At 35.1% G+C, this 72,089-nt stretch overlaps 1 protein-coding gene and 1 long non-coding RNA gene across 2 annotated transcripts; both read right to left on the minus strand.

Moving 5' to 3' along the window:
* Positions 1-28,802: 28,802 nt before the first annotated feature.
* Positions 28,803-29,500, minus strand: LOC110916873. The gene is made up of 3 exons (XR_002580087.2): positions 29,459-29,500; positions 29,261-29,367; positions 28,803-28,885 (listed from the first exon to the last, which is right to left on the minus strand). It is a non-coding gene; the product is annotated as an uncharacterized LOC110916873 (long non-coding RNA).
* Positions 29,501-32,291: 2,791 nt separating this feature from the next.
* LOC110917187 (7-ethoxycoumarin O-deethylase) lies at positions 32,292-34,231 on the minus strand. Its single transcript, XM_022161782.2, has 2 exons — positions 33,102-34,231; positions 32,292-33,020 (listed from the first exon to the last, which is right to left on the minus strand). The coding sequence occupies exons 1-2, from the start codon at positions 33,975-33,977 to the stop codon at positions 32,412-32,414; spliced, it is 1,485 nt and encodes a 494-aa protein (XP_022017474.1). The 5' UTR covers positions 33,978-34,231; the 3' UTR covers positions 32,292-32,411.
* Positions 34,232-72,089: the final 37,858 nt, after the last annotated feature.

The following is a 72,089-nucleotide window of genomic DNA, read 5'->3' on the forward strand; positions in this document are numbered from 1 at the left end:
AGCTTTACAACGATCCTGATATTCAAAAATTTCCGCTGCTAAACTCAATTAAACAAATATCACGGGGTTTCTGTCTCGCGGCTCCGGAAACAGGTAAAACCGGGTCAGGGGCCGTGACAGAAACAAGGTGGTATCAGAGCCACTGAGTTAAGCTAATTAAGTATTTAAACAATACTTAATTTTCCTGATTACTATTATGTGATTATGTGCTTTTAATTGATTATTTGTTAGTTACAGTATGGGTAAACAAAAGTTGCAAGATATCTATCTTAAACTAGATAGATCAATTTACGAAGAAGGAAGTTCGTCCAAAACTAAATTTTCAAAGCTCCCTACAATTCCTGAAGAAGGAATATTTGTGCAAAAAGCGAATTATGAATATCCATTATCTCCTAGAAAAAGGAGTATGATTATTAAGAAAAGTAAGGAGCAAATCCGAGAAAAGAAGATTAAAAAGGAAACCCAGGAGTTACTTAAGAAATCACCTTGGGAAGATAAACTCGATGAAAAATGGGCAAATTTGTATATGCTAGCCACTGTGGCTGAACATGCAAATCTCTAGATGCCCTAAATCTAGCAAGCAATACTTCCCAATAAGTAAATAAATAAAAGTTAGTAAAATACAATTTGAGTGTGTTTTCCTGCATTTTGTACAAATAGTGTGCAATAAAACTTCCATGTTATTTGTTAAACTTTGTTCCAAAGTTTTAACTTGATATTTTGGGCATTTTGCATATATGCTACACAGCATGAACGAGATATCTGAAGCTTTTCAGAACCTCAATCTGTACCCAGTGAACATAGAAGTTTCTCATGAATTCACGGGATATCTTGCTGATGTGGATCAACCTGTAAAACTCCCTACTCCACCAGTGACTAAACCAAAAAGGAAGCCAAAGAAAAAAATTATGTATGGGGAAGTCGTATACGTAAGAAAAAATCAGTTACAAAAACCCCTAAAACTAGTAAACCTTTAGACAAAGGAAAAGCGATTATAATTCAGGAATACCCTAATCCACAAGAACAAGAAACTGAAGCTAATAATGAGGTTAGGCAAATGGAGGAGTAATTCGATCAGTATTCTCAGGAAATAGAAATAGAAATAGGGCAAGGTTCTAACCCAACTCAGGTACAAGTTGGAGAGAGTTCTAATAAAACCAGAAGAGTTACTTTTCAGGATCAGATAGATATTTTACTAGAAAAATGTGAGACTATGCAACCTGCCAGTCCGGGTATTTTTACCTATCCTACTGAAAACCCAATACCTATGAACCTTACACCAACAATCACTGAACCAATAATCCATGACCAACCTGTAGAAATGGAAGAATGGTGGACTAACGATTGGCAATTTCAAAATATTGTCAATAACGCTTACTCATTTCTTCCACAGTTCGACCCAGAACCCCTACCTAATCCACCAATGAGCAATGAAAATCTGGCTGAACTTCGCCATTTCGGTGAGGAGTTGATGGATGCAGGGAATAGAATTAGGGAAATAGGGGGACAGATTGCCTGGAAGTATGACGAGAGGGAACTTCGTTTTTAGGATGACAAGTAGGAAGGAGCACTAGAATGGTGGAACACAGTGCTACAAGCAAAAGGAAGACGGGTGGCTTATGCTATGACTTGGGAAGAATTTAAGAATCTTGTCGAAAGAAAATTCTGTCCTGAGTATGAAAAGGAACAAATGGCAAATAAATTCCTAAATCATAGAATGACCGGAGTAGATTGTCGGGGTTATACTTTGACATTCTTCGAATATGCGAGAGTGGTACCTAACCTGGCTTCGCCAGAACCAGTACTCATTTCTCGATATATTTGGGGATTAATTAGTGAAATTCGAAATATCGTTAAGGCTGCGAGACCTCGCACTATTGACGATGCAGTGGAATTAGCTAATACCTTAACCGATGAACTAATCCGTACAAGAGATGAAGATAGGAAGAAAGAATTGGCTCAGAAAATTACCCAAGGGTTTAGGGTGGGTAATAGTAGTAATTTCAAGAAAAGAGGAACAGGGCAATCTTCAAATGTGCCATTATGCAAATTTTGCAAAAAGAGACATTTTGGAAAATGTAATAGAATTTGCAATTTTTGCAAAACAACCGGACATCGGGAAGAAAACTGCAGAAAGAAAACCATAATTTGTTACAATTGTGGAGAAGCTGGACATATCAAACCAGAGTGTCCTAAATTAATCAACCCAGCAGACAACAAACCCAAGGCAGCTGAAGGAACTACTAAGAAGAATGTTAGAGCATTTCAGCTGACTACTCAAGAAGCAGAACTCATTCCGGATGTGATCGTCGGTACGTTTTTAGTCCACAACGTCTATGCAAAAGTATTATTTGACTCTGGTGCGAACCAAAGTTTTATAAATACTTCATTCTGTCAAGCTCTTAAGTTACCATTAACTACAGTTAGGCAGATCTTTACAGTCGAAACTGCAGATGGGAATTCCATAGAAATTAATCAGGTTTTGCAAAAAGTAGACATAGAACTTTTAGGTCATAAATTTACTGCAAACCTATTTCCTATGAAATTAGCTGAATTCGATGTTGTGTTAGGAATGGATTGGTTAATAGCCAACCATGCTCAAATCATATGTGATAGAAAGTCCATAGAAATTCAAGCACCCACTGGAGAAATAATTAAGATTTCAGGAGATAAACCTCGGAAACCATTGAAGTTCATATCAGTAATGAAAGTTGCTAATTATGAACGGAACCAAGGAATAGTATATATGATTTCAGTAATCATTTGTACTAAAGGCCAAGAACTTAAGGAAATTCCGGTAGTCTCAGAATACCCAGATGTATTTCCAGAAGATTTACCTGGGTTACCACCAGACAGAGAAGTAGAATTTAGGATTCATCTAATTCCAGGAACTACACCGATAGCCAAGGCACCTTATCGATTAGCTCCTACCGAAATGCTAGAATTAAAAAAGCAATTAGATGAATTACTAAGCAAAGGATTTATACAACCTAGTTCATCCCCTTGGGGTGCACCAGTGTTGTTTGTGAAAAAGAAAGATGGATCAATGAGAATGTGTATTGATTATAGAGAATTAAATAAAGTTACAATTAAGAATCGATACCCATTACCTAGGATTGATGATCTTTCTGATCAATTACAAGGAGCTAGGTATTTCTCTAAGATAGACTTAAGATCTGGATACCATCAATTGAAAGTTCAAGAAGAGGACATACCTAAAACTGCTTTCAGAACTAGGTATGGTCATTATGAGTTTACAGTCATGCCCTTCGGATTAACCAATGCCCCAGCTGCATTCATGGACATGATGAACAGAATCTGTAAACCATATTTGGATAAATTTGTGATCGTATTCATTGACAATATACTTATTTATTCCAAAAGTCAAGTAGAGCATTGTCAGCACTTGCATGCACTCTTAACTTTGTTAAGAAAAGAAAAGTTATATGCTAAATTCTCAAAATGTGAATTCTGGCTGCAAGAAGTGCAATTTTTAGGCCACATGGTGAATCACGAAGGTATTCACGTAGATCCTGCTAAGATCGAAGCCATTACTAACTGGAAGATTCCACAAACTGCAATGGAAATTAGAAGTTTTATAGGATTAGCTGGTTATTATAGACGGTTTATTAAGGATTTTTCCAAGATAGCTGTACCATTAACTAAGTTAACCTGTAAAGCCACTAAATTTGAGTGGGGACCAAAGCAAGAAGAAGCCTTTAGAATCTTAAAGCAGAAATTAACCAATGCGCCAATCTTAGCCTTACCAGAAGGAACAGAAGATTTTGAAGTATATTGCGATGCTTCAAAACTAGGATACGGATGTGTGTTAATGCAACGTAAGAAGGTAATTGCATATGCTTCCAGACAATTGAAAAAGCATGAAGAAAACTATACGACTCATGATTTAGAATTAGGAGCCATAGTTTTTGCCCTTAAGATTTGGAGACATTATCTGTATGGAAGTAAGTTTACTGTTTATACAGATCACAAAAGTTTAAGGTATATATTCGGGCAAAAAGAGTTAAACATGAGGCAAAGAAGATGGATGGAAGTCTTGAGTGATTACGACTGTGATATTCAGTATCACGAAGGAAAAGCAAACGTAGTCGCTGACGCCTTAAGTCGTAAGTATCATGAAAAACAAAGGCGAGTCCGTGCTCTTAGAATAAATCTACAAGTAGATTTAAGAGAACAAGTGAAGGAAATCCAGAAAACGGCAATCAAGGACGATGCCGAAGGAATGAGAGGTTACCTAAAAGAATTGGAACAAGGAAATGATGGAATTTGGAAATTCCACAAAAGCAGAATTTGGGTACCTAAACAAGGAAATTTAAGATCAAAAATCTTAGAAGAAGCTCATAAATCTAGGTATACTATACACCCAGGAAACAATAAGATGTACCAAGATTTAAGGAAGAATTTCTGGTGGATAGGAATGAAAAAGGATATAGCCGAATATGTATCTAAGTGTTTAACCTGTTCACAAGTTAAAGCCGAACACCAGAAACCCTCGGGCTTACTACAACAGTTAGAAATGCCTGTATGGAAATGGGAACTCATAACAATGGACTTTGTTACTAAATTACCCAAAACCAGAAAAGGTAATGATGCAATTTGGGTAATCGTGGACCGATTAACCAAATCAGCTCATTTTCTACCAATAAAGGAAACCTTTAGCATGGAAAGATTAGCCAAGCTATATGTGGATGAAATAGTATCCTTACATGGAGTTCCACTCTCCATTGTATCGGATAGAGATAGTCGTTTTACCTCTCGATTTTGGACAAGTTTCCAAGAATCAATGGGAACTCGACTCAATTTAAGTACTGCATATCATCCACAAACAGACGGACAAAGTGAAAGAACGATCCAAACTCTGGAAGACATGCTCAGAGCATGTGTAATTGACTTTGGAGGTAATTGGGATAATCATTTACCATTGATTGAATTTTCCTATAACAATAGTTATCATTCAAGTATTGAAGCCGCACCATTCGAGGCACTGTATGGACGTAAGTGCAGAACACCCGTGTGTTGGGCAGAAATAGGAGAAAGTCAATTATCAGGTCCAGAAATTGTGCAAGAAACCACAGACAAGATAACTCAAATCAAGGAAAGATTGAAAACCGCTAGAGATCGCCAGAAGAATTATGCAGACAATCGTCGCAAACCGCTTGAATTCCAAATAGGAGACAAGGTACTTTTAAAAGTATCTCCTTGGAAGGAGTGGTAAGATTCGGTAAGAAAGGAAAACTGAGTCCCCGATATGTTGGACCATTTCCAGTGATTCAACGAATTGGACCAGTTGCTTATCGCTTACAACTACCAGAAGAACTAGCTGGAGTACATGATGTATTTCATGTATCCAACCTTAAGAAATGTTTATCAGATGAATCTCTGGTAGTACCTCTTCAAGACATAGAGGTAAATGAAAAACTGAAATTCATAGAAAAACCTTTACAAATAGAAGACTGGAAAGTCAAATTCCTCAAACACAAGCGACTTGTGTTGGTAAAAGTCAAATGGAATTCCAAGAGAGGACCAGAATACACTTGGGAATTAGAGTCAGAAATGAAGCGCAAATATCCTCATCTATTTCAGTGAATCTCGAGGACGAGATTTTCCTAAGGTGGGGAGGATGTAACAACTCTCATTAAAATTAATAATTAGAATGATAATTAGTCAATAAGGAAACCCTAATTAAGACACCCGAATGATTTGGCACTAACCCTAAAATTTTCGAAACAATTGGAATCAGGATCAGGGCCCCTAAAACTAAGGGGGGGGGGGGTAAACCCTAGTTATAATTATCTACAGAAAACGTTGTAAAAATTTCGAAGTAACACGAAATCAACTCAGCAAGCCTAGAGGGGACACAAGGCTACCCTAGGGTAGATTGCTACCCCAGGCGTGTCGCGACAGAATCAGGGACACCTCCCGTGACTCGCGGGAGATACCAAATCTGGGTATAAATAGGGGGGTCTGGGATAAAATCAGATTGCTCACTTCGACGAAAAAACTCACAATATACGTTGAGTTATGCTTAAATTACTACCAAACACACACTAATATCGAATCGTTGCCGCGGAACAGGGTAATTACTCGATCGCTATTACGATTCAGTTTCCGGAATCAATATATCCAAAGAATGTCTAAGTGCCGCCCACATTGGGCTATGCTTTGTCGTTTGTCGGTAATCCGATAAATGAGTTGAAGCATTGTACTTTGTCGTTTGTCGATAATTCGATAAATGAGTTGAAGTACTATACTTTGTCGTTTGTCATTTTGATAAATGAGTTGAAGTATTACACTTGGTCATTCATTGTGAGAAATTGATCTCGGGAGTTATCGTAACTGCTGTATTGATCACTAATCCTGTTTTGTGTGCTTTATTATGAAATTAGGTTAACAAGGATAAAATCATATTCTATCAGTACTAAATCTGCAATGTGAGTCATTCTCTTTTTATTAACTGTTTTACAATACTCCAAATCATTTTTCAAAGTTATAATTACAGTGATTAAGTTTATGTAATCACCAAATTACAGCCGGTATGTGGGGTATTGTGCACAGTATTACTATAGTTTTAATCACATTAGGTGGGGGAGCCTAAAAGTAAGTGATATACGTCACTCATTGGGACAGCCAATGGTGATATGACCACAGTCACAGAGCTGGTCTGTGACAAATACCTATTCTTGAAAGTTGGTTGATAATAAACATATGTAAAAACTCTTAATACTGTAAATTATAACAAATGTGTCGTTTTCAGTAAAATGAATGATTCACTCAGTATTTCCCCGCTGACAAAATCTTTTTCAAACATGTTTCAGGTGATCTGCTGTAAATCAGGAACAAGTGCTTAGCAGCATTTCAAGCTTAAAGTAGTGGCTCAATAATAAATAAATAAAGATGTTTTATCACTAAACTTATGTATTGTAAATTATCGGGGTTTCATCCCGAATTGTGAAATACAAATAATCGGGAAAAATATTTAGCTTTACAACGATCCTGATATTCAAAAATTTCCGCTGCTAAACTCAATTAAACAAATATCACGGGGTTTGTGTCTCGCGGCTCCGGAAAGAGGTAAAACCGGGTCAGGGGCCGTGACAGTAGTCCGATTCGGCAAGAAAGGGAAACTCGCGCCTCGATATGTTGGACCTTTTAGGATTCTGGAAAGAATCGGAAGAGTCGCCTACAGACTCGAATTACCGGAGGAACTCAGTAATGTCCACCCGACTTTCCATGTCTCTAACCTCCGAAAATGCCTTGCTGATCATGATCTAATCGTACCACTCGATGATCTTCAGGTCAACGAAACGTTACACTTCGTGGAAAAGCCTGTCGAGATCATGGATCGCCAAACCAAGCAGCTCAAGCGCTCTTGCATCCGATCATGAAAGTCCGATGGGAAGGCAAACGAGGCGCAGAGTTCACTTGGGAACTCGAAAGCGACATGAAGGCCAAGTACCCGCAGTTGTTTAAATAGATAGATCTGAAGCATCAAATTGGTAAATCACGGTGTCGTCTAGCCTTTGGGCCTAATTTTGGGACGAAATTCCCTAAAACAAGGGGAGGCTGTAACACCCCGTGTTTTCGAATGTCAAAGTCAAAGTCAAAGTCCAAGTCAACTTTGACTTTCCTTGACTGTAGATAGTCGATTTTGTGTTTTAGTTGTATTATGTGGAGTAAGTGTTGTAATCAGCAAGAATCGAAGTAAGTTAACGTGTTCTAATGCAAACTGATCTACAACTGTGAATGATAGGAAGTAACAATGCGATAAAGTTAACCTAATCAGTAAGCAAACCGATCTAACAATCAATCAAACTCGAGACTCGAATTATTGAATTATTGAATTGTGGTATTGTTATACGTGTGTGTGTGCCTTATGTGTTGCTTGTGCGTGCTTACTTTATGTTTGGTGTGGTATTCAAGCAAATCAATCGAAAATCGAATCGAAACTCGAAAAACAATCGAACTCAATCGAAACCGACATCGAAACGTGACTTATAGAAGATTGTATGTTAGATATAGTGGTTGGGATTAAAAGTAATTTGACTAGGAACTCTATCGAAATCATATCATCATACGTCGGAATCGAAACGTCGAAAATCGTCGCAAAATACTCGAAGTGCGTGGCGGATCGAACAGGAAACATCCTGATCGAACAGGCCGGCCGATCGGCTAAGAACCTTGCCAGCCGATCGAGCTGCCCACTCGATCGGAGTTCCCAGCCGATCGGCTGCCACTTTCCTCTTTTGGAAGCCTATAAATAGGGCTGTCATTGTCATACTTTCCATTTTTGCAAAGCTCTTACTGAACCAGCTATCTTCTTCACCTTTTCTCAGATTTCTCTCAATCCCGGTAAGTTTTCACTCTAATTCTTGTACGATCTTGATCATTACTTGATTCTACACCTTTCTATCTTTCAAAACTTGGATTCTAACCGTGAAATCACCAAGATCTAAGTGTTCTTGGGTGATGTCATCATGGTGTTCTTGAAGAACATCATGTTTTGGCCTCATTCCACTATGATTAGCTTAGATCTAACCGATTTCCACATAAACAAGTTAAGATCCATCATAGATCTAAACATTTTCATGATGTGAAGGATTGAAAGAAGGATTTCCAACTTTCTTTCAACTCTTTTACACTCAATGCTTTCAAATCAATAGAAACGGAGCTTGAACCGGCTAACCAATCCTTCTAACAGTGAAGGGGTTCAAGATTCGGATTCTATATACAAGGTTAACCCGATATCGGTTAAACTCTAAACCAACATTCCGCACCGTTCAACCAGCCGGACTTGGGTGATTCCTGTTCGAGCCAAGGGAACAGGTAGGAACGAAGGTTATCATGGTTCAACACGTTTTCAAGATGCCTTGAAAGAATGACAAATAAACAAACAATCAAGTGTTAGACGAAAGGCCGACCAGGTCAGAAATGCTGGCCGAACAGCTACGCTGTTCAAACAGCCCAGCCGATCGGACATACCAGCCGATCGACCGGGCCAGCCGATCGGCTAGCACATGGTCCCACATTTCCAAACTTTCGAAGTATAGTATTGAAGAAGTAATGTTCAACCAAATGGGTCGCCCGGTAAACATTACTGTTCGGATCATGAGATACTATGCTTCAACACTTGACCATTTTCACAACTCGTTCGTAGTAGAGAATGTCAGCCGATCGAACAGACTGTTCGATCGAGTGACATTCAGTTGAGGGCTAACTTTGAAGCTCCTAGCCGATCGAGTGAGCTAGCCGATCGAGTGAGCTAGCCGATCGAACGAAGAAACAATCCACTAACACAAACACACCAGAGGAAGAAACAATCCACTCGAATGGTCCAGCCGATCGAGCCAACCGGCCGATCGAACAGGACTGTCCAACCGGATATACTAGCCGATCGAACAGGTCGTCCGATCGAACCTGCCGTTCGATCGACCAGCCCATTCGATCCATCCATACTTGTTTACTTTTTCGCATTGCTTATCGTTATGCTATCGAACTATTCAGGCTAATCTTACTCCCAGCGCTCCCTTCAATCCACCACAATCAATCACTGTGAGTATACTCGATCCCTTTTTGCTTTAGCACTTTTGGGTGTTACATGCGTTACCTATCAAATCACAATCAAACACCAACTATTTGAACGCTGACCGAATTACATGTGCTATTTGACTAAATGAATGCTGTTTATTATGTTTACACGTGGAGTGCTATCTACCTGCCTTAGCAACATAGTACTATAGTTTGGACTCAGCACCCGTTCACACGGGGGTTGTTAAGGACAAATACTTGCATGGATTACGGTGGTAATCATGTATTGCGAACCGTCTCGGGCGGTCAACCCGCAGTTGTTGGTACCGATGGTCCCATGTCGATAATTAACATGCATCGTTTTCCTCTGTGTACGTGTCTGGTTATGCGTAAACTATTCGAACTCTATATGCTATTAACAAACTTGTGTGCTCACCTTTACATTTTATGTATTGACTTTATTTTAACGTATGTGACAGGTAATTAGGATGCTTACTTGCTAGGAAAGCGGGGCAATAATAAAGCTTTAGAGCCCAGCTAGCAGTTGTAGGTCGTAGCCTACCTAGGGGTCTCTAGAAGCGAATAAACTATAGCCATGGAGCCGTTGGAGTTGTTCGATCAAGCATCTATGGCATTAGTTGTCTGTAGATCTTGTCCGGACGAGTCTTAATGACTCTGGGCAGTACTTTTAAACATTTGGTTTGTAATAAATTAAATCTGAGTTGTCGAAACAGTACTATTTGTTTAGTTGTATTCTATGATAACTTGTTTATTTATTTGGGATACGGTATGGGACGTATCACTTAACTGAATTTGTAATAATAGTTGTTGTGGAAACTTCTGGACAATCTGTTTCGCTCAGTGCCGCGCCCCGATGATTCCGCCATCGGTTGGGGTGTGACATTCATTGCCCACAAAACCTCAATTTATTAGCCACGACCGTCGCACGTCCATTCGTCACCGTAAACTCCGTCATCTTAAGCCTCTTGCATCAGGCCTCCGCACAACCACCACTCGCTGCCGCGTACAGCAGTACTGCAACCCGTTACGGAACCACCATCGGCCGCCGCGAATCAGTTTTGCCACCGCAATCATCTGTCATCATACCAGCTATTGTACTCGGTCGTCTTATTAGCACAACGTTCAGGTCAGTTTGATGCACAATCCGAATACCAGAATCAGTTGTTCTATTCTATAATACCACTTCTTAAAAGCCTTGTTTTAAAAGTTTATTGATTAGTTAGTTGTTCGTGATCTTTGCATCAGGCTGTCGCTTTAACTCGGTTCCAACTGACTATTCGATAGCTCTAGTCGGGTGTCTTCGATAGGCTTACGTCGGCTATTGAGGTAAAGGTCTACTCCGTTTATGATTAATTGGTTCGAATATGCGTCAGTGCCCTTAATTCTTTTCGGCGACTAAACCGTTTTTTTAGAAGAAAGTTAACATGTTAATACGATTTTATTTCGGTTCATTCACACCTATGTTCTACTTGTTTTGATTGAGCAAAAGTTCGTAAAATACATTGATTCGTTTTACTATAATTGAAGTACATATGTTAAGGACCTACAAATATTTGCGACTTCATTGTGACCTTTGGGAATACTCATCAATACAACCCCCAACAGTTTATATGCTCCTTACGTAATATGTGGACCCAATTAGTTTTAAACCTTAATTTCACTTAAGAGATCTTGATGCACTCTAATTTTAGTCCATATATGTTGATCCTGTATGTTTAATTTCATAACTTAATTACACTAGTGGTTACAACGAATAGTTATAAACTGCCATGATGTAGGAAAATTTTAAATAACTATGTAAACGAAGAAATGGTTTCAATCTAGTTAATCTAGCATGTGTATGATAGATACAAAATGAAGTATTTGAATTGAGCTAGAAATATATATATTCATTTAAGATTGGTTAATAAAGATTAAGTCATTGTCGCCGAAATACCAATAAGACATGGTGGTGTAATGCCTTATAAATCTAATTTGAAATCCTAACTAAACGATAGGTTCGCGTACCGTTGAGGACGAATTGATCTTGTTTTGTTTTTGCTTCGCTTGCTATTAAGGTACGGATTCTGTTTCGTTTACATCATAGTATTTTTATTCAAATTCGTTACTTTGTAGTACGGATGTTTTCGCTATTGGTCTCAGTTTCGTATTGTTATATGATTAGTATTTATTGTAGCATGCAATAGACCTTAGACCTTGTGCTCATTATTGCATGTTCCCTTTAGACTTATGGCAAGATACTTTTATTTCTGTTACGGTTTGTACTCTGTCACCCTAGCAATTATATGTTTAGACTTGTCGTTGGGGCGTCAACGACATGGCACTCATCGTGACGGTGCGTAACTAAATTTCACGGCGTTTTTAGTTTGTGCTTGTGTAGCACGTGGCCCCTAGATGCGAATAGATCGATCTTAATTCTGACTCCTGACTCCTGACTCCTTTTGAGATGGAATAATGTTTGTACGCCTACACGCACCATCTCGGCGCATAGACTATAGCCATGCATGCCTCTGTTTAGGCTCGTGGGTGCTTCTATATTACTTGACTTGTTTTATTGTTATGAGTTGTTATATGTTGTCACGTATGTTTTGTCTCTGTTATGATATGTTGATTTGTTTATATGCATCTGATTATGTTCAGTATCTGTTGTCTGTTCAGTATAAGTTTTGGGCTTCAAGTTATATAAGTATATGTTTCAGTGCCAAAATCTAGACTTGTTTAACGTCAGTACCGTTCATGTTTCTGTCCGTATGCCTGCCTTACTTTTACTGTTGATTTCTCCGTTACTGGGCAACTTTTTGGCTCAGCCGTAGTTTCTTTCTTGTGTTTGTCTTATTTGTTTGACAGGTAATTTGGGAAACGTGGGGAATAAGTGAAGAATGTATTGAAGATAAAGATTTTTTTTTTATTTTGGAAATGTAATGAAAATGTAATTAGGATCTTTTGTTTTCAACATTATGGATTGGTTTTAGTTTTGATATCTGTATGAGTGACACGTCAGCCTGTTCAGGTTGGGGTGTTACATAGAACATTCTAGAACTTCTGAACCGTCCTCTCAATACCGTTTCCAAGATAATCGGACATCTTGGAAACGTTAATGAAGAGGTTGGTTCATAGGTTCTAGAATATTCTAGACCAACCGATCCCCAAATTTCATTCGAAGAAGTCAACTCTTTTGCAGACTTCCCTGGTGTTCTGGTCAATGGAGTCAGGATCGACCATCAGCTAACCGATGATGTTAGAATGGGCTACTAAAACTATGCATGTATAAGAAAGAATTTTTTTCATCCGGAAGACTTATGTGACAGGTTAGTGATGGGTATGAATCGTTCTAACAGTAGAGTTTGCTGGTGAGATTAAGAAGTGCAAGCTCAACATAGCTAAGGAAGAGTTTGATAAATGGGATAAGTACCTAAAAGCTTTCTTGGGATTTGGCATGAAAGTTGGGTTATTACACGATAAGTTTATCACACCTGAAACGCTTGTGCTTGATTAAGAAGCTGCAGTTGACATAAAGTAGTACATGGAGGCAACACATGAACTTAAATGCATACAGATGAGTTAAAGAGAGTAACTGCCATGCGTAAGGAGTTCAAAAGAAGTGCTGAAAATTGTCAGTAGATTTTAGGTACTTTAAAGAAGAAAGTTGAGATGCACAAACTTAGGTTCAAGAAGGTGGTGAATGCACCATGGTAGGCTCTATCGGTTCTCACAAAGGAGTTTTTCCCAGAATAGTAAATATGTGCGTCAAGCGAGCGATTTTATCAAGAGTTCTCGGTTTTCACATCTAATCTCGACCAAATCACTCTGTTGTGTTATGCGAGTGTTTTCGAAAACGTGTGCATCGTGCTTGCCTTAGGAAAGGCAATTGTGCGTTTCAGCTTTAGAAAAAGCTGCTTTATGCGAAGCTGTAGTATGCGGTGTTCGCACAAAGTTGTAGTTCACAACCAAGAGAATCGAGAGTAAGCTTGCGCAAAGCCCCTAATGGGTTCGCACGAGACGGTCTGTTGGTGCTTAGACTATAGACTAGGTCATTTCTAAGATGTCGACCCGGACTAGGTCGAGTCTTCCATAATTCCCTATATAGTTATGGCTCTAATACCAATCTGTCACACCCCAACTGATGGCGGAAACATCGGGGTGAGGCACTGAGCAAAACAAATTTTCCAACAGAATCCATAACACTATTAGTGACAATATAATTAACGTTCATGTCCCATACCATAAACTTATAAAGCAAAAATAGTTATTACAAACATTGTTCTCAAAGACAAATAATTGTTCCGACAACTCATATTTTATTGAATGACGTTTCTAGACCACCTACTCCGTTCACCAAGCAAACACAGCATGGCATCCTAAACACCTGTCACATACGCTAAAATAAAGTCAATACACATAGTGTAAAGGTGAGTACACAAGTTTAGTAGCATATAGTAGCGAAAAGCGTTTTACGCATAACCAGCATGTAACACGTAGTAATGTGAAGCAAGTAAGCTATTGACAATGAAATATGCACAGACGTGAATGTGAGTTGTAGAACGTGCAACACATTATCGCCACTGTGACCATGTGAAGTAAAACACATAATAACCCCTGTGCACGACATGTGCTGAGTCCAAACTATAGTACTATCGTTGCTAAGGTGTCAGGCAACAATCACTGTGTAAACATAACATACAAGCATTCATCGAATAACACGTATAACATGCGAGAGCGGCTAGCGCATAAAAGTAGTTGCGTTGTGTGTCGACGTGAATTGATATAGGTAACGTATGTAACACCCAAAAGTGCGTAAAGCAAAAAGGGATCGAGTATACTCACAGAGCGTGGTTAGTAAATAAACACAGTCTTGGATTGAAGAGAGCGCTGGGGAGGTTAGCCTGAGCGTAGAACGACACTGTAAGCATTGAACAATGTGTAACGGTGATGAGTGATTGAATGATGGTTCGATCGGAAGACCGTCCAGACGGATGGTCGTCTGGACGGATGACCATTCGGACGGTTGGTCATTCGATTGAGGAAGTGTATTTGTAAAATGTTGAACTTTTGAAGTTTTCGTTGTAGTATGAATAAAGTCATTCGATCGGAAGGTCATCCGGACGGATGGCCGTTCGATCAGATGGCTATTCGATTGAAAACGGATATTCTTTTAAACTTTGCAAAACTTCATGTGTTTAACTTAAAAAGGGTAGTCGCCTGATCGAATAGTCCTTTTTTGCCCTTATGGAAGAGCGCCACACTAATAAAAGTGATGTTGTTTACGAAAACGCCACCGCGTCATGTAGTCCATAGATTGTTTTGATCTGACGATCAATCGTTCTCACCATTCTCACACTTTCACTCGTTCTTTCTAAATCTTGGACCTATATATATATATATATATACTAGGTTAGAACCCCGTGTATTACATGGGTTAAGTAAATAAAATATCAAATAATTAATAACGAAGATTTAACAATTATAAAACGATATTTTAAGACGCTTTTCTGATATCCGAACAAAATTTTGTTTTATGTATGATCAATACTTATGATGTTTGTCAAGTTTATAAATATGAAAACATTTGAACCATCGATTAGAAGACAAACTGTATCACCGACTTTCTCACGACGTGAACCCAAGTTTTATTTAAATAATAGTGGTCTTAATTTATTAGTTCAAAAAATATTGTTGAAATGTTTAGATTAGGCATATAGCAATTACCCAATTAGATAAACTTATAACTACAAAATAATATTTAAATTAATTAGATAAGCATAAATTATCGGTAATTATTAAGTTATATAACTTTAAAATATAAATATATGGACTTGAGTTGCATCTTAAAATGATGGTTGTTTTGAATAAATTTATTAGTATGATAAATGTAGTTATTATTCTTCTTGAATTTTAAATAATTTAAATTATTAAATTATTTGTTAAGCAAGAAAATCGTTCTCTCCACCTTGGTTATTAAAATGCTCGGTATTTGTTTCAATTATTAAGATATAATTTCTAATCTAGTAATTAATACAAATAATTAATAAGATAATTTATGGAACTTTATCCTAATTTCTTAAATGTTTGAAACAAATATTAAATTTAATAATTTAAATTAAATAATAATTATCTACAATTAAGTAAGAGTAGATGGTCTAGAATAATAACCTAGTAATTAATATAAATAAATAATAAGATAATTTATGTAACTTTATCCGTAATTTCTTAAATGTTTGAAACATATATTAAATTTAATAATTTAAATTAAATAATAATTATCTACAATTAAGTAATTCTAGATGGTTTAGAATAAAGAAAAGTGTTCTTTCATTGGTTTCTTTTATATATATATATATATATATATATATATATATATATATATATATATATATAGACTAATTATAATGAGAAAACTCACCTAGTTAAGAAAACCTAGGAAACTCCTTTGTGTGGATTAGAAGAATCCACGTCACTGTACCTTTCTGTAGTGGAAGATATGAAGGAAGGTAGTGTGGGAATTTCAGAGTGTGCATGTAAAAGACTTTGATCTCATATTTTCTGTGTTGTTCAGAGAGCACAATAATCCACCTATCACCTCTGATCTCATATTTTCTCTTTTCATAAAATGTCTATTAACTCACTTTAGAAAAAAAAATCATATTACAATTTTTTTCACAATAGTAAATTACAAAACAAGTAATATCATTTATAACAAAATATATAAATTTTAAAAACAAAATAACAACTCGTTCAATAAATCCGGCATCCATTTTAGTTTGTACGTGCAACTTTTTATGGAAAGATTTTTTTGTTTAAAATCATATTTTATGTTTTTTGATGCAACAAATTTGTAGGTTTTTTTTTTTTAAATATACCATCTTTTTTCGGTTTGTTTTGATGTAACACAATGGCAAATTGGATTTAAATAATCCCAACATGCTCAATTTGGCCGATAATAATCCTAACTTAGTTATTGGCCGATAATAATCCGAACTGGTCCACTTTTGGCCGATAATAGTCCGCCGTTAAAAACAGCTTAACGGAGTTAAGCTTTTTTCTGAATTACAAACCGATGTTTTATGGATTTTGATCAGAACGAGGATACGATTCGATTTATGTAAAACTTACCTCGAAACGGTGCTTCAAACGACTTGAATTCTGTTAATCGGAAGTTTAAACACCCGAATTGAAGCGCTGTTTTCGTCGTTTGGGGCAGTATTTCCAGGTAAATTTTATATCAATCAACTCGTATCCTTGTTCGGATCAAAATCCATAAAACATCGGTTTGTAATTCGGAATAAAAGCTTAACTCCGTTAAGCTATTTTTAATGGCGGACTATTATCGGCCAAAAGTGAACCAGTTCGGATTATTATCGGCCACTAACTGAGTTGGGATTATTATCGCCCAAATTGAGCAAGTTGGGATTATTTAAATCCAATTTTCCTAACATAATTGCATTTTTTTTACTTAATATTTTCGATGTAACATTTTCCCAGTGTAACTTCCAACATCAGTTTACACATGATGCAAATCCATTTTTTTAAATACTAGACAATTAAATCATAACATAGTCAAAATAAGAATCCACTTGAGTTAAGAAAACTATGAAAACTATGTTTCAACCATTGATTAGTTTAGATCTTTGGCTCTCCTTTTATCATGACCAAATGTATCATTTTACATATTAAAAAAAATCTGATAATTGCTAAAAGGTACAGAAGAGTATTCTGGTAATTGCTTAAATATGGTAATTTGTACCTATCAGGCGGCATCTATCAAGAAAGAGCAGACTTCAAAACCCTACAAAACTCTATAACCTACTAAAGCGTGTCTTCAAAAAGAATTATAAATTAATAATAGAAAGGACTAATTACAACCGTTGGATTAATTTTAAATAAAGAGAACGAATTATAACCATTGGATTAATTTTAACGTCAAACAAATCTGGAAAATGGTGTACTTTTTTTTGACTTTTTATACTCTCTCTCATACTTTTACTTTTCATATACTTCTCTTTTTTCATTTTTTTGACATACGTCAGATCTTGATTGTTTTTTATATTTACCTATACATTTATATTACATAAAAATGTAACATACATTTTTACATGCTCAATTTACGCCATATTTGTAATAACACACTTTATTTTTGTAACATAAAATGTTAACATACATATTTACATGATCAATTATACGTCACATATGTAACAACCACTTTGGCTTTGTAACATAAAAAATGTAACAACGCACTTTGTTTCCGTAACAGACACTTATTTTTACAATAATTTGAAGAAAATTAATGTAAGAACACACTTTATTTTTACAATAATATGAAAAGTGTAACAATGCACTTTATTTTACGTCACATATGTAACAATCACTTTATTTTTGAAACACAAAAAAAGTAACAATGCATTTGGTTTCCGTAACAGACACTTAATTTTTACAATAATTTGAAGAAAATTAATGTAACAACGCACTTTATTTTTACAATAATCTAAAAAAGTGTAACAATGCACTTTATTTTCTGTAAAACAAAAAATGTAACCGACATTTTTGCTTTATTAATACATTTCTAACACCCTATTACGTTGTGTTACAATAAAAAAAGACCAGATCTTGGAGATTCATAACTTCAAATAATCAAAATCAAGTATGTTTCTAGCTATTAACACCCAGCTAATCAAAAAGGATAAACACCATAAACACCAAAATAAACAATAACCAGATATACTTTGCTTTTATTTTTGTGCCATTTGAATCCACCATAAACACCAAAATAAGTCAACCAAGAAAATGATATAAAGTTAAAATTTTAAACATACATTTGACATAAAATGTTACATAAAAATGTTAACATACATTTTTACAATAATCTGAAAAAGTGTAACAATGCACTTTATTTTCTGTAACATAAAAAAATGTAACCGGCATTTTTGCATTGATGGTTACATTTCAACACCCTGTTACGTAGTGTTACAATAAAAAAAAAAGACGAGATCTTGGAGATTCATAACTTCAAATAATCAAAATCAAGTATATTTCTATCTATTAACACCCAACTAATGTAAAAGGATAAACACTATGAACACCAAAATAAATACCAAAATAAACAATAACCAAATCTAGTTTGCTTTTCTTTTTGTGCCATTTGAATCCACCATAAACACCAAAATAAATCAACCAAGAAAATGATACAAAATTAAAATTTTAAACCAATACAAATAAGAAAACCAGATCTTCTAAACAATTTTCTTAAACCTAAAAACATACTTGATCTTGATGGTGGTTGTCTGATTTCGAATCTTGGTCATTGAACCGCATCAACACTTTTTTCCAGATCTTGGAGGCTTGGTTCAAATATTTGTTGTTGTTTCAGATCTTTTGGTGACTGATTTACACCTTCTTGAACCAAATATCGCATCATCAAAACCCTCAAACACAAGCAGAAACCCCATAACTTCATCTCCTTAAAGCCCTAATCACACTGGCAAAACCACCTCAGATTTTATTTTGTTCTGATCTGAAACCCAGATGTTAAGACTTGTTCCGGATTTTATTTTGTATAAAGTCAGTGTTTATTTGACATACCTGAATATTTGTAGTCGGTAGAAAATTCCGGGAAGATCATTTCCAAATCTTTGAGTTTTCCATTGTTTTGCAGGAGGATATTTGGAATTTTTTTTGTTGTGTTTATCCGAAGATTTGAATGAAGAATTTGGAACTAGAGAGAGAGAAGTGGTTTTTCAATTTCCCCTGGGTAAACAATTGAACGGATGAAACTTCTTTAAGGATGGATTATTTTTAATTATGGTTGAAAGATGTAAGTAGGTTTATAGGTTAAGTAAGTTTCAATAGACAACATGATGGATGTTACTGTAGATGAATAGAGCATGTTATATTACCTAGGAGAAGTACACATGCAGTTTCAATTTTTCTCAACAAACAATTTATACCGATTATACCCTTAGATGTACTCTCACCTATTATTATATTTAAAATAATCAAAAAGGCAAACCAAAAGTGATCTCATCCATTAATCTAATTAATCAATGGTTGATGTTAAGTTTTCTAGGTTTTCTTAACTTAAGTGAGTTTTTTATTTATCCTCGCCCTATATATATATATATATATATATATATATATATATATATGTAGGATGAGGATCATTACAGAACACTAATTATTGCGAGAACAAAAAGAACAACTCTACATCACAAAATTTTGGGATTTAAGGTTAATATTTTTTAAATTTTATATTTCTTACATTCATATGTGTATGATATACACGTAAGAAAACCATTAATTTTTACCTATACATGGCCTACATACGTGCAGGTAATTTAAGCTACACATAACCTACATATGCATATGGTATATAAAAACTGAAAACATTTCATATTTTGTTTTGAATTCTAGTGTGAGAAACAATAAGTCTTACATTTGTAACATTTTCCTTTACTTGTTAGGCTTTTATGGTTGAAAAAACAGATGATAAATTTTGTTCTGCTTGTTCTTGCAATATTTAGTGTTCTACATAGAACCTTCCCCTATATATGTATATATAGAAACAGGATCAGGAGAAAACGCTCAAAAGTGTGAGAACGCCTCCTGGCCCAACACGTGTCACGCGACATAGAGAAGGGCGGAGGGGCTTTTTTATCCTTTCATATTTCTTTTTTTAAACGCGTGTCACATCATCTTTCCATTTTTTGGCGTTTAATTAATACGCGGTGTTTTTATTGTTTTTAGATCAGGATCATAGTAAATATTTTGGCGTTTTAAGTATGTTTTTGCGTTTTTATTGTTTTCTTGGTGTTTATTATATCAAGTGTTGTGCCATGTAGGATACAAGCCTGTAATGTGACAGGCAATTATGGCGTTTTGAAAAGATAAATAAATTCAATATTCCATGTAGTGGCTTTTAATATAATAAAAGTTTGGCAATAATGTTATCGTCTCTTCATTTTACTGTTTAGCAATTACTGTTTTGTTCAATTTCATCTGTCAGTTAGTGTTGATTTTTCCAGTAATGCTTTGTTTGGCGCTTTTTTGGCGTTTTATATAGCAACATCGTGCTTTGGTAGCATCCGTTCTCGCAGTTTTTCACACTATCATGGCATTTTGGTGTTTGTAGTTTTTGGCGTTTTGTACTCAATTTTTTTAAATTAGTAGAGAATTAGATAATAAACAACAGAGAATTAGATAACAAACAATAGAAAATGAAAAAAAATAAAAATTATAATTTAATTTCTCATTCAAATCTTCACTGTCATCAACCTCTTCTACTTTAACCTTTTTGGCGTTTTGAACCTGTTTTTGAATACCTTATGTAGATCCTTATTTTCCTACATAACGCCCGTCTTTAGAATATGCTTATTTTTTGTGGCATCCTTTATTGTGGGTTGATATATACTTGTTTGATGACATGTTGAAGACCAACGTCTGCTCTAATGTATTGATCCCTTCATGCCATCAATATATCCATCAAGAACAAAGTGACATGATGACATATCAGTGTCATCAGTCTCTTTTTCTTGAATATTTGTCCATCTCATTCAGTAAAAGATTATAGAGATATCCAACTCAGAGAAGAATCCATTCAGTGAAACTTCATTCAGAACAATACTCAATATAGAAGAAACGAGGTTCCGCATCTGTGGCTTTTTTAACTATTATTTTTGGCATTTTTAAAGTGAATGGTTTCTAGGAAATATGGCGTTGTTTTTGGTTTGTGATCAGTTGATTGTGCATAGACGTCTCTCTTATAGGATGTTTTTGGCGCGTAGTTTAGGCGGGATTTTATTTTATAATAAATGATATTAATAAAGTAGCCGTCTTTTCAGTTACTGTGTATTTTTACTGTTTTTGTTCAGCTTTTTATGAGTTTTTAGGGTCATAGACTTTCCATCTCCCAAGTTTGGCGTTTTTAATGGCTTTAAGTAGTTTTTGGCGTTTTTTTTCCATTTTTAGCTTTTATTAATACTTCTGCAAATTACTTTCATTATAGTTTTGGAGTTTTTGGCGTTTTTACTGCATTATGGCGTTTTCACATGCATTATGACTCTTTGGCGTTTTATTAATATAATGTATTTTTTTATTCTAAGTTGAAAAATACATAACAAACAACAGAAAAAGAAAATTAAAAAAATAAAAATAGAAACAATTCATCTTCCAAATCGTCACTGTCATCAGTCTCTTTCTTCTTTGAATCATGTTCACTGGCGGTTTGGCTTTGTCATGCTTGTTTTTTTGTGGCCGTTTGGAAAGACAAAATGACATGAGTTTTTTGTTTGAATATGTATCTTCAAACAACTCATCAGTGTCATTCGTCTTTTCATGCCATTATAATATTTATCAATAACAAAACACAAAAAATGACATAAGTCTGACACCAGTATTTTTTTGTTTATGATTTGTCCATCTCATGCAGCAAAATGTTATTTGAGTCACAGCACCTCAGGGAAGAATGCATTCTCCGAAACTTTGTCCTAGAACAATGTTTGAATATACAAGAAACGATATTTGCCATTTTTGTCGTTTTACTGAGGAAATAGTGTATCTGAAAGAAACGTCGATTTTTTGGAATCTTTTGATGTTTGAGTGTTTTGGCGTTTTCTAAAGATGATTGGTATATAGTAAAATGTGGCGTTTTTTGAGTAGGTGTGTTTGATGTTTTGGGGATTTTAGCGTTTGTAAGATGAATGGTATATAGTAGAAAATATGGCGTTTCAGGTTCTGGGCGGTGTGTTTATGTCTGGGATGGCTTTGTTTATATAGGGATGTGTTTTTGTCCGTAATGGCATTTTATTCATTAGTTTGGCGTTTTGGTATAAAAGTATAAAGACCTTTTTACCCTTAGTGAAGCGCGTCCACTTAATAGAATTCGTGTTATTTACGAAAACGCCACCGCGCCAATCTAGTCCATAGATTGTTTTGATCGGACGATCCATAAGCGTTCTCACTGTTCTCACACTTTCCACCATTTTCTCTAAATCCTTACCCTACCATATATATATATATATATATATATATATATATATATATATATATATATAGGGGGTTGCTAGAATGAAAACCACCCCGAGTTGTAAGAACCGCGAGAACTACACCCCACGGAGCGCCGTTCGCCATGATTTTTTTTTAGGTAGATGTGTGTATTATAAACACAGCCGTAAAAAATCATGGCGAACGGCGCTCCGTGGGGTGTAGTTTTTTACACCACAAGTTTGGTGTTTTTAATTTTTTTTTCTTTTTTCTTTTTTTTTCACCAAACTTGTGGTGTAAAAAACTACACCCCACGGAGCGCCGTTCGCCATGATTTTTTACGGCTGTGTTTATAATATACACATCTACTTGTAAAAAAAAAATCATGGCGAACGGCGCTCCGTGGGGTGTAGTTCTCGCGGTTCTTACAACTCGAGGTGGTTTTCATTCTAGCGGCTCCCTATATATATATATATATATATATATATATATATATATATATATATATATGATTAGGTTCAAGAGTGAACAACTTCTTAAGAGTGAACTGAGTGAACAAATCTTGACCCAAGATCATTTTTTTGATTAAAAGGTTAAGATTGACATTAGCCAAGTATGCTTAATTAAAATCTCTTAATTTTCTCCTCTTTTAACTGTCTCTCTCTATCTCTCTCTCATTTTTAATTATTTCTCCATCGTTTCTTATCCATAGATTTTATTTTTATTTCAACTTTAATATTGTTTTTCTTTTATTATCCATATATATAGATATCATAATATATTGTTTTTAACTTTTTATAATTTTCAATAAATATTGAAAAATTTCTCTGAGATTGAAATTGTAATTATTTTTGGGCACTAACTTTTGTGATGAAGTTATTTATTTTTGCATACATGTGATATGTTTCGTTTTCATTAATCTCATAACTTTTATATGAATCTACTCGTATGCATGCATAATATGGTATATGTTGTTAATATACGCATAAGTAACCATTTCTGAATATAATACACAGATGTATAAAAGACTGTACACATGTGTATAAACTAACAGCTACCTGTGTATTTTGTATAAACTGATAATTAGCGAGACTATACACATATGTATATACTAACAGTTGTGTATCATGTATAAACTGATAGTTAGCGAGAATGTAAACATGTGTATAAACTAACATCTTTCTATCTTGTATAAACTAATACTAGCGACACTGTACACATGTGTATACACTAACATCTGTGTATCTTGTATATAGGGAAACTAGCGAGATTTTAGGGATTTTGATTACATTGTTTAATAAATGAAATTTACAAAAGACGCAAATACCCTTTTGACAATTAATTTAATAAGAAGTTACAACATTATAATTACAATCTTGTCATTATTTAAAAATCTCTAGATGATGTAATCCAATGGCCCAGATTAGTTCACCCAGTTCACTCTCAACGTGGTGTTCATTCTAGAACCATACCATATATATATATATATATAGGGGAGGGTTATCTTGAGAACGCTAAATATTGCGAGAACCGTGAGAACGAATGAGAACACCAATCAATACCAATTTTTTTAATACAAACCTCATTGTAATTAAGAACAACATCAAAAAAAAAAAAAAAAAAAAAAGAATTTACAACATCAAATAATCCATTTCTTCTTTCAAAATCACTTTTTTAAATTTTTTACACATGTGTAAATATATCAGATTTACACATGTGTAAATCGCAAACTTACATTGGGGGTTTAGTTTTTAGCATTTTAGCTTGGGGGGGGGTAGTTTTTTTAGCTATTTTAGGTTGTGTTCACATTGGTTCTCGCGGTTCTCACAATAAGGGTAGTTCTCGCATGAGCCACTCCCTATATATATATATATAGGGTAGGGTTCATGCGAGAACCACCTTTATTGCGAGAACCGCGAGAACCAATGTGAACAGGGGGCAATTTTGTAAATATCAAACATCTTTTAAAAACCCGCTTACCTGAGATTCCTTTTTACCACCGGACTTCAACCTAAATTAAATTACATTTAATCAAACTTTCACATCCACTATCATCTCTATCATCTGAACTATGATTACATCTAAATATCTCAACATTGCTCAACCTGATTCACTCAACAGTTCGTCGATTACAATCGTTTACATCATGGTCCCGAATACATCATCACTTCACCATCATCAGTCCACCATACTGAAGCATCTGGATTGAGATTGTATCTTGTATCTCAGATTTGAGATTTTACCACCAGATATTTCATATTTCATCATATAATCGAGGTTAGTTCCCAAAATTCGCCCGGTGATTAAAGAATATATGATTCAATGAGTTTGTCACTATGTTGGTATCGTTGGGAGTCAATCACCGTCGGAATCGTTGCCACCAACGGAATCGTTGACGGATTTGTAATATAGATACTGTCATATAAATAGAGACACCGCTTGCAAGTTTATACAATTCTTTTATACTATTATATGATAGATATTTTGTTGTTTATACTTTTATATGATATATAATTTGTCGATTCAAATTTCGTTTTGTATTGTATTGTATTGTGTGACATATAGTTATGCACATGTGCATATTTTTCCATCATAGGTTTAACATAATTGGATATTAAGGTAATTTTGTGTAATATGTAGTTATGCACATATGCATAGATTGTAATAATAAGTTAATATGCACATGTGCATAATAGTGAATATGCTTTAACATAATTCGATATTAAGGTAATTTTTGTGTAATATGTAGTTATGCACATGTGCATAGATTGTAATAATAAGTCAATATGCACATGTGCATAATAGTCAATATGCACATGTGCATAATGTGCAATAACATGTGAATAAGGTAGTTAATGTTGATGCAGATGACATTGAAGGAGGACAAATAATGGGAAGTATACATTTAGAGAGGACAAATGAAACAAATTGTAACATCCCAAAAATCAGATTAAACCATCGTAACATGATGCTAGATAGTTATGTGAATTTGTAAGTTTATACAATTTGTTTTTGCATTTTCATATGTTAACATGATGCTTAATTGTCGATTCAGATCTTTTAAATCGTAGTTTCATATCTGAATTAGCAAAAATGGTTTGATGTATATGATGTTTAAGGGATTCGAGGTGATTGTTGTGATACACCAAATTGTAATGTGGTAACTATGTGTGTGTGTGTGTGTGTTTTTTGTATGTAGGTTTTGTTACTGATTAAGTTTAAATATATTTGGTGGTGATACAGAATTTAAGTTGGGAATGGGTAGGTTGTTCGATTGAATCAGACTTTACCTGTTGATACTTTTTGTCATGTTAATGCACATGTGCACATAGTTATGCACATGTGCATAGTTAATATGGTGATGATAAAGTTGATGCATAGGTTGTTAACAAGGTCGACTATGTTGATGCACATATGCATAGTTAATATAGTGATGATAAAGTTGATGCTTAGGTTGTTAACAAGGTTGTTTATGTTAATGCACATGTGCATAGTGTATATGGTGATGATAGAGTTAATGTTAATGCACATATTCATTGATAATTTATGTTTATTGATCTTATTTTTTATTATTTTATTATTTTTTGTTGGTGTTTTAGTTAATTATGGAAAAAATTGTGTTTTTTATCATTGATGATTTGTTGTATGTATGAGTTGTTGATTTGAGAAACTGTGATTTTGATCATGGATGATTTGTTGTATGTATGAGTTGTTGATTTTGATGATTTGTTTTATGTATGAGTTGTTGATTTGATGTTCTTTCAGAAGTTAGGGCTTGGATTATAGTTATGAAATGATGAGTCGGTTCAAAGAGGAAGAGAGAAATGATAAAGCCATAAGGAATTTGCTTTAACTTCCAGAGAATAGGAGGTGTATTAACTGCAACAGTTTGTTAATTTTCCAATTGTGTTATTGCCTTTGTGTTGAGTATTATTGTACTATATCGCCATTTATACAGAATTTTGCTACCAATATTCCTAATATATCTCATGTTGTTTACTAAACAGGGACAACAATATGCATGTACAAACATACGGACATTCGTTTGCACTACTTGCAGTGGAATCCAGTAAGTACTTACATGTTTTTTTAGAAACTAAGTGCATTAATGTGAACTTTTTAGTTTGTATGTTAAGTATATCTTTTAAAATTTCAGCTTATATTGCTTATAGAATTATGTTTTCTATTCCGGTAACGGTTACGTCGGCTGAAAGAAGTTTTTCTCAAATTATTTTCTTTTTTTTTTTTTTTTGGAAAAGGCCACAAGCTGTTAAGTCGCCTTAGGCCACCAAAATGGTTGAGCCGAAACTGGTAATATGTTTACTGCACATGTGCATACATGAAATGATTGATGTAATATATGTAATGTATGCAGGAAAAATATTCGAAACTGCTCATGGATTGACAACAAGGACGTATTTGATTAATTGGTTGACCGATGAAAAATATCAGGGAAATGATAGACGAATAGGCGTTGAAACAGGAGGAGTGTTGGAAGATGGTTAGTAAATGGGAAGAAGATCAGAAGGTGTGAGGTTGTGAACTAATGCGAATGTTATATGTAGGTAGTTTGTGGATATGCAATTCATAAAGACATTTTTTTGTTGTCTTGATGTCTTTTGATGGTAATATGTAGGTAATTTTTACGATAACGGTTAATATAAAAATTTTAACGTATACAATGACTTATATGGTGGTTGATGGGTTAAAAATATATTTGATTGTTCAGGTATATTGGTAATGTATAACGTATTACGGATGATAATGTTTGTTAATATATGATGTATTATGTTGTTTGGTAGAGGAAATGTTGGTATTACACATGTGCGAAGTTTGATATAACATATCATATTACGTATGTGGTACCATATTACGTATGGGGTACCATATTGCATATGATGATGTATGTAAAGGAAAACATATTATATGCAATTAAGATATTCATGTATGCACATGTGCATTGGTCGAAACAATAACACTATGTAGTGAAACATTAAACATGTATGCACATGTGCATTGTTTGAAAGAATAACCATGTGGATTGAAACAGTAAACATGTATGCACATGTGCATTTTTCAAAAAAGTAACCATGTTGGTAATATATGTTAGGTGGTTAATAATGAAATTACATACACTTATGTCTAATAAGTAATTGATACCAAAGTATCATGATCGCAATCATAGCAATCATAACCTATGAATACGTATACAGACAGTGCTACATGACTGTAAACAAAAATAATAATAATGTTTATGATGATGTAGGGTCTTTAGCATCATCAACATCTTCATCAGTATCATTGGAATCAACATCCTCCCAATGGTTAAACGTAATGTTTATAATAGGCATGTATTCAGCATCAACATCGGGTATCCAATATGGTGTGCCATTAGTTGTAAAAGTCGTAGTTGTTCCTGTATAAAGAAAAAGAAAAACATATAATATTGTGATTAATGTGGTATATGGTGTGTATACGCACGATGTATAAATTTTTAACAATTTTTTTTTTGGTGATGAGTATGGGGTGTTGGTAATTTGATGCACATGTGCATAATTATGTACTGATGGTTAATAGTTTATTTGTGATGATTATGGATTGTTGGCAACATAATGCACATGTGCATAATTATGTAATGTATGGAAATAAAAGTAATGAATGTGAAAAACAGTGATTTGTTTAATGCTTATTAGTAATGAATATGGGGTGTTGGTAATGTGATACACATGTATATGTTGGCAATGCACATGTGCATAATGTATACATTGCAATGTAATAGGTGTGTTGAAAATGGAGTACATATAGTTAAAACATAATGACATTAAAAACTATGCATCGATAAGTTTAGATGGTATGGTTTCAATGTTGAAAACGGTGCGAACATTATGAAAACAAACAAGAATTGATGAAGATAAAATAACGGTGCGGACTTACCATTTGGGTTGACGTTACCCTAGTAAGTCTCAGGTTGAGGATGCACAAGAGGATCACCGTATACCTCTGAGGTTGAGGTAAGCAAAATTCAATAAAGAAAAAAGTTTAACAAGATAATCCAAAGTTCCAAAATTATAGAACAATCTTTGAACCTTGCGCCAACTCTTTTTGCAAGACCAAGCATATTTAGCGTGCCAATCACGTTCGTCTTTATTGTCTAATTACACATTCCTTAAGGTTCCGTTATAATCATTTTTGGAGGCATTAAGTGAAAGGGACATAACAAATTGTTGTAGTTTCTAGCTGCAATAAGGATGAGGACGAATACACACCTTTAAAGCATTGTATTTATACAAAATCGATGAAGCAGGGCATGCGAGATGGTATATTTGATCGACCTCAACCAGCAATGGTTCTGTGACATTTGAAACAATGTATATAATATGATCACTTTATAAGTAATAAAGATCTTGTATCAATACAAAATCGTATGATTTATGTATATATTTTCAGAATAAGATTACAACTTAGCACAACTTCAGAATCATATGTAGCAAGACAAATGTAATGGTTTGACTTTATGGTCAACTCTGTTACAGAAAACTATACATGAACAGCTTTAGTTGATATGACCCCACAATTTAATGTCAATCTACAAGTTGCAAACTAGCTTAGAAGAATATGGGTTGAAAATGTATCTATCGCACATAAAACCTTAATTTATAAAAGTTATCCATTTTGACCCGTTAACAACCCGCCCACTAAATGAAAATCGAAACTGTTACCATACCTTACGTCAATTAAGTCGGGGTATTTCGTTATGTCATTTGTAATGTCCTGTTCTGTGGTTGAAGATGTGTAGGTAATCACACAAGACATTCCAGCTTTTGTTGATGCCTGCAGAGTTTATTCGGTTTGAATCCATTATTCATTGAAAAAATAGTTGCAAGCAATCAATATTGCAGACTGGATATGGCAAATGGTCAACCTGTAGGCCAATAACACTATCTTCCACCACTAAGCAGGCTTTATTAGAAACACCTAGCATCTGGCAAGGTAAGAAAAACATTCAATCAAATGGAAGCACAAGTCCCGATCACATTATTAACAAAAAAAAAAGTAATACAATGATGCACATGTGCATAAACTCAAATTTAATTAATAAAAAATATATTAATAATACTAAATAATCAACAGCTTCTAACCTTTTTATTTAACATTTACATATTCGTCTTCCGTTGCACATGTGCAGGATGGTGTATTTATACAAAAATCACGTTCGACACTCGAATTGCATCAATAGTTATCAGCTCACAGACATTAGCAGTTCTCAGTAGTTCGTCTTCGTCCCGATTACATCAAATATGTTTATTCCCTTGGAGAATCAAACATATTTATTTCCCTAATCATTGCTTGTACACAAAACTACTTACCATTGCTCCAAATCTGGTAATTTGACACCAATTAACCAGTAATACAGTCCTGCATCAAGTTGATCCAATCACTCAACCTAACTAAGACTTCTAATTACAGCAATATATGTCTACAGGGGTGTTTATCTTCATTATCATTGTTCTTACGAAAACTACTTATTAATTAACCAAATCTAGTATCACAAGAATTAGCAAAATACTATGTTGACCACAGGTGCATCAAGGCCATTGCTTTTGTCAGTATCAAGGCCATTGCTTTTGTCAAAACGGTTCGTATTTTAGCCCAATCCATTCGTATTTTAGCCCAATCCATTCGTAATCGAGTATTCCATTCGTAATTAGGGAAACACGATCAGAATCATCGAGGAGTGTGGCACAATTAGGGTTATAGGAGGAACAATGGTAGGAGGAATGACACAATTAGGGTTACAGGAGGAACAAAGTATCAGGAGGATCAATAGATGTATGGGGATCGATACCTAATGAATCAGAAGACGCTATATGCCACCGTAAACACTGTGCCGACTGCCACCACCGTGAAATATGTGAACGCCGACTACGTCTCTGCCGTGAAAACCACCATGAACGCCTCTACTCCGCCGTGAAACCACCGTGAATGCGTCTCTACCACTTGTGAAAACTGTGAACTGGTGAAACTCTTGAAACCCTAAAACAGAGAACAGTAACAAAAAAAGAGGAATGCGTGTGTTTTTATTATAAACATGTTATAATTACAAAAATGTCATGTGTTCACACTGATTCTCGCGGTTCTCGCAATAAAGGGTGTTTCCTAACGGATCTTTGTCCTATATATATATATATATATATATATATATATATATATAGGGGTCCGCTAAAATGAGAACCACCTCGAGTTGTAAGAACCGTGAGAACTACACCATACGGGGCAAGGTGGACCAATTTTTTTTCACAAACTTAGATGCGTGTATTATAAACACATTTGTAAAAAAAAAATTCAAAAAAAATAAGTTTTTGAGCACCACAAGTGTATGTTTATGGGTACCGTAAATTTTCCGGTAGGATTTACGGTACCCGTAAACACAAACTTTTGGTGCTCAAAACTACACACACGACATTTTTTTTTGAAATTTTTTTTACAAATGTGTTTATAATACACGCATCTACGTTTATGAAAAAAAAAATTTGGTCCACCTCGACCCGTATGGTGTAGTTCTCACGGTTTTTACAACTCGAGGTGGTTCTCATTTTAGCGGTCCCCTATATATACATATATATATATATATATATATATATATATATATAGGTAAAGGATCCTGTAAAAAGTCCATCTTTTGTAAGAAGTGTAAGAAATAATCTTGGAATGACAAGTGTCCCTCCTCTTAATTAATTCAAAAGGGTAGATTAGTAATTGTACATTTTTGTCATTTAATTGATTTACAATATAACTGGAAAAAAAACTGGCGATGAGAATTTTTAGGGATTGATCGTTTCATCTCCATCTCCGATTCAGATCATCTTCTCCGACCATCTTGAATCATAGTCAATTTATCCAGTTATTTTAAAACACCACGCCATGAATCTGATTATACAATGTCTCCATATAAAACACCATAACTTGAATCATAGATGTTTAAAACACCACACCATGAACAATGTCTACAGATAAAACACCATGACTTGAATCATAGTCATGGTGTTTTAAAATCTGGGAATGTTTTTGTATTGATAAAACACCACGTCATGAACAATGTCTCCTGATAAAACACCATGACTTGAATCATTGATGTTTTAAAACACCACGCCATAAACAATGTCTCCAGATAAAACACATGACTTGAATCATAGTCATGGTGTTTTAAAATCTGAGAATGTTTTCTATTGATAAAACATTACGCCATGAACAATGTCTTCAGATAAAACACCATGACTTGAATCATAAGCGTTTAAAACACCACGACATGAACAATGTCTCCAAATAAAACACCATGACCTGAATCATAGTCAATTTATCCAGTTGTTTTAAAACACCACGCCATGAATCTGATTATAGATCTATTTATGATAAAGTATGAAGAAATTCGTTGATTTTTTGGAGATTGATGACGGTTACCATATAATTCGCTGATCTTTAGGAAGTTGATGGGGGTTTTGAAACGGTTACCATATTTGAAACGTTGGAAAAGTCACTGTTGCCCTTCAATTTTTACATAAGGTCCTTCATATTAAAACATAATTTACATTTTATACCCTATTGATTTCAACCATTAGATCAAATATCCAATGGTTTAAAACACTTCTTACCCTTCTTACATTTTAGACACTTTTTACCATATCCCTACCCTATATATATATAACACATCAAAATTAAAGAGTAAACATAAAGAAATGAACCATTTAAGAATCACTTTAACAATAATCATTGACAAATGAAAACAGGTGAAAATGAAAGCATGTGTTCCACATAATCTTAGTGAGGCTACAGATATTGTGATGGATATCATTAAAATATGATGTGAATGAAGGATGCTAGTTCAGTGGTATTGGAACAACACAAAGAGGATTCGCCTTGGATAAGGTGATTCCAAATTTCTCATTCATGTCCAAAGTGTCGGCTTGATTTTTTGTGTCTGGAATCCAATCAAAATTGTTGAGTAATGAGCCCAACATGATTGGAATCATACGGACTGCAAGTGGCAACCCAGGGCACATTCTTCTTCCAGCACCAAACGGGATTAGATCAAAATCTTTACCTCGGAAATCAAACCCAGATTTCAAAAATCTTTGTGGCTTGAACTCTAGTGAGTCATCCCATACAGTTGGGTCTCGCCCAATGGCCCAAGCATTCACAAGCACTTGTGTGCCCTTTGGGATGGTGTATCCATTGAGTTGTACTTCTTTCACAACTTTTCGAGGAATAAGTAAGGGGACTGGCGGATGCAATCGTAAGGTTTCTTTCACTATGCATGATAAGTACGGTAGCCTCAAGACATCATTCTCTTTTACGATTTTAGCTTTACCTATAACTTCTTCAAGCTCCTCTTTGGCTCTACTCATGGTGTCTGGGTTGCGTAGCACTTCTACCATCGCCCATTCTAATGTGTTTGAGGTCGTGTCTGTGCCAGCACCAAACAAATCCTATATCAAGAAGTTGATTTCGTCGATTAGTATCATATTCAAATAGATGTAACTTTTAAGAGAATTACGTAATTTACTCACCAAAAACAAGCTCTTTATGTGTGTGTGATTAATCTCATTTGAGTTGTCTTCAATGATTTTCAAACACACGTCCAATAAATCATTATGCTTCAATCTTCCCATTCTCAATCTCTCATCAATTAACTCCTCAAACATCTCAAGAAGCTTGCCAAAATGACCACTCAATCTTCTCCGGATACCTTGTGGATCAATCTTCTTCAACACCGGAAAAAAGTCCACAAGATTTGGCTTCCCGGCCTCCACCATAATGTTTGTAATCGCCTCCTTAAACTCTTTACCTGAATCCTCCTCATACGGGTCTGTTACATCCTTGGAGAATATAGTGTTGGATAAAAGATTCAACGAGGTTCTGAATGCAGCACGACCGATGTCCACATAATCATTCGACACACTAGCTTTCCCGCAGTATGCTATTAGCTCTTCAATTTTCTTGCTCCTCAAGTGCTCGTTAGCTTCAAGGGAGTTGGAGGAAAAGATATTGGAATTCAAGATCCTTCTGAGTGTGCGCCACCTGGTGCCCACTGGGAGCCATACGACGGAGTGCCCGGCGTGGTTACGTGCATGTACCGCGTTAGGGACATGACGGGCGGAGAATGCAAGGTCTTGTTTTTGGAGTACTTCTTTGGCTGCACTAGCGGAGGAGATAACGACTGTGGTGATGTGACCAAGTTTTAAGGACATTACCGGGCCATGAGTTTCGGCTAGTTTGGCTAGGGACTTGTGTGGTTGGTCTCCAAGAAAATGGAGGTTTCCAATGATCGGTAGCCATGTTGGGCCTGGAGGTAAGTTCTTGGGCCTACCGACTCCAAAAACTAAGAAAGTGGCTCGGATTAGGATGTAAGATAAGAGTAGACCTACAACTATCACAAAACCCATTGATGCATACAAGAAATATACTTGTTTTAGCAAAAAGAAAAGACACCGCCCAATTTATTAGGCTGGGTGGTATGGTGACGGGGGGAAGAAAGAAGACGGGGTGGCGGGATGGGGGGACGGGCGTCGCCGAGGGAGGACGGATGGGGGCCCACCTGTTTGGAGCGTCCTCAACGTCGATATTCCGACGGAGAGGACGGGAACAGGATGAAGACGGGGGGTGACGGGATGGGGGGACGGGCGTCGGCGAAGGAGGACGGATAGGGAGACGGTCCATACCGTCTAGCCTTATAAACTTCAAGTTATTTAACGTTTTCATGTGTTCCAAAAATGTCACCAGTCTCCATTTCACTAACTTCTGGAGCTTGTCACGTGGTTTGGGATGTATACAAATACAATCATTTTATCTTTAACACCATTCCCATCCCATTATCTACAATTTCTTTTTCTTTTAAAACGGCCAACATTATCATCATCAACATCATCATCATCATTATAGGCAATAAATCTCATCAATAGCAAAGCTAACATATAGTCTGAGAAGGGTAAGATGTAGACAACCTTACCTCTACCCCGTAGTAATAGAGAGACTGCTTCAGGTGAGACCCCCGACTCGATGGTAGTTTTGCATCAAGCCTTGGACATAAGACATAACACTCGGCAATTAAGACAAGGGCCAATTAGTGCATGTACTCTTTTTTCTTTCGGCTATCAACGCCACCACATGATGCATGAATCATGATTAACCATCCCCCTCTTTTAACATTATTTTCACGAAATTAGTAAAATAACGTTAAAATTAGTGCACTTTCACTTTTGCCCTCGAGCGCCCACACATATATATACATTATATGCGAATACCGCAAACGGGACGTTTTAAACGGCCAACAAAAAAATATTAATATCGAAACGAGCTAAATGTCTGGTTGGTTCGTGTGGTTTGCGAAAATTGCAGACTTGGTCCCAAGGGTTCACTAATTACACACTTGGTCCTAGTGGTTGCAATTTTTAAACTCGGGTGGTACTTAACGCTAACCTATGTTAAATTTCTCAGTTAAGTGCGTGTAATTAGTAAACTATTGGAACCAAGTCTGCAATTTTCACAAACCACAGTAACAACCAGGCATTTAACTCTATCGAAACTGTAGCCAACAATACGTTACCCGTTGTTTATCGGAGGTGAAATTTAGGTTGTTTTCTGATTTAGGTTTATAACTTCATCATTGTGTAGTTTTCAGCTTCTAATTCTTGGCTTTTTTTCCTGATCCAAACATCCGATTCAAGCCCACATCCGAATCCTTCCATTCGCTTGCTTTATAAACTTTCTATTATTATCACCTAAGGACGTTGGTGCAGAAGAAAATCTTCAAATCTTAACCTTTTTGGGTCAATCAAATCATATATATAAGCTCTGTGGTGTTTTCATAGTTTCTGTAACATCAGTTCATGGGTTTTTCATTATGATAATTAGAAGATTTTGTTGGAATTATTTTTACATAATTAAAAGAAAGATAGGATTTGATTAAGCACTCAATGTAACTATATATATATATATATAGAGTAAGGTTAACATACAAAAAGCCTTATCATACATTACGTAGGAGACAATGGTAACCATTGGATCAGGGGTATAATCACGCATGGGACCACATAATCACGCATGGGACTATAATCACGCACGTTCTATGATAATAACGCACGTTATATTTTTTGTCATGTATGTTAATGTAGGTTAAGCCTTGAAGTACATTATACTTTCTCTATATATATATACTAGATGTAAAACCCGTATGCAAACACGGGTGGTTTTAGAAAACTATGTATACCACATTTTATTAAACGACGAACGACTATAATTTTTTAAGATCTAATTAAAAATAGATTACAAAAAAGGAACATCTTTTAAATAATAAATAAATAACAATGGAGCACACATTTACAACACGATTTACAATACGGTACCCACATTTTATTATTTTATGAATCCACTTCTGTATGATTAGGTAATAACTTTAAGACCAATAAAAAAAAGTCAACAATTACACGTTACACGCAAATTATTATTTGGAATACAAGTCATATTAATGCAATAATAAGTTTTAGTTGTTTAAAACTAAGCTTACAATCGTTTAAATAAAGGAAGCATAAAGAACCCCATGGGCAATACTATAATTACTTTACCACTAAATATGCACACAAGTTCATACAAATTACATTTCACTGCAACTGTATTTCAACAATGTCACTTCAAGTTTCTTCATATAATGAAATGGAAAGTAAAGGAGGTTTTTCAACACAAAAACCGTGCAAAAAAAAATACCAATCAAAATGTAATAGTTTATAACGGGTCAAGTGGATTAAACATAAAAAATTAGCCAAAATGCGGTCAAATTGGTTCACTTTAAAGTTTTTAACTAAATTTACGAAGCTGTAAGTGAACATCCCAAATCCCGAACCCATTTTGACCTATGACCTAACCTGCTAAATAAAGAACATAGATGTAATCATTCAGCTCATAAAATAGAAGTCACCAGTGTACTAATCATGATTATGAGCCCACGAGCTCAACATCACAAAAAGATCCCTGATGAGTGTGGATAGACTCAGGTTCATAAGTGGTTCAAACCATATCATACCATATCAATCCCCGATGCCAGTATGGTAGCAACGTCATCCCTACCACTTATTCTCTTTGTGATAGAATATCATATAAAAATGGCATGAATAAAATTTAGTATTAGACAGAAGAAATGTGTAATCATAGCACAATAGCACATTTCGTGTGTGAAGAACAATCAAATGCCAGATTGATATGAATCCTTTACATACATTTATAGGACAATGAAGTCTAAATTTCCTACATAGACCTAGTCTAAATTAAACCACAAACAGCAAATCCATATCATAGTTGTTAAAAGCCATCGTTTCTTGCACCTAGGCCCATTTTTCAGGCGAGGTGAGTCGAGACAATTGGGCTTCAAGTCAAGGTAATTACGCTTTAATAATCCGGCTCAAGTGTAGATTCCAACTCAACTCCTTCATTCCGAGAGTTTCCTCTAAATTCCGGCAAAATTCCAGCCAGATTTCTACTTTTGTCTAAGGAAAACTACTTTTCTACACCAATAGACTAATATTTAAGAACTTTTGGTACTAAATAGATAATATGAAATGTTATATAATAGCCCTTGTTTATTTTATTTTAAAAATATTACTATTTTTATCTTACATAGTATATTTTTTACTTTTTTCATTGTTCGTTTTTTCAGTCCTTCGCTTTTTTTGCGCTTTGCGCCTAGACCTATGCGCCTTGAGTGCGCCTCCCCTTTATTAACTATGATCCATATAAATCAGAATTAGTTCAAGTAATACTAACTGTAGGACCGGTTTTGACTCCCGAACGATTGCAAAACGACACGTACGACGTGCGGAATCCGTGCACGTGTGTGGACCGAACACAAGAACGTAATAAACTATGATTCTATTGAAAGATTTGACAATGTTTACACCTTGAATCTTCTCCTTTGCTACTTTCTCTCTTTAGACTCCTAAGCTCCAAAAGTCACAAATGGCAAAAGTTCCAAAAACTAAACATAAGCTCCTATTTATAGGCCATGGCAATAAGGAGAGTTTCCTTATTTACAATAATGTCATTCCCCTATATTTAACAATATTAAACCTTGTTATGTTTAGTTTTCTGCAACGTTTTGAATTGACGGAGGCAATAGACATTCGTTCACTCACAGACTCCCCCTTGGATAGTACCGCAGTCAATCTCGTAGCATCTGTCTTTTCTCTCTCTCTCTCTGAGTCTTTATAAAGCTTTAACATCTTCAGCAATCACAGACTCTCTCTTCAAGCTTTTCTTGATTCTACGTTCTGAATCAGCTCTCCCTTTCTGTTTACTCTTTTCTTCAGGCTCCCCCTTTCGTTAAGCTTACATGCTTTAAGGATTTACACGTGGTTCTTCGGTTATAAGCTCCCCCTTGCGATGGAATCGTCTTCAGACTCCCCCGTAGACTGGCTTAACATCTGCAACATCTCAAACGTTTATAAGAAATTTGACAATTTAAGATCAAAAACCTAACTCTCAACATAAGCTGGAGCATTTCAAATATGTGACAGTGAAAGCTTTTTCGGTTTTCTAGGAATGATAACCTGGCTTTTAAAATCTTTTTTGGATCAAGAATCTGGCTCTATTACACAAATGTAACAATATGAATTTTTCCAGAATTACTTGACTCTCTCCCCCTATCACATGACTTCATGAATTTGACAGTTTTAAGCATCCAAATCTTCACAAATAATCTTCCAAGTCCAAATTAATGACCTTGGAGATTTCACAAATTGTTTTTGATTTTTGTTTAAAAGCTCAAGTTTCAAATTAATGAATTTGTTTATTTTCAGAACACGTTCAGCATACTCGGACTTTGAAACTCAGCTCTCAGACATCGGTTGTCGAAACTAAAGTAGATACAAAATCTTTTTGTATTTTTCTGAAACATAAAGCAGTAAAGAAATATTTACAGACAATATTTTTGTTTGAGTTTGTGTCAGAGGATCATATCAGTTTATGACAAATCACTAGCACCGTTGAGCTATAAACACTTTAAGGTCTAAATGATCACTATGTCAAAAAAGGCATACAGTCACACGAAAAAAGTGTGGCCATATGCATTTCGCCACACATTTTTTTCCAGCTCAAGTGTGACCAAAGGTCAATTCATCGTAGGTATCATACGGCCACATTCAAGTTTAGTGGCCGTAGCAACTTAAAAGTGTGACTAAAGGGTAGTGAAATTTCTTGTTGGAATCAAGCATATGAGTGGCTAAAAGGTAGTAACTGCCACATGATTTTACTTTAAGTGTGACTGTTTCTATTATATAGACACACAAATTTACTAAAAAGTTTGTTTTAGCCACATTAATTAAAAAAAGTGTGACAAAAAGGGGGTTGTTGTAAGTGTGGCTAAAAGGTAGCAATAGCTACATGAATTTATGGTAAGTATGGCCGGTTCTATTGTATAGTCACCTGAATTTATTGTAAGTGTGGCGAAAAACCTTTACTAGACACACAAAACATTTTTGTAATTGTAAGAGTCACTATTTTCTAACATTTGGCCACACATATTTCTAATCCATGATGTATCATTTCGTCACACAAATAAAAAATAAAGTGGATATGGTGTAGCTAATGGCTATTTATAGCCACGCAAAATTTTATAATTTTAAGTGTGGCTATTGTCTAATCTTTGGTCACACTTAACCTTTTTTACATGACATTTGACATCATTCCGTCACACAACAAACGAGAAACAAAATGACTATTGTGTGGCTAATGGTTATTCATAGCCACACAAAATTTTATAAATTTAAGTGTGTCTATTGTCTAACTTTTGGTCACACATATTTATTGTCGTTCTATGTAGCCATTTTTGTGTAATTACCCATTTTATTTTCATTTTTATATAAAATAAAAATTGAAATCGCTAATCATTACACATCCTAAACTACAAGGATTTTATGGTAATTAAAGAAAAGAGTGGCGGTTACAAAGTTGAGGGACTATTTGTGACAAATTAGAACTTGGTAACTACCACCCCAAGGGTGGCGAAATCCCTTGGAGACACACCTACAGATTTTCGCAGCCATACAAGGATGAAGGGACATGACTTTTCAATCAAAGGACACACCCCTTCATGTTTAATTACATCCACATGTTTTAGAGACGCACCCGTTCGTGAAGAGACGCGTCTATTGGATCGCACCCTTTAGAAACTATAAATAGGGATAGATTTCTCATTTGTAAATCACTCTCATCAATTGTATTCTATTGTATTCAAACTCTCATTTTATATATTCAAGTTATTCGATTGTCTAGAGATCAAGATCCATTTGGGACCAACAAAAATTGATGTAAACATGAGAAAATCTAAAAACCAAATAATATTAACAATAATAACCCAAAATCCTACGTTTTCAATATAATACCAATAATTAAAGACAAACTTCTAGTCAGAGCCTATCTACAAAAATTGCAAAGACAAAATGACTACTTTGGACTGGATAGTGCTGCAAATTTGCATCCATGGTGGCCACCTTGTTGCTGTGAATCTGTTCATTAACCTGGTAAGTCACGAGAGTGGCGTCCACCTAAAGCTATCTTGTTCACTAAACTCATATTTCTCCTTAAGCACTTTATGCAGAGACCAAAACTGCAATCACCTAAAATCACCATGTTTGTTAAAGAATTCACGAGAGTGTTGTCCACCTAAAGCTATCTACATAAGATCAATATAGTTGTCAAGTTATAACTAAACACGGATGTTATCAAATATTCATATATAAAATTAAATTATTACTAACCTTTCGAGGCATCACTCCAAGAAGTTCCATCATTAGGACCACGTGATCCTGTTAAGTTAAACCAAATACCAATTACCTTAACTTGCATGAACAGAACAAAAAGAAATAAGACTACAATTGTTAGGAATTTTACCTCATCTTTGTCATAATTGTCACCACTATGAGGATCAAAGAGAACATCACCAGTTGCAAGCTCAAAGCATATGCATGCAAAAGACCACAGATCAATACGGGTTGAGTATTTGAATCCTAGTAAAACCTCAGGATACCTGTAATGTCTAGTTTGCATCACCTACAATATTTTTACTCTTTTTAATAGCCAACAAATAAAAAACCTGGCTACCCGAGGTAACCCAATGCAAAGGCGACCCCATATACCCGCAACCGCAGACAGCATTGGGTAGCCCAAGCCCACCATCTCCAGTTCCGGGGAAAACCCGCCGCCTGGAAGGCCCACTGCGGTAAAACCCATTTGGGATTGGATTCGAACTTGCCACCTGTGGCCTCAAACTCAAATATTCCCTTCCCCTCCAATGCCAATTGAGCTATAGCTCATTGGCTACAGTTTTTTTTACTTAGTAATATATAATTTCAGCATTAGTAATAGCACCTTATATACTTCACCAAACACCCCTCCTCCAAGTTTGTTCTGATCACTAAAATCATTTGTAGCTCTTCTTAAATCATCATAGCCATATCTTGCTGGACCTTGCAGCAACACGGTTGATCCAGTAGACTTATCTAACCACCGAAAAACAGAAACCCGTCAGGAAGTTGTAAATATGTTATCTGGTGGCGTATATTAAATATATAAAACAGTTACATATAGAAATTCAAGTATATCGTGTTTACCTAGTTGTCCATTAGTTAAGTTTTTTGATCGGACTCTCCATAAGAAAAAGGCTAGAACCACCAAGAGAAAGCATACCCCTCCAACAACTCCGCCAATTATGGCTTTCTTGCTTGAATTGTCTGTAAAGCATAAGTATGCAAAATATTCAAAATCCATTAATATCCAAAAACAAAATATGTATAAAATTTTTAGGTCTCACCATTACAAAGGTGAGGAGTGATATTAGTTATCTGGTCTTGTCTGAAAAATGGAGTCGTAGAATACTTCATAAAACATCTTCTGTCCATTGACCGCCCCGAAGAACTGGGAAGACAACCACCTAGAGAAGTATATCGGGATTCCATGCATTCTACACAACCACTTTGACTTATGTTTAGATTGCATTGCCCACTGGCATACACAGTAGCATTACCACCAGCTATTCTCTTCATAGAGGCTGCATAGAAGTTGGATGTTCTTGGGACCGCAATTCTAAGGTCAGATGACAACCCATTCACTGTTTTTCAGAACTCTGCTTGTTGAGTCGATGATGATACGTTGTTACATCTAAGCTCGCCAGTCCGAACTTTAACCTCAGTATAGAAGTTATAGTTCTCATACCTATGTCAAACCAATTTCAGTTAGCATCAAAATTAGCTTTTAAACATTATGTGTTAACAAAACTGGCAAGCAAAAACAGAAGCTGAAATAGCTAGCAAGATTAAGAAAAAATTCTAAAAATCATATGCACCTGATATCACAGTCATCGTAAAAAATATAGCCACCATTGGCAAACCCACAGGTTCTTAGCTGAACAGCATCATAGTCGAAACAAGCCAAACAATCAGCATTGGAGACATAGCCCCTGTAAGAAGTAAGACCCCACACGGAGTCCCTGTTAAGCAACGAGCGTGCAGTTGCATAACGGTTGACTGTTAGCTTGCGGTGGAGGCTAGAAAGGGTGGTGTTAATGTTTCTTGACAAATATTCAACATTCATTCCTTTGTATTGACTACAGTAAACCGCAAACAGTGTGCTATTTCTATCACTAGGCTGTGATCTTACTGGTCCGGTTGCGGTCATCATCACCAACAGGCTAGTTAGGCACCATGACCACAATGTAGAATCATTCACCTGCTTCATCTTGTCCAAACAGTTAACATACAAGCCCTAACTTCTTTAATTTACACAATAAACAGCAAATACAGAACCAAAATCAGCACGTTTATATTAGAAACAATAAACTCGATTATATCTTAGTTTACTATTATGATATGTATCTGTAACATTATTACGATTATGTGTGTGTATTGTATAAATAAGCGAAGAGGCATGTGTCATACATGACACCGGTTCGAATGGCAGTTTTTGGCACCAAATCCTAACTGCCATAAACAACCGCCAACCGCCATCTTCATGTCTGTATATATATACATTTACCGGCAGTTTTGTTCGGTACCAAGATATTAATCCTTAATATCCTTATTCTAAATTCTCACTATTATTAATTCATTCAAGTGTGTGATCCTTGTTGATAAACTGATTCAACATGAAATCCATTTATGGTTGTGATGAATCAAGTTCAGTTTATGAACATGGTGTTCATGACAAACTTCCGCTGCCAACAAGTGGTATCAGAGCCACGTTAGATCATACAGAAGACATGACTTATGAGTCTGCATCGGTGCTTCCGTGTAAGCACTGTTCCGATGAACAACGAGAAAAATCGAAGGGCAAAGTTATACAGAAACGATGCTATTACTGCAAAAAGACGGGACACCAAATAGCATTCTGCAAAGAAAAAGAAAGTGATGAAGGGCGTTGTTGATCAGGCAAGTCATAGATGTCGATACACAAATTCAAGATGCAGACAACATTAGAGACTCAGAATTCGTCATCAGTGGAACAGACGGTGGACGTTGGTCAGAAATATGGTATGTCAGTACAAAACTCAAGCGTCATTTTTCAGGAAATTTAGAGTCTTTCAAAAGAATCAAAAACATATATGGTGTTGAGACAAACACCGGAGAAAATCAGTTTTTCTTTATACGGGGCATGGGGTTGTGGATGTTATATCCGGAAGTGAAAATTTTCGAATTCAAAGTGTGTATTATACACCAAACTTGGATAGAAACGTCCTCAGCCTTGATCAACTGATCATACAAGGCATTACAGTGAAGTTTAACGGTGAGAGATGTAAATTGTTTCCTATGTTTTGCACACCACTTCAGAATAAGAAAACTTATTTTAATGGAACAACAAGGGAGGATGAAATGGGTGAGAAAGAAAAACAGTGCATAATAGAGAAACAATTTGAACATGAAACATTCAAATCCGATTATTTGAATGAGTATTTCGAAAGGTTAAACTTGTCTTCCAATGAACCCGATTGGAATATTATGATCCTGCAATCCATGAAGTTCAACGAATTTCAAGATTGTAAAGCCCTGTTAGACATGTTAGAAGATGGTGAATATGTAGCGAAATACAAGTATTACATAGAAGGAAAATTTGAAGACATGATTGACTGGTACCTGCGCATACAAATGGGGATACGTTCAAGACCAATACCGGTGTTCATAGGAAATAATAAGAGGGTAAATCTGTTAGATCTTTACATGGTAGTCAAAAGGGAAGGAGGTCACCGTACTGTGACGTTTAACAATCTATGGGCAATGATTTCTAAAGACATGGGGCATGAGTATGAAGATGGAGAATACATGAGAATAGCATATGCCATGTATTTAGATGTTCTTATATATTATTATAAGTTTAAATCTATTCAAGAAAATGTCAGAGGTGATAGTTCACATGGAGCGGCAAGGAATGAGGATGTAGCTGCTGAAGGAGAAAGGAGAACCATTAGCACAGGATGCATACCAGAAGATGAAAGGGAACACTATGCTCTCTTCGCAGGAAATGATTGGAGGGGAATGAACAAAACGCAGAAGCGGCGAAGATTCGATTTCCGGCAAGCAGAAAAGGCAGTGAACGAAGCCAACAGGAGTGTGTCAATGAATTCCCGTGGATATAATCCAGTTTAAGGGGGAGTATTAGAAACAATAAACTCGATTATATCTTAGTTTACTATTATGATATGTATCTGTAACATTATTACTATTATGTGTGTGTATTGTATAAATAAGCGAAGATGCATGTGTCATACATGACACCAGTTCGAATGGCAGTTTTTGGCACCAAATCCTAACTGCCATAAACAACCGCCAACCGCCATCTTCATGTCTGTATATATATACATTTACCGGCAGTTTTGTTCGGTACCAAGATATTAATCCTTAATATCCTTATTCCAAATTCTCACTATTATTAATTCATTCAAGTGTGTGATCCTTGTTGATAAACTGATTCAACATGAAATCCATTTATGGTTGTGATGAATCAAGTTCAGTTTATGAACATGGTGTTCATGACAAACTTCCGCTGCCAACAGTTTACAGTGGATTCATTAATCAACAAAAAATAACCAAACTAAAACATATTGTGTCAGAAAGATAAACCGAATAAAGAGAAAAAGTTTCTGACAAGGCTGGTGTTTGGCACAACAAAGGTATTTTACATAACTTTCATGTTTTAACTTTTAAGAAAGGCTTTACACAATCTACTATGCATTTATAATGAAACCTTTTTTTAAATTGCATTTACACAATCTGATGTGGCTTGTCATGAAACCTTTCAAATAACATTGCAAAACCCCACTTTATATTTCAATATCTTATTCATTATGTATGTAATTTAGACACATGTGATCTATTATGACCATTATAATACATTAAGACCCAATATGGTCCATTAAGATATATGTAATCTACTATTTGTCATTATAATACGCTAAGACTTAATATGGTCCATTTAAGACATATGTGATATACTATTGGTTATTGTGATCTAATAAGGCTTAATAAGGTCCATTAAGGCATATGTGATATATTAATTATTGGTCATTTTGAGCCAATAAGGCCCAATATGGTCCATTAAGACAGGTACGATCCAATACTGGCCATTGTAATCCATTTAGGCCCAATGTGATCCATTAAGACATTAATGATCCACAATTAGCCATCGTGCTCCATTAAGGCCCATATGGTCCATTAAGACATGTATTATCGACTATTGGCCATTGGCCATTGTGATCCATTAAGGCCCAATATAGTCCATTAAGAAACTTTCATCTACTATTGACCTTGTGATCCATTAAGGCCCAATATGGTTTATTAAGACATATATGATTCAGTATCGACCAATGTGACATATCAAAGCCCAATAAGGTCCACTAACACATATACGATCCACTATTGTCCATTGTGCTTCAATTAGGCCCAATTTGATCCATTAAGACATGTGTGATCTACTATTGTCCATTGTGATCCATTAAGGCAAAATATGGTTCATTAACATATCTATGACCACTATTGGCCATTGTGACCCAGTAAAGCCCAATATTGTCTATTAACACATATATAATTAGGGATGAATTCGGTACCGGTACTGGTACCGAACATGCCGGTATCGAAAATGTCGATACTGGAAATCATCAAATATGGGTATATGTACTAGTAAAAAAAATGTTTGGTATGGTATTGTATAGTACTCATACCGCAACGCTATATGAAAGTAATATTCGGTAAACTACCAGTACCGTATCGAACTGAAAGTACTAGTACTGGAAACAATTAACTACGAGAAATCAGGTACCATTATTAATATGCATACATTAATATATCACTTAGAAGAAAACAAATATGGTTTAAAATATATAATATTTAATAATAGTTGCAATTATTAAATATCTAGTAAGATTTTTTTTAATATTAAATAAGAATATTTTAGATCAAATATTTTGGGGAAAGTTTAAGTTTTAGGATGAAATATTTTGGAGGGAAGTTTAAGTTTTAGGATGAAATATTTTGGGGGGAAGTTTAAGTTTTAAAATGAAATATTCTGGGAGGGAAGTTTTAGGATGAAATATTTTATGTGGAAGTTTAAGTTTTGGAATTAAATATTTTGGGGGGAATTTTTAATTAAGATGTAGTAACTTTAACATTTGGTCACACATTTTTTTAATGACATTTGATAACTTTTCGTCACAGAAAATAAACAAAATGATGATATTGTGACGAATGTTAATGTAAAACACATTAAATTCTGTAATTTTAAGTGTGACTATTGTCTTAGCTTTTGTTACATAAAATAATATATGTGACCATATGTATTAGATTTTAGCCACATTATTAAACATATAATGTGGTCGTAGAACACATTTGGCCACACTTTTCTAATGTGGATGTTTTATCTTAACATGTGGCTAAAGATTTGGAATAGTTTTGTGTTTAGTCATGCGAACCAAATATAGTAACCGCAGATCAAATTTGACCACACTTTTTTAGTGTGACTAATAAATGTCACAGTTTTTTTCTCAAAGTGTGGCTAAAGTTTTTGAATACATATGTTATTGGTCACAAGAAAATATATAATGTGATCGTAGATAACATTTAGCCACACTTTGCTAGTGTAGCAAATATATGTCACAATTTCTTTCTTAAAGTGTGGCTAAAGATGTCAAATACGTGTTTTTTCGTCACATGAAACAAAAATATGTGGCCATATATCACATTTGGCCACACATTTCGATTTGTGGCTAATAAATGTCACATTATTTTCTAAAAGTGTGGTTAAAAGTTCTGAACTGATATAAATGGTCACATTAATAATAAAATGTATGGCTAAAAGTGTTTTAAAATGCAGTGAATAACCTTTAGCCACACATTTTTATAAATGTGTGGCAAGGCGGTTTTGCCAAAAGTGTGGCCGTAGCCCTTTTTTCACGTAGTGGATTCACTTAGATTGTCAGTATACTGATCCGCTTAAATTTTCACACAAAGTTCAACTGATTCGAGATACGGATTTAGTGTTTTAAGGACTTAACTTATTCGCGTGTCCCACCTCATAATATACTCCCGTATCAAAATTCCCTAGATTCAGTCTTACTGGTGAATATACCATAATGATATTTGTACTCTGGGTTAATGCAAGACCTTGAGAGCTTAGGTATGAACTACCGTTCAGTCAAAGAGATGAATGCTCGACTTTAGGTGTGTTCCCTTTAGGAAATCTTTTTTACAACTGCATTTGATTCGTATCTTTCGATATTTTATCAATTTTTATGCAGAGAGTAAGCTTTTAAGCACGTAAAGTATTATACGAAGTCTAGGCCATTGCTTCCGCAATATTAGAAGACTAGGTATAATACCTCAGATGTCAAACAGTATAAAGACCTAGTATCTCAGAATCAGACAATCTCTCAAACAAGATTTCGGGGGTTACCCATATATCCGAGAGATGTTCCCCACGAGATAAGTAAGTATTGATATTTAGGTTTATATCTCGAAAACAATCTACTAAACGTGTAAAAACCTACTGGCATATCATCAGTGAGACCGTTTATCACATTTTACTTTCCATTTCTTTAGCGTACTGTGATTGTCTACTGATGTACTATCATTTCCTCTTTTTACACAAAAACTTATTTTGATTTTCTATTGTTTTTTTGGCTTTTTCAAATCTTCAAATGTTTTTGGATTTTCTGACAACATTTACTCCCCCTAAAATTCAAAACATTTAAGAAAATTTGATAACCGATGCAGATAGCTTTGTCTCGCCATCCATTTTCTGCATCTCATGCTCTGTTTGCAGAAAATATAACATGTAAAGCAGAAATTACCCACATGATTTACAACACATTGATATTTGACAGTTTGAAAACCGTTTTTCAATCTTGTGAAATTAATCATGTTTGTTCCGCCGTGAGGGTTTCGGCATATTCAATCAACATATTTTTGAAATTTTTGATTTTTGCCAGAAATTTAAAAACACAAACATATTTTTTTCTTTTTCATTTTTCAATTTTTGACAAAGTAAAAACATATTTTTGGTTTTTAAATTTTTTAATTTTTAGGGTTTTTAATATGGTTTATTTATGTACAAAAACAAACACTCCCTGTTTTCAGATGCAGGAATCCGCAGCCTCCTCCTGTGTCAGGCTGCTCTCAGCTTCATCTTGACAATTTTCTGAATTCTTAAGCACCTGCACATTCAAACTATTCAATTACTTGAACAATTTAGCCCATGTCTGTTTGACCTTAGGCATTTCAACACAATATGCTTCATTTAATTTCGGAAAATCTTTATCATTTTTCACAAATGTATTTTCATTCCGATTGTAACTCACATGAGCTTTTTGTTTTTTTTTTCCACCCAAGCTTGTCCTTTTGAAACATTCCTTTTATAAAATCGTGATTCATTTTGAATCTTTTGATTTTGAACAACAAGTTTTGGTTTCCAAAACTGGTTTGGTTTTGTTGCATCAACCATTGTTTTCCAACTTTGTGTTGTTCTAAATCTGGGTGTCACTTGTTTCCAAGTTTGTTGTGATTCAGCCTTTGACATTTTCGGCTTCCAAGTTTGTTTGGATTCAAACTTGGTCAATTTCTGATTCACAACATCAGACTTCTTTTTCTCAATATCAACAGGTTTTGGATTTGGACACTTACGTGCAAGATGTCCACTTTGATCACATTTAAAAATGTTCTTTTTGAAACATCTTTAACCTGTTGTTGTTGTTTCTTTTGAGCAAAGAACTCTTCATTAGACTGCCATCTAAATTTGAGTTCTTTCTCTTCCGCAAAACTTGTTCCGTGAACAAAGTTCATCTTTTTCTGATAGTTTGGCTTCTCAAATCGTTTCTGATTTTGTTTCTTCTTATAATCCAACCCAACCTTCATGTTTTTCTTCTTGTAACTAGGTTTGTTATAAAAAGTTTTGTTACTCTTTCCAGCAAACTTTGCAATTTCTGATTTTTCAATTTCTACCAACTTAAAAACTTTGTTAATCTTATCCGAAAACACGTTTTGAATTGGGAATTCAATATCTGAGAACAATTTGTCCGATCCAATCATGGTATAAACCAATCCTTTTGAATCATCATTCGTATTTTTCTCAGATTTTGAATTTTTCAGATCATATTAATGAAAACTTCCCTCATTTTCATCTTGTGATTCAGACTTATCTGTTTTGGTAGACTCCTCTGCTAAAACGCTTTCAACAACCTTTCCAACCACCTCTTAATCATCAAGATCATCAGATTTGGTGTAAGTCATATCGATGTTGTCGGGTAACTGGTCAACCATGTTCATTGCTTTTCCACCTTTTCACCATCATAGAATGTATAATTATTCTCCAACGGTGGTGGAACCTGATGGTATTCTGACCCAATTCCCTTTTTGTTCTTTTCTGACTCTTTCCCATCGGGTGTGATGTTGAAAATACATTCTAAAATGTATGAAGAAGCATGATAACTTTGAAGTTTATTTACCAACTTTTCTTTATTTGCCAATTCTTGTTTAAGTTTTGCAACATCATCAATATATTGATTTAAAACCATTTGTTTTCCTTCATATCTGGCTTCAAGAAATTTAGTTGTTTTTTGACATGCAGACAATCTATCATCTAAAATTTTGACTCTACTTTTCAAAGTTTCATAGGCTTCTTTTACAGTATGATATGACAATTTCATTCCATCATATTCTTTTTGCAACTCTTGAATAGTTTTATCTTTTGGAACACATTCGTTGCAAACAGCTGAACACTTTTCTTTCAAAATTTTGTTTTCTTTTTCAAGATCTTCACATTTCCGTGTCAGCTCTTTTTCTTTTTCTTTCAAAAATTTTTCATATTTAATCATTTCATTACACTTTTCTTTGAAAACCTTTTCTATTTTAGTAAACTCGATGTCCCTGATTTTAAATTTTTCATCTTTTTCAGTACAAGCACTACACGTTTTCATGCATTTCTTGCACTGTTGTTCAGCTCTATTATCAATTTTAATTGATGGACCAGAAGAATCAGTTTGAGTTGTTACCTGAGTGTTTGGCACATCAGCGTCATCATTTTGATTCTGATCTTCCTCAAGCACCTGCTGTTTTTTAGCAACAACTTCCTCAGCTTTCTCATCAACCTTCATTATTTCCTTCACCAGCTTCTCACTCACATTTACAATCTCCTCAACCGTCTTCTTCTTCTTCTCCAGACTGGCAAATACTTCCTAATGCCTTCTTCAACCTTTTCCCTATACCTTGGAATCTCCTCAAGGCCTTTGCACCAAACCCCCACAGTCGGTATTGCAGCAACTAACGCTTCAAAATCAACTTTATCAGGATCAACTGTTGGGTTTCCTTGAGGATCCACAAAGCATTCCTTTTCCTGACTCCACCTACCTGCTTGTGTTGCTTCCTTGTAAGCATTATACACATCATCCAATCTCATGCGAGCATGTCTTTCTTCTCGACTTTGTTTGATCTCAGAAACCATTGCCTTGACTTTTCCATCTTCTTTGTCATGTTGACTCCAATCATACCCTTCATCATCCTGAATTATACATCTGGCAAAATCACCATTATCTTTGATGTAATCATTCCAATTAAATTTATCCCAATCAAATTTTTCATTTTGATGTATACTGGATTCACTACGATCACGAATCGTCAATACAACATGTTTCTTTTCTTTAGAAGATCCTTCATCAATCTGCTTTCTTGTTGGTTGCTTGTTATTCTGATGATAAATAGCCTTTTTGTAGTAATCCTCATGAAAAGGATTCACGCTATCATCAGCTTTGTTGTTCAAGCATTCTCTCTTGAAGTGCCCCTTTTGTTTACACTTGAAGTGTCACACCCCAACCGATGGCGGAAACATCAGGATGAGACGAAGTGTGTATAGATTGCAAGAGACGTCATAACACTATGTGACAATATTTAATTTAAATTCAAATTTCATTGCAATACTAAATGTCATACAAGATTCAAAAAGAAATAACAACATTGTTTCATAACATAACATAACAATAAAAGATAGATTAATCTAGGTGTGTATCTAGTCCACCCTAAATCTTGTTTCGTCTTGCATATCATCTCAATAATTAACCTGCAACATGTATTAAAATAGAGTTCAATGCAAAAGCAAAGGCGAGTATACAAGTTTGACTACATAGCATAATAGAATAAAAACTCATATCTAACACGTTACATAGTGAATAAATTTACTAGCAATGCAATTTTTGGCGTACTATATGATCAAACCCAAGAATACAACGCACAAATAGCCTAATCCCAATAGTTTAGCGGGATGGAAATGTTTAACTCAACAATACCCAATTAGAATAGCGGGCGGGGCGTTAATCCTATAGCGCTATAATTGTTAAGGTGGGCTAGCAAAGTTAATGAGCATATAACGTTCCAAATCGTTCATAGAGCATACAAGCATAGCAAATATTCATAATAGTTTCATGTCACGTTCATAGATAGAGTATGTTTTGTTTAAGCATAAAAGTTGTTTTGAATAGGTATACATGTTGCATCCCAAAGTGTAAAGAGGAAAAAGGGATCGAGTATACTCACAAAATTGCATATGCTTTCCGATTTATCCAATGTGACGAGGTTGTTGAGACTAGAAAGTTGAATGTGTTCGATTTGGAGTTTAATAGGTGTTTACATATGGTTTAGAGATTTGGAGCTTAAGGTCATGAAAATAACTTATGAAAGTAATCATCTTGCACACATAGCTCATGTTCTTGACACTATTGAAACTCGAAAGAGTTTGTGTGTTTTCATGGATTAAAGTCCATTAGAATCGTAACATGTGTATAGTCATAGGTGATGTAACATATTCTTGACAAGTAACTATTAAGTTATCATCAAGTCTAGCTATTTAGATTTATATAGATTATATAGATAACATATGAATATTCTATAAAGATTAAAAGTCCTATAGATCAAGCATGAGGTAGGAGATTAAAGTCTCCATTTAGGTACCTCTTTGTGTCATATAATTCATACATGAGGTAGGAAGAATTCAAGTCTTCCATTTAGGTACCTCTATTGTTCACCACTACACTTGTTGTTAGAAACAATAAGGAGGGTCATGAACTTACAAGAAGGTAAATCTAGTCTAACAAGTTATAAAAATGTTCAAATGAAGGAGTGGAACTTAGTTTGGAAAGCCAAGGCTTCTATTTGTTCACACTTCACAAGGCACAAGTTCATCATACGGAAGATGATAACTTAGGCTTGTTTTCATCATCCGATTGTCAAGTAAAAACAGAAAATAAGTGGGTGTTTGAACCCAAAACTTTGATGGAAATCCCCTAAAAACAAACCCACAACCATAGACTAAGTTGTGAGCTTGGTGGGAACAAGATTCCATCAAGTTTTCTATCAAAAAAAGAAGATTTAAAAAGATAAAAATGAGCAGGAAATAAGGTGCACTTTGGACCTCAAAAATGGTGAGGTTTCACCTTAGTTTGCCCAAGCAAACTTGTGAAAACCCTTCTAGAGGTTATCCAAGTGTTTTAGAAGAATAAACAAGAAAGAAATAGATGAAGAAGTGAGTTAGAACTCACTTAGAATCTCAGAAACTTTCTGCTCAAATTGCTGGAAATTAGATGAGATTAGGGAGTGTTTTTGAGAGGGTTTAGTGGTTTGCAAAGTGGTAAAATGAATGGGAAAGTGTTGTTTATATAGGGAATGATCTAGGGTTAAGTTGGTTGGTTTTTATTATAAGTTGTTGGGGGTTAAATATTAAAAACAAAACCACAAACTTGCCAATGCAGATCTGCGGCTGGATTGGCTGTTAACGGCCCTTTGGTTATTATTAATTTTGTTTTTGAACATTCAATTAAGTGCTTATATAGTATATTATATATTATGTATATCATGTGATGATGAATTAATGTTAGAAGTTATAATAATTAAAAAGAATAAATGCCCAGCCATAATTAATTGCGGCAGCAAGCATGCTGCCTTCAATCTTTATTTATTTATTTTTTTTTTTTAGACAAAGGTATGGTAATCTTAATTTATCACATACTCACCAATAAATCAAATGTAATATATTATGGTTAGGTGATTTAATATAAAAAAAAAGAAAATAAACAATTAAATCCCCCAAAACTTGCGATCAGTCTTGAGGCTGTTTCTTTGTTTTGTCATAAATGTTGATATAATAATGCATGCACTATATTAATGTATAGTAAATACTTGGCTAAATTGTGACATTGAAATGGTTGTCTACTTTTGATTTACAATGCATATTAACTATTAGTTAATACTATTAATGATAGCCATTAAAGAAAATGGAACAAAGTATTCGACTACTTCAAAGCCTTTTAAAATTTTTGGCACTTTACCTTAAAATAATAATATGTATTATTAATATATAGTAAAGTAATTTACTAATCATAATTTATATATTAATGTTTAATTTATATATATATGAAACATGAAATTAAGTGATAAGTTTATAAAAAGTATAGGTTGTGTGTAAAATAAAGTGTTTGTACGTATAGGATATCTAGAATCACGTATCGATTGTAAGTTACGCATGCGTTTACAAGGGTACGAGTATGTATCAAATGTATACAAGGATTAAATGTTCAAGCATATAAAAATAAACGAAGTATAATTCGTATGAAATAATAATTTTTTTTTGTTTACGATTGTAGTCTCGGATGAAACGAAAAACGATTACAAGAAATACAAGTTTTCCGAAAATAGAAATATATTATAAGCTTTCTAAATAAGGGACGTTACGAAAAAGCAGGGCGTTACAGTCTCCCCTCCTTTAGGAAATTTCGTCCCGAAATTTATTGAAGATGAAGGCTTTTGAAAAAAAGGCATTTTGGCTAAAAGGAATGTTTTACAAAATTGAGATTTTGAAATTTGAAGCGTGTTAAAAATGTACGAAACATGGAGGAACGAAAAGGGATAGGGTTGTAAAAGAAGTTCTTAACTAAGATGACTTGAGGCATTAAGCATAAGTGGAACCTGTATGTGTGTGTAGAGGCAAAGTGAGCTTAACTAGTTTGACTAACTCCAATGGAGATGTATTTTTTTTTTTTTAAGATGCTACTTACGAAAAGAAAGCTTTTGCATAAATAATAATAATAATAATAATAATAATAATAATAATAATAATAATAATAATAATAATAATAATAATAATAAATAACGGTATGTACTTTGATGAAAAAAGCGTGGTCGTACAGTAGGTTGTATGAAAAGTTTTATTGATTTTAAAGGGTATCCTTAGATTACGTGTTTGTGGAAAATCGTTTATTGGTGTGGATCGAGAAAGTCAGGTATTTCAATAAAACGGGTTCGGAGGTAACGGCCAACTAAGTGTGTTTGCGCATAAATAAAGAATGGAAGATAGTTTAAAAAGTAAGGACGTATTTTAAGGTTTGAATGTTAAATCGATTTATTGTACGTAAGGTTAGTATAAACGTCAAAAGAAAGAGTGGAATAATCGCGGTATGAGAGTAAACGATCAACTCAGTGTACGAACGCAGGGATAGGAATGATTATGTGTGTGGATAAACGAAACCGGTGTTTTAGGTATGAAGTCATGTCGTGGATAATCGGATATAATGCGTTTGTGAGTTGTCTAAAGTTTGTAACAGGTCTAAATGGTCTGTAAAACACTGAATTTCTCATAGCACGTTTTCGAAAGTTTGGCAACATGGTGAAAACACTTATATATAGGAAGTACCAGCGGCGTATCCACCATGTTTTGACCACGTTGCATCTGTTTCGTATTTCGTGCAATGTTACATTCTGTGCCTTATCATACACAGTAGTACACTCTATGGTTCTCATACGGCCATTATTATAACCCCGTGTGCACCCGCGATTATACCAATCGTCGCATGATCCGCGTATCTTATACTAGTTGCATATGAATCAAGGTATGCATAAATTTTGAAAATAAGATTGCGAGTGTATAGAAATGTAGCATATAAGCACGTTTGCGCTCCAAATAGTATAAGACCAACGTAAGCGAATCCCTCGGTTTTCGCTCGCGTATAGGTGCGAAAGTATAAACTTTAAGTATGAATAAATCACGAGCATAGTATAAGTTTAAATATGCGTACGCATGTGAGCATAAACACCAAAACGTATGACAAGAGTATGAGCACAAGCACAACGTGCATAAAAAGCGGGTATAAATGTGAGTACAAAAACGAATGAACATGAGCCTAAATATAATTCGTACAAATGAGAGTATATATATGAGTACGAGTATAACATAAATTGTATAAATGCGAGTATCACTATGAATATAAGTGTAATCATAATTAATTTAGTATGTATAAAATATATACGAGTGTGAATATAAGTTTAAGCATAGTTGTACATATATAGGTATAAGTAGGATGTATGAGTGTAAACATGAATATGAATATTAGTATGGACGTAATTGTATAAATGTGAGTGTAAGTATAATTGGATGAATATGAATATAAATCTGAATATATATGTAACATATGAGTATGACGTAAAATTTACGAATATAAATGTTAGTGTAAGAGATAAGGATTTTGTATACGGTATTAATCGTAGTATATGAATTTAAGTACGTAAAAGATTAAGAAGTTTTGATTATAAAAGAAAACAAAAATGAGTAGTATTTGCGAAATTGACGCGAGATATAAACTAAAACACGTAAGATAGTATGCATGTATAGTTGTTTGAGCAAAGCGTGAAGTTTAATTAAAATCAAAATAGATTGAGTTGACATGAAATGTAGAATCTAATTTATAAATGTAAAGAGAGTATAAAATATCTATTGGTTATGTGTGTTGTACTTTGTGAAAGAAGGGAAATGCTACTCTTGTTTTAAAAAGGATTTACGTACGTTGAAGATGGTTGGTTCTTATGAAGTTCCCTTGCCCACACATTTTAAATTAAATTGACGTATTGAATAATGATTGAAAAGGTTCTATAAGTAAATAAGTTTGCATCGTTTTAAATGATCTTGCGTTAAAGAAGAAATTCGAAGTTTAGAGATTTTTGTGACAACGTTGATTCTTAAGAAAAATGATTTTGGTATACGATCTTAGTGATTGTTGAAAAAGCGTCTTTAATAAAATGTTTTATTGATTTTGAAAGAAATTTTAGTAAATGATTGAATAACATTGGTAGTATTTTATAGGTGTGCGTGAAAAAAGTTGGTTTGATTCCCAATTGAAAATAGAAAATCTCTAGTTTAAGGATATAAGATGAGCCGTTTTCAATAGTTACGTTGAATACAAAATTTCGTGGGCAATGGATTTATTAGACCAACTCGGTTGATAAGTAGCATTTCGTGAATTTTGAAAATCGAGGAATAAGCGTTTATGGTAAAGGTTAAGAATTTTGTGTGTGTGAGCTATATAAAAATAGATTGTAGAATAAGGAATTCGTTCATATAAACAATGCATGTTGAAATAATTAGAGATTTGGCTAATGATAAACGATTTAGATATAAACGTGATCATGTTTACGTAATATAGTCTATTAAAGAAAGTATTGGTAACGATCACCTAGGTAAGGGAATCACCCCTAATCCGTTGGCGAGGTCGTTGTAAGATGAGAAAAAAAAAAGAGCAGAGTTAATCGTCAAGGTAAGGAAATCACTCCTATCTCGATGATATGTCTCCACTTGTTGTTACAAAAAGTGTAAATAAAGTTACGTGAAATTATTCATGCTAATAGTGTAAAATCGTATAAAAGGTAATAGTATGATGTATGCACAAAAGTGAAATCTCAAAAATGATTCGAAATTGAGAAGAGAGAATTGCATCATAAAAGATAGGAAATAATAAAGCGTAAGTTCCATTAAAAACTTAGAGGGTTCCAAAACGGAACTTTGACTAACCAAAGTGGTCGAAAAGTCTTTTGAAATTGAGAAACATGCCTTGGCCTAATAGGTGGTATACTCTCGCCGACAAGTCGGTTAACGGTATTCACCCTTCCGGTTACTACATGTCCCCAATTCAATTGAAATTTCGAGACTCGGCGGGATTAATGAAAATCAAAGAGTGGAACTAGTCGACAAGGTGCGGGTTTCACCCCTAACTTGGCGATTTAGTATCCTAAGTGTGGTTGGTACTCGTCGGGTCAAAATTTAATTTCAACACTTTGACGAGGGTCCACTAGAATTTAAAATTTGAAATTTCCATTAAGATGTGGATTTCACTCCTAACTTAATGGGGAATTTCATGCAAAAATAGAATCAAGCGAGATGAGAGTCGTTTACCAAATTGTGGGTTTCACGCCTATTTTGGTAAACTCGTCTCGTTTGTGTAATACGAGTGTTTTGCGAATTAGAATAGTCGAGTAAAATGTATGAGGAAAAGCGTATGTTGAACATTAAATAAACAAGTATAAACTTGAAGAGAATGGCACATAAAGAATGAAATATTAAAACAAATATTAACACATAATAAAACAAGTATTAACACACAAGAATAGCATGTCAAGTATGATACATAATGATAAAGCGACATATATGTTTAGAAGGCTTCAAAGAGAATAAATAAGAAACACATAAGGTGGAATGCATGTAGTTTCAAGCAAAACATAAGAATAAGGCTCTAAAACTATAGACTAGGCAAAAGCATTCATACTTTTCCTAATTCCCTATAGTTATGGCTCTGATACCAATCTGTCACACCCCAACCGATGGCGGAAACATCGGGATGAGACGAAGTGTGTATAGATTGCAAGAGACGTCATAACACTATGTGACAATATTTAATTTAAATTCAAATTTCATTGCAATACTAAATGTCATACAAGATTCAAAAAGAAATAACAACATTGTTTCATAACATAACATAACAATAAAAGATAGATTAATCTAGGTGTGTATCTAGTCCACCCTAAATCTTGTTTCGTCTTGCATATCATCTCAATAATTAACCTGCAACATGTATTAAAATAGAGTTCAATGCAAAAGCAAAGGCTAGTATACAAGTTTGACTACATAGCATAATAGAATAAAAACTCATATCTAACACGTTACATAGTGAATAAATTTACTAGCAATGCAATTTTTGGCGTACTATATGATCAAACCCAAGAATACAACGCACAAATAGCCTAATCCCAATAGTTTAGCGGGATGGAAATGTTTAACTCAACAATACCCAATTAGAATAGCGGGCGGGGCGTTAATCCTATAGCGCTATAATTGTTAAGGTGGGCTAGCAAAGTTAATGAGCATATAACGTTCCAAATCGTTCATAGAGCATACAAGCATAGCAAATATTCATAATAGTTTCATGTCACGTTCATAGATAGAGTATGTTTTGTTTAAGCATAAAAGTTGTTTTGAATAGGTATACATGTTGCATCCCAAAGTGTAAAGAGGAAAAAGGGATCGAGTATACTCACAAAATTGCATATGCTTTCCGATTTATCCAATGTGACGAGGTTGTTGAGACTAGAAAGTTGAATGTGTTCGATTTGGAGTTTAATAGGTGTTTACATATGGTTTAGAGATTTGGAGCTTAAGGTCATGAAAATAACTTATGAAAGTAATCATCTTGCACACATAGCTCATGTTCTTGACACTATTGAAACTCGAAAGAGTTTGTGTGTTTTCATGGATTAAAGTCCATTAGAATCGTAACATGTGTATAGTCATAGGTGATGTAACATATTCTTGACAAGTAACTATTAAGTTATCATCAAGTCTAGCTATTTAGATTTATATAGATTATATAGATAACATATGAATATTCTATAAAGATTAAAAGTCCTATAGATCAAGCATGAGGTAGGAGATTAAAGTCTCCATTTAGGTACCTCTTTGTGTCATATAATTCATACATGAGGTAGGAAGAATTCAAGTCTTCCATTTAGGTACCTCTATTGTTCACCACTACACTTGTTGTTAGAAACAATAAGGAGGGTCATGAACTTACAAGAAGGTAAATCTAGTCTAACAAGTTATAAAAATGTTCAAATGAAGGAGTGGAACTTAGTTTGGAAAGCCAAGGCTTCTATTTGTTCACACTTCACAAGGCACAAGTTCATCATACGGAAGATGATAACTTAGGCTTGTTTTCATCATCCGATTGTCAAGTAAAAACAGAAAATAAGTGGGTGTTTGAACCCAAAACTTTGATGGAAATCCCCTAAAAACAAACCCACAACCATAGACTAAGTTGTGAGCTTGGTGGGAACAAGATTCCATCAAGTTTTCTATCAAAAAAAGAAGATTTAAAAAGATAAAAATGAGCAGGAAATAAGGTGCACTTTGGACCTCAAAAATGGTGAGGTTTCACCTTAGTTTGCCCAAGCAAACTTGTGAAAACCCTTCTAGAGGTTATCCAAGTGTTTTAGAAGAAAAAACAAGAAAGAAATAGATGAAGAAGTGAGTTAGAACTCACTTAGAATCTCAGAAACTTTCTGCTCAAATTGCTGGAAATTAGATGAGATTAGGGAGTGTTTTTGAGAGGGTTTAGTGGTTTGTAAAGTGGTAAAATGAATGGGAAAGTGTTGTTTATATAGGGAATGATCTAGGGTTAAGTTGGTTGGTTTTTATTATAAGTTGTTGGGGGTTAAATATTAAAAACAAAACCACAAACTTGCCAATGCAGATCTGCGGCTGGATTGGCTGTTAACAGCCCTTTGGTTATTATTAATTTTGTTTTTGAACATTCAATTAAGTGCTTATATAGTATATTATATATTATGTATATCATGTGATGATGAATTAATGTTAGAAGTTATAATAATTAAAAAGAATAAATGCCCAGCCATAATTAATTGCGGCAGCAAGCATGCTGCCTTCAATCTTTATTTATTTTTTTTTTTTTTTTAGACAAAGGTATGGTAATCTTAATTTATCACATACTCACCAATAAATCAAATGTAATATATTATGGTTAGGTGATTTAATATAAAAAAAAAAGAAAATAAACAATTAAATCCCCCAAAACTTGCGATCAGTCTTGAGGCTGTTTCTTTGTTTTGTCATAAATGTTGATATAATAATGCATGCACTATATTAATGTATAGTAAATACTTGGCTAAATTGTGACATTGAAATGGTTGTCTACTTTTGATTTACAATGCATATTAACTATTAGTTAATACTATTAATGATAGCCATTAAAGAAAATGGAACAAAGTATTCGACTACTTCAAAGCCTTTTAAAATTTTTGGCACTTTACCTTAAAATAATAATATGTATTATTAATATATAGTAAAGTAATTTACTAATCATAATTTATATATTAATGTTTAATTTATATATATATGAAACATGAAATTAAGTGATAAGTTTATAAAAAGTATAGGTTATGTGTAAAATAAAGTGTTTGTACGTATAGGATATCTAGAATCACGTATCGATTGTAAGTTACGCATGCGTTTACAAGGGTACGAGTATGTATCAAATGTATACAAGGATTAAATGTTCAAGCATGTAAAAATAAACGAAGTATAATTCGTATGAAATAATAATTTTTTTTGTTTACGATTGTAGTCTCGGATGAAACGAAAAACGATTACAAGAAATACAAGTTTTCCGAAAATAGAAATATATTATAAGCTTTCTAAATAAGGGACATTACGAAAAAGCAGGGCGTTACATGAAGCAAGTGACTTTGTTTTAATCAATACCTATCTTCATGTCTGGGCCTTCCAGGCACTTTCTGCCAGTTATCTCCATGAACCTTTGAGCTCTCCGGATGACGCTTGCCATGCACTAGCGAATGTCCATGAGTTTCATCTCTTCTGGATCGACTTGATCGTAATCCTCCTTCGTCATGTTTGGATTCCGGGTCTTACCTGCAATTAAACCTTCGTAAGATACCAGAATAGATGCTAAAAAACTCATGTGCTGTTGAGCAAACTCATTGTTCAAATGCGGAGAATTTTTCCAATCCTGATTTGGATTAGATTTAGACGATGCAGATGAAGAATGATATCCTGGATCATAGCTTGACGATTTGTTGTTTGACGAATCACCAGTCTTATCTGCACTAAAAGTTGTTCTGATCTTTGCAGATTCGTTGTTTTGTGGCATTCCTCTACGATAGTACAGATCAACATTTTGTTGATAACTAGAGCTAGACATCTTGTTTTGTTTTTGTAGCAGCAAATCATGTCCCTCTAGTTTCTCAATCTAACTCTCTAATGTCATCTCATCGAATTTAGCATCATTTTTCAAAACAATCCCATAGGTTTTCCAATCTTCCTCATGTGGCAATGCTTCGACAAGTTTATCCACCATCTCTTCTCTGTCTTTGTAGATTCTAAACCTTTCCATTTCAATCTTCAGATGGCAAAACCTTTCTATCATTTGACGAACTGTTTCACCTTTCATGCAGCCAAACAAGTCAAACTCCTTTTTTAACAACGATATTTTGTTCTTCTTGATATCCTTCCCACCTTCAGCTTTCAACTTTAACGCTTCCCAAATTGACTAAGACGTTTCACCATGCTGAAGTAGTGAAAGAATATGCTCTCTGACAGATTGTTGAATTAGAGTTATCATTCTTAATTCACTTGAATGTTCCTTTTTATCATCAGCTGTGAATTGTTTAAGTGTGATTAATTCATGTTTTTCATTTCTTGGTTTTTCATATCCCATAATTTACATGATCCAACTTTCATACGCATAGGATTGCACCCAGTTTCCAAATCTTGTACACCACCAGTGATAATCTTCGATATTCATTAATTTCGGTGGTCTCTAATGATTTCTGTAAACGTTATCATGGTTCAAACTCTCAGTTATCATAGTTGTAGCATTCTTTGGTGTCACTGGAGTTTCTTCAGTTGTGAACGCGTTGTAAAATGTGTTGTAAAATTCTTCGCCAACGCCCGACATCTTTGATTCGTATCTTGATTATTGTTTCCTTAAATTTTATCTTGTATTTATACACACACCTTGAATCTTCTCCTTTGCTACTTTCTCTTTCTAGACTCCTAAGCTCCAAAAGTCACAAATGGCAAAAGTTCCTAAAACTAAACATAACCTCCTATTTATAGGCCATGGCAATAAGGAGAGTTTCCTTATTTACAATAATGCCATTCCCCTATATTTAACAATATTAAACCTTGTTATGTTCAGTTTTCTGCTATGTTTCGAATTGACGGAGGCGATAGACATTCGTGCACTCACACTAACATCTATCAAGATAAACCTACTGCTACTAAGCAAAAAAGATAATAAAACATAAAAACCTCGCATCAGAATCACCGAACTACAACAAAATCATAACAACGGCTTATTGAAATTTAAAAACAACAAAAATTGAATTGATTCAGATCTATACAAATCGTTATCAGATCAAAAATGGCATAGATGTACTAACCTTACAAAGATACTGATGGGGAAAAACATCCAAACTACAACCATAACAACTACATCAGCAAATAGAAAAGTAAACCCACATACAAGTTAAACAAAATCCATATATATAACCTGTAGTCTTTGTCCTTTACGTACAAAGATAAATCCATGAAAGCTGAATCAATAGACTCTCCATTAATGAATCCACTCGCTCTGGCAGTTTATAACAACCCTAAACCGACACCCTCGTAATATTTTCCGACACCCTAAAAATATTTAATATATTCTAATATGTCTCAAAATACCCCCATACGCGAAAACGGGCCCTGAATACCTTAATTATTATTAAAATTAATTAAAAAAATGGAATTTTGGGTTCGAGGCGGGCCGCGTAAGCCACCCCTCAACCCTTACGCGGGCCGCGACAAGGTAATGGCTGGCACGACCCTAGGCCGCCACGTGGCCCAACACACGGCGACCCTATGCAATGACCCGGACAAGCTATGTCGTTGACTCCCTTTGACGCGGGCCGCGTAGGCCCTTGTTTTGTTTTACGCGAGCCGCGAGAAACCCAAGCTCAGCCCCTATAAAGCTGGAGCTCGGGCCTTCAGTCGAATTCGCTCAAACTTTTCAATTCTCTCTCAATTTCTACGTAGTATACACTATACTAGGGCATAATACCCCCCTAAATAACGAAGTTCTGCTCCACTGTAAGTATCATAACCCCTGGATACGTATTAGATACTACGCCCAATTGATCTGGGGTTCCGTAGCGGCTGTCGTGGTTCTGCCCGATGTAGTCGTTGGAATGCCGTCTCAGGGAGGGTATTACTAATGTTAAAATGGGTTATTATACTAACACGTGTGCATTTGTGTAAATTATAGATTATTCCCAGGAAGTCCTTACTGAAAACCTAAGACAACAATGTGAGTAATCTCCTTTTTGCAAACTGTTTTTACAACACCTCACTTAAATAATTATATATTAAACAGTTATTGAGTATTTGTAAGGATACAATTACAGTCGGTAAATTTGGGGTTTTGTATACAAAATTTGTTACTGCCATGCGAGGAGTAACATGACCATAAGTCGGAACGACAGTACCGTGGGTGGTAATTGATATGACTTGGAAACAAATGTAATTGCGAGATCGCCCTCAATACTGTACAATGGTTTTATTTAAAACTTGATTGAACTGGGATTCACTCACCAGTGTTTCCCACTGACAAAATGTTTTTAAACGCGTTTCAGGTAACAATATGTGAAAGCCAAATAGAAGCCAGCTGGACAGCACTGAAGGCTTGGAAAAGTGGCAATAAAGTTACCTAAAATAAAATAGATGTTTTTACTAAATAAAAATAGGATTTATTCCTATGAAATTGTGTGTACTGAAAACTTGGGTTTATCTCATGTGTTAAATGTTATGAAATTGTGGTATTTTACTCTGATCACATATTTCCTAACTACGGACCTGATGAAAATTCCACTGCCAAATTAGATAATAACAGGATACCACCGAAACTGGCCGTGGCCGCCCGTTCCTGTCTTTATATAGGGGGGACGGGGGTTGCACACAGTTGCACTTCCCGTAACCTCTAACCTCTGAGAGCAATTGGAAGTAGCCAAGAAACAAAATCAAAGTCTTATTAGAAATCCAAAGAACAATCCCTAAAGCAACATAAAATGTAAACAAATCTAGAAATTACCATGATTTTGCAGTGCACAACAAAAGAAGGCCAAACAAATTCACTCCCGACGACTATTCATCTTTAATCCCTCTACCTCTGTCATCTTCGATCGTTGTCATAATACCACCGTTAAACACCTGGCCTGTAACCCAAATCATCCTCATCACTCCACCATCATTGGTCTCTCTCTCTCTCTCTCTCTCTCTCTCTCTCTCTCTCTCTATATATATATATATATATACATATATATATATATATATATATATATATATATATATATATATATATATGTATATATATATATATATATATATATCTTCGCGTCACTCGCCTTTAGACTGATAGATTAATAGGGCCAAATATATCTTCTTTTTGCAATAAACGATCATTGTATTTGACATAGAAATCACTGAAGGTACATGATCATACACTATCACACAGTAAGAATAATTTTCAAGAAACAGAATTTAAAAGTTGGAACCAAGATTACATAACTGTGATTCCATAAACCTTGATTAAGACCAAAATGGATAGGTAACACAGCAATAAAGCTCAATACCAATTTGACAATTTAATTAAGTTTCACAGGTTCGTTGCTGGCAAATAAGTTAGACATTAACACCTTATACAATACCTACACTAGTGGTTTAGCCTCTAATGCCTTTACCTTCGTCGGAACCCTAGGCTCATCTACCGGAGCTCGGGTTACGGAACCACTGTCATTACAATAGGTAATGGTCACAATAGTCATTACACTAACCGATCTAAAAACCGATGGAACATGCAATTAGAGGAAGACTTACCGGAGTTTCGTCGGAAGTCTTCGCTGGAACCCTAGCTGCCAGCGTGGGAGACGGTGGCTAGGATTTTCTTTCATGGTCATCCTACTCGTATAAACCTGGAACATGCAATTAGAGGAAGACTTACCGGAGTTTAGTCATATATTGTATACCAATCATTTTTCTTCATATAATATAGTCAAACTAAAAGAATCATCCCCAAAGTACTACATAGAAACAAATCATTATAAATATACCTTACCAAAAATATTATTTCTGCCACCATAGCCATTGTAGGTCCCTTGGTTCGTACGGATCGTCACAGAATCGTCAATCCAATCTAGAGTACGGAATCCTCTAGATCAGAATATTACAGAAACGAGTAGAAAACAAAATTCCAATTAAACCGATCTTTATTGATTATCAATCTCACGAATTACAATCAATCAAGACCACAAATTCGTCCAAACCCTAAAGCCTTCACGAATTCTCTCTCAAAACTGTTTTTGGTTGATTAACCTAAACCCTAATGCAAAGCCTTGTTTATATAACACAAGGTTGCTACTTTAGGCTAGGGTTTCCTACATGGGCTAGGCCCAATTCGTCCCCCATCACCCAATGTGGGTTTGGTTTAGCCCAAACTCTATTATTTCACGAATACAAAGCTAAACCCGCTAACAGTTTATCATTTTACAAATTACAAGATATCCAAAGACCAAATCTAAGCTGTTGTCACAAATATGCACCAACAAACTCCCCCTTGACAATAGCTTCATAAAATAACATTGACTTCAGTCATCTTGCATTCTTCATGTAATCTTGCATTATCTTTGGTCTTTGGATAGCTTCAGCTTTAATAGCTTCTGTCAGCAACAGACGCCCCCTAAGCTGATGCACCCAATCACCAAATCTTCGAAACGTTAGCACTTGAGTAAAACTCCAGTTTAGCATTTGCACAACAATCTTCAAACTCTTCAACTTGTTTGCTATGTAAAAAGGAGGTTCTACCATGCATCCAATCAAACTCTCATCCTCTCAACACAGCAACTTCTCAGCAACATACTGCATCAATCTGTATACTATAAAACAAACAACTCGAGAAACCATAAGAATTTTTCAACAAAGTTAAATAAATTATTATTATTCAAGAGATAGTTAAACTATATCACAGATTAAGCAATTCCAATTTATCACCAACACGCAAAACTTTTGTCCAACACACAAGACCCTGTATGATTTAAAATTTGAACTCACCTTCCAACACCGTCTCCCCCTATCAGTAACAATTCCTCCAAGAATAACAGTTTTCCATACGTTAAGAATTTTAAACAGAAAAAGACACTATTTTTTTTATTTTTATATTTTCTGAAAGCAAGTAAATAACAAAAGCAATAAACACTCTATTTTTGTGAGAATCACCGGTAAGAAGATCATATCAGCACAATCAAACTGTTTTCACACTATTAGATAATTCTTTTTATAATTTTTCATGAAAAGCAGTCCAAGACAATTACCATTATGTTTGTCCACTTAAACAAAATGCATGAACATTTCAAGTACCATTACCATAAGATACGTTAAGGTAATATTATTACTGATATACTAGCGTGTCCCACTTCAGGATGTACCCCCGCGATCAAGGTATGCACAAAGATTCATCGTAGTAGGTGAATATACTGAATTCATTCGTTTTGTTTTACAACGATAGATAATTGGTGATCCGGTCAGTACTTCTGTACAGCAAAGAGACCAAAATATCTAACGAGGGCTAAGACAAATACCAATTTTGGTACGATTTATGCATTTTGCACATTTGAATGACTCTCTAGGAGAGCTTCTTCATTTATGGGTTTTGGCACTTTTAGCTCTTTTAAGATATCCTGGTTGTGCCTAGGTCAGCATGTATCTGGATGCAGCAGAAGGACAACCCTGATACCCTCGGATGAAATAACAGTATAAAGACCCAAAACCTCAGATTTTGGCAATCTATCAACTCAAGATTTAAGGTCATTAAACCATACACCACTGATGTGTTCCCCACTCATACACAGTTCATTTAGGTTTATATCACATTGGTAAGTTGATTATTTCATGCTTTTTGCCTACTAGTACATCATATGATGAAGCTACTATCATACTTAAGCAATTTAATTCAGTTGAGTGTGACAGTCTAACTTGCTGATGTACTATCATTTCTTCTCTTTCACACAGTGATAACTCATTTTTGATTTTCTATTTTTTATGTTTTTGTATTTTTGTTGTTTTCTATTTTTTTTTTTTTTGATTTTTAAGAAAACAATAAAATATTTACAAAATTCTTATGAAAAACCAGTTATTCAGGATTCCTCATCACATTGAGTTCGACTAAATGTTCAAAGCGAGCCCTGTCAAATGTTTTAGTATAAAGATCTGTCAGGTTATCTAGCGTGTCGACTCGATGTAGTTCAATCAGTTTCTTTTCAGCACAATCCCGTATAAAATGATGACGAATGTCAATATGTTTTGTGCAACTGTGTTTCACGGGATTATTTGTTATAAAAATTGTGGCATTATTGTCTATCATAATAGGAGTACGAGTGAAATCTAAACCGTAATCATGCATTTGCTGTTGAATCCAGAGAACTTGAGAGCAGCAGCTACCCGCAGCGATATATTCAGCTTCACACGTAGAGGTAGACACACAAGATTGTTTCTTGCATTGCCAAGACACAATCCTGCTTCCTAAGAACTGACAACCACCTGTTGTGGACTTCCTGTTAGACTTGCATCCTCCAAACTCTGAGTCAGTGTAAGCAACAAACTTCAAATCACTATCAGCTGGATACCACAACCCAAGTTTAGGTTTCCCCTTCAAGTAACGAAAAATACGCTTCACCGCTTTCATGTGTGACTCCTTCGGATTAGCCTGATATCTGGCACACATACATATGGCAAACATGATGTCAGGTCTTGAAGCAGTCAAGTACATTAGAGAACCAATCATTGCCCTGTATTGACTAGGATCAACATCTTCAATACGTTCATGATCTGGGCCAAGATTGTGATTTTCACATATGGGCGTGTTGAAAGTAGCGCAATCCTCCATTTTGAATCGAGACAAAATGTCATACACATACTTTGTCTGATGAATAAACATCCCATCTCCTTCTGATCAACTTGTAATCCTAGAAAGTAAGACAGCTCACCCATAGCACTCATTTCGAACTTGCTCTTCATCACCTGCTCGAACTCTTTACACATGTTTTCATCTGATGACCCAAAGATGATGTCATCCACGTATACCTGTACCAGCAGAAAATCTTCTTTCTTTCGCTTAATGAACAGTGTACTGTCAATGTGACCTCTTTCGAAACCATTCTTGATCAGATGTGTTGACAGTGTCTTGTACCACGCCCTGGGAGCTTGATGTAATCCATACAAAGCCTTATCAAGCTTGTACACACGATCTGGATAATCTGGATCAACGAACCCATCTGGTTGTGAGACATACACCACTTCTTGGACTTTCCCGTAAAGAAACGCACTCTTCACGTCTAGTTGGTAAACTTTGAAGCCCTTGAATGATGCGAAGGCTAGGAACAAATGAATTGCTTCTAACCTTGCCACTGGTGCAAACACTTCATTGTAATCAATCCCTTCTTGCAGATTGAAACCGTTGACCACCAATCGAGCTTTGTTTCGCGTCACAATTCCTCTTTCATCCTTCTTGCACTTAAACACCCACTTAGTGCCAATCTCTCTTTCACCTTTAAGAAGGTCAACTAACTCCCAAACCTTTAACTTAGCAAACTGGGCCAATTCCTCTTGCATAGCTTCAACCCATGAATTGTCTTTCAGAGCCATATGAATGTTCTTCGGCTCCTCTTGAGAAATGAAGCAACTATACAAGCACTCGTTCACAATCCCAGTCTTCTCAATCGAAACAAATAAACTTGTGTTCGCTGCTATACTTCTTCTCGTCTGAACACCTATAGAAGGATCTCCAAGTATCATGTCAACTGGATGATCTCTATTTGCTCGTGTAGTAGAAACGGTATCGACTTCTAAATTATCACCCAAGTTTGATCCAATCTCCCCCTGAATATTCTGATTTGCAAACGGATTAATGAAATCCTCCCCCTGAATGGGTTCAGACTCACTATCGCTTGAATCATAAACAACAGCACTTGAGGAAGTTTGCAGAGCATCCGTCATAGAAACACTAGATCTAGGCATGAACTCGCCTTCATCGTCTTCACTGATCACTGTTTGAATCAGCTGAGAGTCATCTGCATTTGAAAACTCAGGAATATTAAATGATTTAAAGACACTTTCATAATCATATAATATAGTTGGTCCACTCGTTGATTGTTGAGGTTTGTATGTAGTAATTTCAACATTAAAAACAACCTCAATTTTACCAGTTTTTAGATTGAAAACCCTTTTATTCGGTGTGCCAGGCACGTAACCTAGAAAGTAGCCTTCGTCAGCCACCTCACCGAATTTTTGTTTATCTTTATTTCGCACAATGGTGCAGGGTAATCCAAATGGTTTAAAGCCTGTTAAGTTTGGTTTCTCATTAAACATTAATTCATGACAAGTTTTGTTAAAACGTTTAACAGTTAAAACTTTGTTTAGGACGTAGCAAACTGTATTCACAGCTTCTCCCCAGAAAAGAACTGGAAGCTTTGAATCTGAAAGCATAGTCCTAACGGCTTCAATCAACGTCCTGTTTTTCCTCTCAGCGACTCCATTCTATTGAGGCGTATAAGGAGCAAAATATTGATGTTCTATTCCCTTGCGAAGACAGTAGAGATCTAGAATCTGGTTCTTGAACTCCGTGCCATTATCACTCCTTATCCTCTTGATCCTTGCTTCATGGACGTTCTCCAATTTTGTAAAAAGATCTATCAGCATCTCCGTTGTCTCATCTTTTGTACCTAAAAAAGAAAACCTATGAATAACGTGAGTAATCATCTGTGACAACTAAACAATAGTACTTTCCACCTATGCTCCTCACGTTCACTGGACCGAATAAATCCATGTGAAGTAATTCATAAGGGGCATCTATGGAATTTATTGTTTTTGATTTGTGAGGTTTCTTATGTTGTTTTCCCTTTTGACATGGAAGACATTTATCTTCCATATGAAACCTCTGCATTGGAACCCCTTTCACTAATTCATTTTTAATAATATAGTTCATTTTTCGATAGTGAATATGGGCCATGCGTCTGTGCCACAACATCGATTCAGCTTTAGATGCTTTTGATAGTAAACACGCCACTACAGTAGTCGAATCCTTAGCACCCATGTCCATGACATAAGTGTCATTTCTCCTTGGCGCTCTCATTACTATCCAATCGTTCGAAATCACCAAACCTGGTTACAACACTAATGCTTCAGTCTTGGTAAAATGGACTGAGTGACCCTTGTCGCAGACTTGTGACACCCTCATCAGATTGTGCTTAAGCTGCTCAACATAGTTCACTTTGTCCAGTGTGATCTTCCCATTGGTCACTTTTCCTCGACCTGTAATCCTACCACCTTTAGCACCAGCAAAGTTCACATGTCCACCATCATAATTTTCAAACTCTATTATTTCACTAATACAAAGCTAAACCCGCTAACCGTTTATCATTTTACAAATTACAAGATATCCAAAACCAAATCTAAGCTGTTGTCACAAATATGCACCAACAATTAGTCTTATCAGCCTCAAAGATCATAGTGTGAAGAGTTCCGTGAAGTGTCTCTGCCACTTTCAATGGTGGAAATTGGGGAATCCTCAAAGGGCAATAAGGGCAAAGGGGGTAAGAAGGACAATAAGGGGAAAGCAAAGTTTAACAACCTTGGACCAAAAAGAGGGATGTGAAAAGGAAGTCTGCGCCTTTCCAAGGTACTTGTTACAACTGTAACGAGACAGGACACCGTGCTAACCAATGCAAGAAACCTAAGCGTGAGCATGCGCATATGGTTGACGAGGATGGAATGCCACTGATTGCAATGATAACCAAAGAAGCTATTATGATTGAAGAAGTCAACGTGATGGGTGAAAACCCAAAAGGATGGTTCGTTGACACGGGTGCAGCCTGCCATGTTTGTGGAGATAAGGCTCTTTTCTCAACATTCAAGGAAGCTACGGGTGAAGAAAAGCTTTATATGAGGAATAAAGCTACCGCCAGCATCAAGGGTGAAGGCACTGTGATCTTGAATATGACTTCTAGCAAGGAGCTTACCTTGACCAAAGTGCTTTATGTCCCAGAGATACGGAAGAATCTCGTTTCGGGTTGGATGCTCAACAAGTTTGGTTTTTGTCTAGTGTTTGAATTGGACAAGTTTTTCTTTCTAGACTTGGAACGTCTACCAGAAAGGGCTATCCCCTTAATGTAGGAATGGCAATGGGCCGGGCTTGGGCCGGGTATTGGTAATCCCAAGCCCGTACCCAGTTGTAATTCTTTGTCCAATATCCGGCCCGTTACCTGTCGGGTATTTGTCGGCTAATTACCCATTGGGTATCGGGCATACCCACGGGTATCGGGTATACCCGTTAATTTCTTAAAAATACCCATTGGGACAAATGTGCAATTTTTACTTTGATGTTTATATAATTTACTATTTTAATGACTATAACAAATGAAAATATGATTACTAACTTACATATCACATTTAGACCACATATACCAAACTAAATCAAAATGATTACTTAATTAAGTAATTGTATCAGAAGCACCTAATTGCATAAACATCCACATAATAAAGGGTGATAGCTTTCATATCCAATATACATGCTCAAAAATAAGTTATTTGTTCACTAAGCACGTGCCAAATACATATCCACATATGACTATAGAGAAGGTAATAAGTACATGTACTAATTTATATATATGGAAATCTATAATATGATACTTTCGGGTATTATTCGGGTAAATGGGTCAGGTATCAGGCGGGTATCATTAAATCCCATACCCGTACCCATACCCGAATTTTTTCTTTTTTTAAGCCCATACCCGGCCCATACCCATTGGGCTTCGGGTATACCCGGCTTTCGGGTATACCCATCGGGTTTGGGCTTTTTTGCCATCCCTACCTTAATGAAATATTTAAAATGAATGTAATGGTTGTGAACAACAACAAAACTATGAATGAAACTTCTTCTACTTACATGATTAAGTCTTCTAATGGTTGGCATAGTAAACTAGGACATGTAAATTTTAATTTATTACGACGTTTGATTAAATTAAATATGATACCAACATTCCATATCGAGTCTG

Source organism: Helianthus annuus, chromosome 9, assembly GCF_002127325.2.
Source record: "Helianthus annuus cultivar XRQ/B chromosome 9, HanXRQr2.0-SUNRISE, whole genome shotgun sequence".
Classification (NCBI taxonomy): Eukaryota; Viridiplantae; Streptophyta; class Magnoliopsida; order Asterales; family Asteraceae; genus Helianthus; species Helianthus annuus.

What these genes read in the sequence shown, in the direction of transcription:
- LOC110917187 (XM_022161782.2), bottom strand. Translation starts at nt 33,977, where the DNA reads ATGGGTTTTGTGATAGTTGTAGGTCTACTCTTATCTTACATCCTAATC. An exon ending in ACATAAAGAGCTTGTTTTTG is followed by an intron (nt 33,021 to 33,101) that starts GTGAGTAAATTA and finishes TTCTTGATATAG; the next exon opens with GATTTGTTTGGTGCTGGCAC.